The sequence below is a fragment of the Lolium perenne genome, chromosome 2 (genome assembly GCF_019359855.2).
Source record: "Lolium perenne isolate Kyuss_39 chromosome 2, Kyuss_2.0, whole genome shotgun sequence".
Taxonomy (NCBI): domain Eukaryota; kingdom Viridiplantae; phylum Streptophyta; class Magnoliopsida; order Poales; family Poaceae; genus Lolium; species Lolium perenne.
The window spans coordinates 94,945,247-95,017,335 of record NC_067245.2 but is presented as its reverse complement, the minus strand read 5'-3'; the positions used below and the strand labels follow the sequence as shown (position 1 = coordinate 95,017,335).

The 72,089-nt window shown below is 42.9% G+C and overlaps 2 protein-coding genes across 2 annotated transcripts; one reads left to right on the top strand and one right to left on the bottom strand.

Moving 5' to 3' along the window:
- The first annotated feature begins 49,531 nt into the window (after positions 1-49,531).
- On the top strand, positions 49,532-50,410 carry LOC127333293 (protein LHCP TRANSLOCATION DEFECT). The gene is made up of 2 exons (XM_051359673.2): positions 49,532-49,862; positions 49,954-50,410. The coding sequence occupies exons 1-2, from the start codon at positions 49,584-49,586 to the stop codon at positions 50,206-50,208; spliced, it is 534 nt and encodes a 177-aa protein (XP_051215633.1). The 5' UTR covers positions 49,532-49,583; the 3' UTR covers positions 50,209-50,410.
- Positions 50,411-50,871: 461 nt separating this feature from the next.
- LOC127333292 (phospholipase A I) lies at positions 50,872-59,695 on the bottom strand. The gene is made up of 18 exons (XM_051359672.2): positions 59,005-59,695; positions 56,852-56,999; positions 56,631-56,709; positions 56,388-56,541; positions 56,078-56,287; positions 55,719-55,964; positions 55,471-55,633; positions 55,110-55,370; positions 54,906-55,024; positions 54,651-54,812; positions 54,266-54,458; positions 54,008-54,144; positions 53,353-53,491; positions 53,016-53,222; positions 52,472-52,937; positions 52,170-52,386; positions 52,010-52,099; positions 50,872-51,589 (listed from the first exon to the last, which is right to left on the bottom strand). Exons 1-18 carry the CDS (start codon positions 59,542-59,544, stop codon positions 51,146-51,148), a joined length of 3,975 nt encoding a protein of 1,324 aa, XP_051215632.1. The 5' UTR covers positions 59,545-59,695; the 3' UTR covers positions 50,872-51,145.
- Positions 59,696-72,089: the final 12,394 nt, after the last annotated feature.

Sequence of the window (72,089 nt, the reverse complement as noted above, 5' to 3'; positions counted from 1 at the left end):
TGGCTTAACTAAGGAGGATCTCATGGCAGCGCTGAGCCACCTCGTCGACCACAAGGCCAAGGGTTCAAGCTTTGTGGGCATGAACGACCCACACCGCATCCTCTAGCTAAGGACCTACCTTGCCAAGTACCACTACAACCTGTAGTGGTGCCCTTGAGGGCGTGGGTGAGGGGATGCATGCGTGGAGGTCATGGACTTGACGATGATGATGTACATTTTGGTTGTAGCTGTAGGATAACGTTGCATAGAAAACAAAAAATTTCCTACCGCGAACACGCAATCCAAGCCAAGATGCAATCTAGAAAACGGTAGCAACGAGGGGTTTATCGAGTCTCACCCTTGAAGAGATTCCAAAGCCTACAAGAGGAGGCTCTTGTTGCTGCGGTAGACGTTCACTTGCCGCTTGCAAAAGCGCGTAGAAGATCTTGATCACGATCCCTCCGGCGCCACGAACGGGCAGCACCTCCGTACTCGCTCACACGTTCGGTTGTTGATGAAGACGACGTCCACCTCCCCGTTCCAGCGGGCAGCGGAAGTAGTAGCTCCTCTTGAATCCGACAGCACGACGGCGTGGTGTCGGTGGTGGTGGAGAAGTCCGGCGGAGCTTCGCTAAGCGTGCGGGAAGTGGAGGAGCGGGGCGGCTAGGGTTTGGGGAGAGGGGGGGGCCGGCCACTAGAGGTGGTGCGGCCACCTTGTGCTTGTTGGGGTGGCCGGCCCCCTCCCCTTGCCCCTCATTATATAGGTGGAACCCCAAGTGTTGGTCTCCAAGTCTTCGAATAAGACCCGAACCCAAAACCTTCCATATGGTGGGCAAACCTACCCAAGCTAGGACTCCCACTAGAGGTGGGAGTTCCACCTCCCATATGGGGGGTGGCCGGCCCCCTAAGGGGGAGTCCACTTGGGACTCCACCCCCACTAGGGTTGGCCGGCCATGGAGGTGGAGTCCGGTGGGACTCCACCTTCCTTGGTGGTTTCTTCCGGACTTTTCTAGAACCTTCTAGAACCTTCCATAGAACCTTCCGCGTCATTTTAATTCACATAAAATGACATCCTATATATGAATCTTATTCTCCGGACCATTCCGGAACTCCTCGTGATGTCCGGGATCTCATCCGGGACTCCGAACAAATATTCGAACTCCATTCCATATTCAAGTTCTACCATTTCAACATCCAACTTTAAGTGTGTCACCCTACGGTTCGTGAACTATGCGGACATGGTTGAGTACTCACTCCGACCAATAACCAATAGCGGGATCTGGAGATCCATAATAGCTCCCACATATTCAACGATGACTTTAGTGATCGAATGAACCATTCACATACGATACCAATTCCCTTTGTCACGCGATATTTTACTTGTCCGAGGTTTGATCTTCGGTATCACTCTATACCTTGTTCAACATCGTCTCCTGACAAGTACTCTTTACTCGTACCGTGGTATGTGGTCTCTTATGAACTTATTCATATGCTTGCAAGACATTAGACGACATTCCACCGAGAGGGCCCAGAGTATATCTATCCGTCATCGGGATGGACAAATCCCACTGTTGATCCATATGCCTCAACTCATACTTTCCGGATACTTAATCCCACCTTTATAACCACCCATTTACGCAGTGGCGTTTGGTGTAATGAAAGTACCTTTCCGGTATAAGTGATTTACATGATCTCATGGTTATAAGACTAGGTAACTATGTATCGAAAGCTTATAGCAAATAACCTAATGACGAGATCTTATGCTACGCTTAATTGGGTGTGTCCATTACATCATTCATACAATGATATAACCTTGTTATTAATAACATCCAATGTTCATGATTATGAAACTAATCGTCCATTAATCAACAAGCTAGTTAAGAGGCATACTAGGGACTTCTTTGTTTGTCTACATATCACACATGTACTAATGTTTCGGTTAATACAATTATAGCATGATATATAAACATTTATCATAAACATAAAGATATAAATAATAACCACTTTATTATTGCCTCTAGGGCATATCTCCTTCAGTCTCCCACTTGCACTAGAGTCAATAATCTAGATTACATTGTAATGTACCTAACACCCATGGCATTCTGGTGTTGGTCATGCTTTGCCCTAGGGAGAGCTTTAGTCAACGGATCTGCTACATTCAGATCAGTATGTACTTTGCAAATCTTTACTTCTCCATCTTCGATGTACTCGCGAATCGAGTGGTAACGCAGCTTGATATGCTTCAGCCTCTTGTGTGACCTTGGCTCTTGTGCATTGGCGATGGCACCCATATTATCACAATAAATGATTAATGGGTCCAATGCACTAGGAACCACACCGAGCTCTACAATGAACCTCTTCATCCATACAGCTTCTGATGAAGCCTCTGAAGCCGCTATGTACTCTGATTCTGTTGAAGACTTCGCCACCGTGCACTGCTTCGAGCTTGCCCGACCATCGCAGCACCATTCAATATAAACACGTACCCAGACTGTGACTTAGAGTCATCAGGATCAGTGTTCCAACTTGCATCGGTGTAACCGTTTACAACGAGCTCTTGGTCACCTCCATAACAAAGAAACATATCCTTAGTTCTTTTCAAGTATTTCAGGATATTCTTGACCGTTGTCCAGTGTTCCATTCCTGGATCACTTTGATATCTGCTCGTCAAACTAACAGCATGTGCTATATCCGGTCTAGTACATAGCATGGCATACATGATAGATCCTACTGCCGAGGCATAGGGGATATTACTCATCCTTTCTCTTTCTTCTGCCGTAGCCGGTCCTTGAGTCTTACTCAAGACCTTGCCTGGTAACATAGGTAAGAATCCTTTCTTACTTTCGTCCATTCTAAACTTCTTTAGAATCTTGTCCAGGTATGTACTCTATGATAGCCCTATTAGGCGTCTTGATCTATCTCTATAAATCTTGATGCCTAATATATACGATGCTTCACCAAGGTCTTTCATTGAAAAACTATTATTCAAATAACCTTTAACACTGCTTAATAGTTCTATATCATTCCCGATCAATAATATGTCATCTACATATAATATCAGGAATGCTACAGAGCTCCCACTCACTTTCTTGTAAATACAGGCCTCTCCATGACACTGTATAAACCAGAAGTCTTTGATCACCTTATCAAAGCGTCGGTTCCAACTTCTCGATGCTTGCTTCAGTCCATAGATTGAACGCTGAAGTTTGCATACTTTGTCAGCATTTTTAGGATCGACAAAACCTTTGGGTTGTACCATATACAACTCTTCCTCAATGTCTCCATTAAGGAATGCCGTTTTGACATCCATCTGCCAAATCTCATAATCGAAAAATGCAGCTATTGCTAACAAAATCCTCACAGATTTTAGCTTCGCTACTGGTGAGAAAGTCTCATCGTAGTCAACTCCTTGAATTTGTCGGAAACCCTTTGCGACAAGTCGAGCTTTATAGACAGTAATATTACCATCAGCATCTGTTTTTCTCTTGAAGATCCATTTATTCTAGAACAAGAACTAGTGAGATAAACATCTATAACATGTATATCAGATATACCTTCTTTCTTCTTCTTGACAAGGCCGCTCTTCAGATCAGCCAGATACTTGGAGCAATTACGCTTCCAGTGTCCCTTCTCCTTGCAGTAATAGCACTCAGCATTAGGCTTAGGGCCGTTCTTAGGTTTCATAGGAGGCGTGGCAGCTTTCTTGCCACCCTTCTTGAATTTTCCCTTAGACTTGCCCTGTTTCTTGAAACTGGTGGTCTTGTTGACCATCAACACTTGGTGCTCTTTCTTGATCTCAATCTCAGCAGCTTTTAGCATGCCAAAGAGTTCAGGTAACTCCTTGTTCATGTTCTGCATATTGTAGTTCATCACAAAGTTCTTGTAACTTGGTGGCAGTGATTGAAGGACACGATTAATCCCCAGTCTGTTAGGAATCACTATTCCCAAGTCACTGAGTTTCTTCGCATGCCCGGTCATGGCGAGCATGTGCTCACTAACGGAGCTGCCTTCTTCCATCATACAGCTGAAGAAATGTTTCGATGCTTCATAGCATTCCACGGCCGCATGAGTCTCGAATATAGCTTTCAGCTCATTCATCAACTCATGAGGATCGTGGTGCTCAAAACGTTTTTGAAGATCGGATTCCAGCATCGCACAGGATGGCACACCGAACTTGAGAGTACCGAGTTTTCTCGAGTCTCGTAAATGCCTTTTACTTCATCGGTTTCAGTTTCTGCAGGAGGGTCACCTAGCGGTGCATCAAGCACATATTGCAGATTTCCGCCAGAGAGGAAGATCCTCACATGACGGAACCAGTCGGTGAAGTTGCTACCGTTGCTCTTAAGTTTTTCTTTCTCTAGGAACTGGTTAAAATTGATTGGGGACGCCATCTCTACAACATATATTTGCAATAGTTTAGACTAAGTTTATGACAAATTGAGTTCAAATTTTAATTCAACATAATTAAAAATCTAGGTGAACTCCCACTCAAAACAATATCCCTCGCATTGTCTTAGTGATCACACGAACCAAATCCACCGCACCTATGTCCGATCATCACGAGACAAGGTGTGGTTTCAATGGCGAACACTCAAAGTGTTCATCATATCAACCATATGATTCATGCTCTACCTTTCGGTATCACGTGTTCCGAGACCATGTCTGTACATGCTAGGCTCGTCAAGGCCACCTTAGTATCCGCATGTGCAAAACTGTCTTGCACCCGTTGTATGCATTTGTTGATTCTATCACACCCGATCATCACGCGATGCTTCGAAACGACAAGTCTTGGCAACGGTGCTACTAAGGATGAACACTTTATTATCTTGAGATTTTAGTGAGGGATCATCTTATAATGCTACCGTCGCGATCTAAGCAAAATAAGATGCATAAAAGGATTAACATCACATGCAGTTCATATGTGATATGATATGGCCCTTTTGTCTTTGCGCCTTTGATCTTCATCTCCAAAGCACGGACATGATCTCCATCATCTTCGGGTATGATCTCCATCATCGTCGGCGTAGCGTCAAGGTCAATGGCGCCGTCTTCATGATTGTCCTCCATGTAGCAACTATTACAACTACTTTGAAATACTACTCAACATGAAATTTAAAGACAACCATAAGGCTCCTGCCGGTTGCCACAATACAATAATGATCATCTCATACATATTCATCATCACATTATGGCCATATCACATCACCAAACCCTGCAAAAACAAGTTAGACGTCTCTAATTTGGTTTGCATATTTTACGTGGTTTAGGGTTTTCGAGAGAGATCTAATCTACCTACGAACATGAACCACAACATTGATACTAATGTTTTCAATAGAAGAGTAAGTTGAATCTTCACTATAGTAGGAGAGACAGACACCCGCAAAGCCTCTTATGCAATACAAGTTGCATGTCGAACGAGGAACAAGTCTCATGAACGCGGTCATGTAAAGTTAGTCTGAGCCGCTTCATCCCACTATGCCACGAAGATGCAAAGTACTCAAACTAAAGATAACAAGAGCATCAACGCCCACAAAACCATTGTGTTCTACTCGTGCAACCATCTATGCATAGACACGGCGCTGATACCACTGTAGGATAACGTTGCATAGAAAACAAAAAATTTCCTACCGCGAACACGCAATCCAAGCCAAGATGCAATCTAGAAGACGGTAGCAACGAGGGGTTTATCGAGTCTCACCCTTGAAGAGATTCCAAAGCCTACAAGAGGAGGCTCTTGTTGCTGCGGTAGACGTTCACTTGCCGCTTGCAAAAGCGCGTAGAAGATCTTGATCACGATCCCTCCGGCGCCACGAACGGGCAGCACCTTCGTACTCGGTCACACGTTCGGTTGTTGATGAAGACGACGTCCACCTCCCCGTTCCAGCTGGCAGCGGAAGTAGTAGCTCCTCTTGAATCCGACAGCACGACGGCGTGGTGTCGGTGGTGGTGGAGAAGTCCGGCGGAGCTTCGCTAAGCGTGCGGGAAGTGGAGGAGCGGGGCGGCTAGGGTTTGGGGAGAGGGGGGCGCCGGCCACTAGAGGTGGTGCGGCCACCTTGTGCTTGTTGGGGTGGCCGGCCCCCTCCCCTTGCCCCTCATTATATAGGTGGAACCCCAAGTGTTGGTCTCCAAGTCTTCGAATAAGACCCGAACCCAAAACCTTCCATATGGTGGGCAAACCTACCCAAGCTAGGACTCCCACTAGAGGTGGGAGTTCCACCTCCCATATGGGGGGGTGGCCGGCCCCCTAAGGGGGAGTCCACTTGGGACTCCACCCCCACTAGGGTTGGCCGGCCATGGAGGTGGAGTCCCACCGGGACTCCACCTTCCTTGGTGGTTTCTTCCGGACTTTTCTAGAACCTTCTAGAACCTTCCATAGAACCTTCCGCGTCATTTTAATTCACATAAAATGACATCCTATATATGAATCTTATTCTCCGGACCATTCCGGAACTCCTTGTGATGTCCGGGATCTCATCCGGGACTCCGAACAAATATTCGAACTCCATTCCATATTCAAGTTCTACCATTTCAACATCCAACTTTAAGTGTGTCACCCTACGGTTCGTGAACTATGCGGACATGGTTGAGTACTCACTCCGACCAATAACCAATAGCGGGATCTGGAGATCCATAATAGCTCCCACATATTCAACGATGACTTTAGTGATCGAATGAACCATTCACATACGATACCAATTCCCTTTGTCACGCGATATTTTACTTGTCCGAGGTTTGATCTTCGGTATCACTCTATACCTTGTTCAACCTCGTCTCCTGACAAGTACTCTTTACTAAATGCCGTGGTATGTGGTCTCTTATGAACTTATTCATATGCTTGCAAGACATTAGACGACATTCCACCGAGAGGGCCCAGAGTATATCTATCCGTCATCGGGATGGACAAATCCCACTGTTGATCCATATGCCTCAACTCATACTTTCCGGATACTTAATCCCACCTTTATAACCACCCATTTACGCAGTGGCGTTTGGTGTAATGAAAGTACCTTTCCGGTATAAGTGGTTTACATGATCTCATGGTTATAAGACTAGGTAACTATGTATCGAAAGCTTATAGCAAATAACCTAATGACGAGATCTTATGCTACGCTTAATTGGGTGTGTCCATTACATCATTCATACAATGATATAACCTTGTTATTAATAACATCCAATGTTCATGATTATGAAACTAATCATCCATTAATCAACAAGCTAGTTAAGAGGCATACTAGGGACTTCTTTGTTTGTCTACATATCACACATGTACTAATGTTTCGGTTAATACAATTATAGCATGATATATAAACATTTATCATAAACATAAAGATATAAATAATAACCACTTTATTATTGCCTCTAGGGCATATCTCCTTCAGTCTCCCACTTGCACTAGAGTCAATAATCTAGATTACATTGTAATGTACCTAACACCCATGGCATTCTGGTGTTGGTCATGCTTTGCCCTAGGGAGAGCTTTAGTCAACGGATCTGCTACATTCAGATCAGTATGTACTTTGCAAATCTTTACTTCTCCATCTTCGATGTACTCGCGAATCGAGTGGTAACGCAGCTTGATATGCTTCAGCCTCTTGTGTGACCTTGGCTCTTGTGCATTGGCGATGGCACCCATATTATCACAATAAATGATTAATGGGTCCAATGCACTAGGAACCACACCGAGCTCTACAATGAACCTCTTCATGCGATGGTGAACTTGCGGTGTTAGGATGACAACCACTTTTGTTGTGGTGGTAGGATAACACCATAGTAGTGTAGATGAACTTGTGATGCACTTTTGCAATGATCATGCATGCCCCTGTTAGTTTATCATTTGTTGTCAACATTTGTGTTGTTCTCTTATGACCTTGTTTGTAGTTGTGTTGCTCTGTTATGAATTGGTTCATGGTTGTGATCGATCAACAACCTAGCTTACTTGTTCTTTTTTTGCCATGCTAGTGGTATGTGGTGTTCTGAGGATGGGTTCTAGGAATCTACAACTCATGGAGGATCTGTCAAAACCAGGTCAGTGGCTATGTTGAGCGCAGATTGCTGTGGGAGTTGGAAATCTCTGTGGTGTAACTTTTATGCAGTGTCCTGACAACGGCGCCAGAAAATTTTGATGGTGCTCCGGTGATGGCGCTAGACGATCTTGTTGGCAGTTGTTGTGGAAGCGGTTGGGAAACCCCAAGATGAAGGTGTGATGAGCACATCAGCAAGTTTTCTCTCAGTAAGAAACCAAGTTTTAATCGACCAGTAGGAGAAAGGCGTGACTTCTGAAGGTGTTGCTAGCTGACTAGTGGCAGGGCGCACTACCAGCGTCAGCAACAATGTGGAACCTACACACAACACATCCAAAGTACTTTGCCCCAACTTGCAGTGAGGTTGTTAATCTCACTGGTTTGCTGACCACAAAGGATTAGATGTATCGAGTGGAAAGAGATGTTTGCATAAAGTGCATAACATGATTCAAGTAGATGAATTTATCAATGTAAAGGAAACAGGAGCGGGGTCCATGGTTCACTAGAGGTGTCTCTGCATAAAGATAAATGGCATGTTGGGTGAACAAATTACAGTTAGGCAATTGATAGAATATCGACCATACATGACAAGATGATTACTATGAGATTTGATTATGCATTACAACATAATACATAGACCGTAATCCAACTGCGTCTATGACTAATAATCCACCTTCCGGTTATCGTCCGAACCCCTTTCAGTATTAAGTTGCAAGCAACAGATTATCGTATTAAGCAATGTGTGTAAAGTAAACAATAGAATTACCCTCGGATAAAACATTATTGTTTTCTCCCTAGTAGCAACATCACATCTACAATCTTCGAAGTTATTGTCACACTCCCAGAAAACTAGAGGCATGAACCTACTATCGAGCATAAATACCCCCTCTTGGAGTCACACATATCTACTTGGCCAGAGTATCCACTAGCAACGGAGAGCATGCAAGATCATAAATAACATATGGCATGAATATATAATCGATCTCAACATAGTATACAATATTCATCGGATCCTATCAAACGCAGCATGTAGGATTACATAAGGATGATCTTGATCATGTAGGGCAGCTCACAAGATCTATACATGAAGCACAAAGAGGAGAAGGCAACCATCTAGCTACTGCTATGGACCCATAGTCCAGAGATGAAATACTCACGCATCACTTCGGAGGCGGGCATGGCGATGTAGATGCCTCCGCCGATGATTTCCCTCTCCGGCAGGGTGCCGGGAAGAGCCTCAGAACCCCCCGGGATGGGTTCCGCGATGGCGGCCGCGACCGAAATTTTCATGGATGGAGGCTTGGGTATCCAGGGTTTTTCCGAGAAGATGTATAAATAGGTGGAGGATTTAGGTCGGTGGGGTGCCTGGGGGGGCCACACCATGCCTTGGCGCGGGCACAGGCTTGGCCGCGCCAAGGGCAGGCGTGGCCGCCCTGTGGCGCCTCTTCGACCCTCCTCTGGACGTTGTCTTCGTTTTGGTAAAATATTGACTTCGGCTTTTGTTTCGTCCAATTCCGTGAATATTTCATGTACAGCTTTTCTGAAATACAAAAACAACAGAAAACAAGGAACTAGCACTATGGCATCTTGTTAATAGGTTAGTGCCGAAAATCATATAAAAGTGCATCGAAGTGTAAGCAAAACATATATGAATTGGTGTAAAACAAGCATGGAGCGTCAAAAATTATAGATACATTTGAGACGTATCAGGCTACTTCAACAATAGCTACAGAGGGTATGAAACATTGGAGGGGGCACAACAAGAGCACTACAGCTTCTTGGATGATGAGGCCATGGCAGTTGATACCATCGATCAACCAGTGCCATTAGCATAGCTACCACCGGAGGCAGTGCATGCTCTACAAGGAGCACCAAAGGTATGTGAGGCACGTGTCAAAGATTACATTATCGTCTTCCTGATCGTCGTGATCGTGAGGATCTTGTTCTTATGAATGCGTGTGATCGTATGTAACATGCTATGGCATGGTATTCTCACCCAATTTAAACCATGGTAAGGCTATAGAGTTGTGATCCGTGCAACCAAACAACTAAATTGTGTTTCAGTGCATCTAAATTGGGTTGGAAGTTGCTGTCTTTCCTATTTGATGCATAAAATGGCTTCACGGGCTACCAAACAATTAGAATTTTATGACCCGTAGCTTGCCTGAAACCGCTCAAGTGGCATTTTTTCCCTTGCGTAGTGATGCAGAAAATCATCCCAGACTACTAAACAGGTTTTTTTATTTTATAAAAATAGGGCACTGCCTCAGTTTCATTTATGAAACTAAGTCTTACACCATTCATGTGATTATAGGCCACACACACCCCACATCTTGACATGAAAGCATTGTTTCCATCTAACCCCAAAACAGCACCAAAAGGACAACAAACCAAGACCAAACACATGAGTCTATTTGCTAAAATCTAAATGGGAGAAGGAGGAGAGCACATCATCATTATCTAAAGTACATACAAGGGAAATTAAGGCCTCTCCAGGACCCTGGACCCTTCGCCATCACCCACCAGCATCAGCGCATTGGCGCCCAAGGTCCTCGTCAGATCAGCCGCCGTGATCAGCGTAGGCCCCATCCCCCTCTCGCAGTTCATGTTGCACACTTCCAGCGCCGTCATTGCTTTCTTCTCTGGAGTCAGCCAGGCTCCAGCCACAACAGTAGAGGCGACGTTCGAGTCAGAAGCTCCAACTTGTTCATCATTGACATCAACCTTCCTCTTCCTTCCTCTTTTTGTAAAATTTTCCATTGAGCAAGGTTGCAAACCACATTTCTCCACAACATCTGCATACCAAACCATTGAGTTCAATTGAAAACCAGGTCATTTATGGTAATCCAGATGCTTCTCAAAATAGCAACATTAATCATATTAATTAAGACATGGTTTTCTTGTCCCTCCATAAGGCAGAAAGAACATTCATAGACATAGTTTGAGGCTGGAGGTCTAGCACCTTCCTAACTTCCTCCCAAATATGGGAAGCATTAGCACATTCAAAGACCTTATGTTTACAAGATTCAATTTCATTACAGAAAACACAAGTCAAATCATCCACATTCTGCCTTTTTCTCAAATTATCTCTAGTATGAAGCCACAGAAAGAAATGAATCTTGGGGGAATTTTTAATTTCCAAACATAGTGAATATCAACATGTTTTATCCCTCTAAAATTCACAACAGCATACACATATTTCACAGTATAAACTCCATTTACCTCCCACATCCAAATCGAATGATCATTGTCAGAATTGAGGTTAATAGACAAAGCAATTTGGAGAATTTCAAACCATTGCAACATCAGATTATGATCAAAGCATCTTCTAAAAGTCACTTTCTCTATCCCAAAGCTCATTAATTGTTTTATTTTGTTCTTTGACCAGGAAATAAACTTCGAATACTAAATAGCTAAACTACAAGTCCCAAACCAGTGATCTTCCCAGAATTTCAGTTTTTTACCATCTCCAACCTTCCACTGGTACCCTATTTTAGCAGCTTTAGCATCCCATAGCACTCCTTTCCAAAAAAGGGGAAGCCCTAGTGGAATTGCAGGAGAAAATATTAGAATTATCAATATTATACTTAATATCAACAATTTGTTTCCAAATTTGTTCTAATTTAGATTATACCTCTTAATCCATGAGGCTAGCAAGCACATATTCATCTCAGATAGGTTAGGGATCCCTAGCCCCCCATATTCCTTTTTTAGTAACTAAACCCCAATTAGCTAAATGATATTTATGATGACCCTCATAATTGTCCCAAAGGTAATGGAACATCTGGGAATTAATAAGGGTAATATCCCATTTAGAAAATTTAATCACACTAAGCAAGTAGAGGGGAATGCTAGCTAGCACACTTCTCACCAGCTCCAATTTGGCAGCATGGTTTAGAAGCTCCCCTCCACCCTGCTGCTTTTTTTCAAAATCTCGTCAACCACTGGTTGAATGTTCTCTTTCATCAACTTACTGTGATGCAGGGGAACCCCTAAGTATTGTAAAGGGAATTCACCCAATTTACTGCTCAATGCTTGAGAAAACAGCTGCGCATCACCTTCCAACACATTAATGGGGACTAAGTCACGCTTGTGGAAGTTAATTCTCATCCCGAACATTTGTTCAAAACAAGACAAAATCCACTTTAAGTTTACAGCAGAACAAATATCATTTTCTAGAAAAAGGGTATCATCAACATATTGCATACTTATGACCCCCCCCCCCCCCCCCATTTCCTTCATCAAACCAGCTATCTGCCTATTGGCAGCAACCTTATCCAAAATCTTGGTAAAAACATTAGCCATAAAATTGAAAAGAATTGGGGAAATAGGACCCCCTGCCTCACACGTCTACTACTTAGGAAGAAGTCACTATCAATATCATTAATCCTAACCCCCACGGAGCCATTATCTAGCAGTCGTTCATTAATGGACAGCCATCTTGGGCTAAAACCCCTCATTTTCATGATTTTTAAGAGAAAATCTATGTCTACTCTATCATAGGTTTTCTCATAGTCAAGCTTCAAGACAAAATCAGACCGCCTATTATGAACTGCATGATGAATAATCTCATGAGCAGAGACCACAGTCTCCAGAATATATCTCCCTTTACTGAAAATTGTCTGGTTTGGTGAAATAAGTTTTTCACTAACCACACCCAAGCTATTAGTAGCACACTTAGAATTTTTTTAAAACTATAATTGGTCAAAGCTATAGGTCTGGATTTTTGTATAGTAACAGTTTCAGGCTCTTTTGGAATCAAAGTCAAAAGGGAGAAGTTTAACTGGAAGAGGTCCAACTTCCCCTCATTCAAGTCTTTAACCATAGCCATAAAATCAGCTCTAAGAGCATCTCCAACAGAGGCACTATATTTCGGTGCGATATATGTCGCTGCAACCGTGTTGTAAACGTTTACTGCGCGCTGCCCCGAATCCCCCCCGGAGGCGCTAAACTAGATCGCGTGCGCGGGCGCTAAAAATGTTCCTCCGTCGGACGCTCCAATATACAGCGCGCAGCGCCGGGGGAAACAACAATCACACACAACTATGCATCAAACAAGATTAAACAAGCTTCAAAAATTCACAAATAAATGTACCATACAAATACAAAAAATTGTTCACAACAAATACAACAAGTACATCAAATTGTTCACAACAAATACAACAAGTTTACAAATCAACATACAACAATACAACATAGTTTTGAAACAATACAACATATAGTTTTAAAACAAATACAACAAGTATGCAACTATTGTTGTCCATGCAAATTCCACCATTCTTCCATGATATCTTTTTGGAGCTCATCATGTGTGTCGTTGGAGCGAATGGCATGGTACGAGGCAATGAACTGGGTAATGCTATGTGCGGACCTCCTCACTTGCATGGGAACCCCCATCAAATCGTAGTGGGTATGATCCACATTTTTCCCACGATCATCCTCTATAATCATGTTATGCATGATGACACAAGCGGTCATGATACCAAAGGCACTCTTGGTCCCAAAATCTAGTCGTCCCCCTCGCAATGGAAAATTGGGCTTGCAAAATCTCAAATGCTCTTTCTACATCTTCCTAGATGCCGCTTGTGCATTGTGAAATTGGGTTTGTTTCTTACCTTGTGGTTGAATAACCGGCTTCACAAATGTTTTCCACCTTAGATATATGTCGTCGGCGAGGAAGTAGCCATAGTTGTACTTATTGCCATTTGCTTCAAACTCCACCGATGGACCTTCCCGCATTGCAAGTCTTTCATTAGTGGTGACCGTTGAAGAACATTGATGTCATTGCAAGATCTGGGCATTCCAAAAAATGCATGCCATATCCAAGTCTCATGATCGGCGATCGCTTCAAGGACTATAATGGCATCCTTCTTGTACCCTTTGCATTGTCCAAGCCATGCCGCTAGACAATTCTTCCAACTCCAATGCATACAATCAATGGAGCCAATCATACCTGGAAATCCCCGGTCGGCGTTGAACTCCAAAAGTCTTGTCGTGTCTTGAGCATTGGGAGCTCTCAAGTATGTGGATCCGAAAACATTCACAATTGCCACGGCAAAGCGCTTCGCACACAAGATAGAAGTGCTCTCTCACATGGCCAAATGATCATCAACTAGATCTGCCGGTATACCATATGCCAACATACGCAAGGCGGCGGTCACCTTCTGATATGTGCTATGACCAAGTTCTCCGGCGGCATTTCTCCATTGCTCAAAGAATCGATCATACTTGGTCACCTCCATTGCGATGTGTTTAACAAGTCGATGCTCATCCGAAAACGCCGCCGAAAATAGCTTTTGGTAAATATCGGATTCTCATTGAAATACGACCGCATCAACTTCTCGTGCCCTTCAATAATTTCTCTCCACAACTTCTGTCTACTGAACACCGATCCACCTATTTTTGGCTTCTTGACGGCACGGTATCGTAATAGTATGGATATGATCTCTTCTCCCTCTTGGTCGTACTCGTCATCCGATGAATCGTATGACGAACTCTACAAATATACATATGAAATGACTTCACTACAACTAGCTAGTAGCAAAAAAAATGACAAAATGATGGCGGTCAGTGCAGGCGCATACCTTGTGAGCAAACCGGCGAGCATCTTGGCTGCGCCATGTTGACAGTAGGCTCGACGATGACGCAATGGCGATGTCAACGCGGGGTATGGAGAGGAGAAAGCGTGGGGGAGGTGAGGAGAAGCACCGACCTTGTGCCCCTCGGTGGCGACGTTGGCTGGTCGGTACAGCGCCGCGGGGCGGCCGGAACTGCCGGGAGGAGGTGAGGCGGATCTACGACGCGGCGGTGAGCTACAGTAGGGCCGGCAACGGAATCGGCCGGCATCAGCGGAATCGTTCGGCGACGCGGTGGGAAATTGGTGGGCGCAGGCGCAGGGGGAAATTTCATCCGTTGTACATTCGCATGTGTGCGAAGAGATGCATCGCTCTACAGCCGACGCATCACATTTGGCGCCCTGGATAGTTCAAAAAGCCACGCACCCCAAAAAATTTGCAGCGCCGCCGCATATAGCGCGCCTGCTGGAGGGCCGACTTCGTCTCTCACGCTGTATACTGGCGGTTTTTACAGCGCGGGTGTCGAGGGTACTCCTCGGCAGTGCCCTCCAAGTGGGGCTTAGGGTTGATGGAATCTTGTAGGCTGAGGCGAGACATCGGTGAACAGACAAGCGGGGAGAGCAATTTACCCAGGTTCGGGGCCCTCGATGAGGTAAAACCCTTACGTCCTGCCTATCTGATCTTGATTATGAGAATATTGGGTTACAATGGCGTGCCGAAGGTTTCGGCTGTGATCTCGTCGAGAGGCTAACTGCTACTGCGACCTAGCTCTAGACTTCTGGTGGCTAAAGTTGCTATGATTGATTCTGTCCCTCGGCAGCCTCTCTCCTGGCCTTTATATAGGAGGTCAGGTCTCAAGAGATCTGTCCGGGTACGACTAGGTTTACAAAAGACCTAGCTCTAAACTTTCCTGGTTCGGCTTCCTTCTTGCCTTGTTCTTCACGGGATCTTCTCATGCACCGTCCTAGTGGCCCACCTTGCCACCGGGTTTCTTCATGGGCCTCCAGTTTGACCGCACAGGATATGGCAATGTCAGTTACCCGAAGGGTAATTCCCACGTCAGTAGTTCCCGAGTGTCTAGCCGAAGATATTTCGGGTAGAGACTAGAGCATGCCTCCACCTAATGATCTTCTCCTTGATTGTTCTTGTCCATCTTGTAACAGCTTCATATTCTTCTATCGGGTGCGCGTCCAGCGCTCCCGATGGGAGTAGCCCCCGAGTCTAGGTACGGATGCTTGCAATCCGTGCGTAGACTCAAGTTGCGCCACTCGACCGTCTTCTTCTACCAAAGTTTTCTGCAAGTCTTCACGGGTCTTCATGGGCATGATCCTGGAGTGCAAAAAAAAAAATCGGGTGCGCACTCAGCACCCCCGATGGGAGTAGCCCCCGAGTCTGGGCACGGGTGCTTGCGGCCGGGTGCAGACTCGAGCTGAGCATTCCATCCTTTTCTTCAAAAATTTCTTCACATGGGTATCTTCGAGGTCACGTTATATCGGGTGTGCGTCCAGCGCTCCCGATGGGAGTAGCCCCCAAGTCTAGGTGCGGATGCCTGCGATTCGTGCGTAGACTCAAATCTTCCATTCGATACTCTTTTATTTTTCATCGAATGCTTCCGGCGGTCTTCACGATGTCACTGATGACGTTATCTGACTGACAAGACACGACCCATTGGGGCCATCCTACTTCTGCGTGGCTCTGTTTTTAAGAAATATCCGCTATTCTCGTACAGTTACCAAGACGCCTCCTCGATTTCCGTGATCAACGATGAAGAGAGGGTCCTCTTAATGAATTAGGAACAATGACACGTGCCTACGCAATCCTCGGGTTTCCCCACGCTTAAAATCTCTTTGGAGCAAGTCCTTCCCATTCTCACACATCATCATCGCATCCTCCTTTCCTTCTTCCATCTTTCTCTCTCATAACCGGTGCCCCGCCGCCGCTTCTAGATCTTCTCCGGATCAACCGATGGTGAAGAAGAAGAACCCCACCGCCACCGCCAGTTCTGTGAGCAGCGGTGCTGCCGCCAAGGCTCCTTCAAATCCTCCGAAGAGCAGCTCTCCAGACGCTCCTCCTCTAGCTCTGGCGCTGCCAGCGTCGTCAAGCTCCATGGCTGGGACCAACCCTGGAGATTGGCTGGCGTCCTCCGTCACGAAGTGTGATGAAAAGAGGGCTCGAAGCCTTGGTCTAATCTCTTCCGACGAGGGGAATGTAATTCTCCCAGGTGCGATTTCTCGGCCTAATCCTCCCACTGGTTTTACCGTGTTGTTCTTGTCGTTCTTGTATCGAGGTCTCTCGCTCCCTGCCCACAAGTTCCTTCACCACCTTCTGCGGTCTTACGAGATCCAACTGTGGCAACTTACCCCCAACTCAATCCTTCACCTTGCTGTGTTCATCACCCTTTGCGAAGCGTTTTTGGGCATTGAGCCTCACTTTGGGTTGTGGAAGAAAATCTTCTTCGTAAAGAGATACAGCAGTAGTAATGGACCCTTTGTCATTGGGGCAGTTGGGTTCGTCGCCCGCTCAGAAGTCAATTAGTTCAACTTTTCGATGAGAGAATCCGTGCAAGGATGGAGACTGAAGTGGTTCTACATTAGGGATTCATCAACAACCGAATCCCAGCTTCCTCACTTTTCTGATGTTCTCGAAGCCAAACCTAAACTCTCTTGGAAGAACATTCTTTCTCCTGACGAAAGACCAGCAGTCAACGAATTGTTTGACAAATTTCTTCGGATCAAAGAAGCCGATGGCCAGACCATGATAGGCACAGAGGTAGCTGCTGTGTTCCTGAAGCGTCGGGTTCAGCCAATCATGGCCAGGGCTCATCCGATGTGGTTATATTCGGGTCCGAAGGATGAGACCAGGATAAATATTGCCGAACTATCGGAAAAGGAACTGCTTGATGAAGTTCGATGCCTTACTCTCTTCAGTCAGGAAGATTCAATCCCGCTGATATCTTCTCATCTACCTTTTGATGCCGATTATCCGCCAACGGAGGTAAATTTCCTCCTCATACTCTTATTACTCTGTTCTCTTTGATCAACATGACTATCATTATTCTTACTTGTTTTTCTTCGGCGGACCCTCATAGCTCCTGGAAACTTGCGTGACCTGCCGGATGATACTTCCGAAGGAAGAGATTCCTCAGCCCCTGTTGGATTTCATACCGTCGAAAACATAAGCCCAAAGGATGAACGCGATGACCCGATGAATTATGAAGCTGTATTTACCAATCCTCCTCCCCCAGCCAACGATACTAGCGACACAGCGGGATCAGTGCGTGATGACGACGCTGATCATGATGCTTTTTTAATGCAGCTGTGGAGGAGGCTAGAGCTTCGCCTGTGAAGAGACCATCCGGCGGTTTTGCCGATGAAGACGATCTCTTCGACCTGTAAGTGCTTACTTCTTTTCCCAGAATTCGTATTTTGTTCTTACCATTTGCATTCTTTTCTTAACTTTTGCCAATTTTCTTCTTTGCAGTGACGAAGGTTTCATTGAGCCTCCGTCTAAGAAGGCCAAATCTGGCGCCGCTCTGCCGAATCCTGCAGCTTCCGAGACTTCGGCTCCTACTGCAGTCCCCGCGGCCCAGGTATCGTTTGCTTCCCCACTTTCCAAGGGGAAAGATATTCCTTCGACTGCTGCCGCTGCAACTCCTCCTTCAGGGAAACCTGTAAGTCTTTTTCGGTCGCAGCGCAAGTTTTCCTGAATATGCCTTGACTAGTGATCCTTCGACAAACATCTATTTTTCCCTTTTCTTAAGGACCTGCGAGTTGTCATATCTTCTTTGGAGGCCTACGCCTTCCAATTCACTTCCCTGGAAGCAGACAAGGCTCGACTGCAAAAGGAGGCCTAGTCTTCTTCCTCGAAATTGGAAGGTGCAATAAAAATAGCTGCCGAAGCCCGCCAAGAAGTCGACTCCCTGAAGGAGGAACTCGAGAGGCTAAAGGAGAAGCTGAAGGACGAAGAAGCATCCAGACTGGCCGCTGAAGCTTGGGCGGCTGAAAAGGATGATGTTCTTCACCAATCTTCCTTAGCTTTGCTCAGTAATTCCCTTTCTGCTTCCCTGTTGATTATTACTCTGCGAATCCAGTAATTTGTTAGTAAACTCTTTCCCATTTCGTTCTTTGCAGAGGTCGCCGATATCCCTGCCGATGCTTTGAATAAGCTTCCAAACAATTCTCCGGCAAACGGTGTGTCCATGACTCTTGCTTCACATCAGCTTACACAGGACCTCCTCAAGAGGGGCAAGGGAGCCATGACACAGATGCACTCGATGATCTTCCCCAAGATTAGTCAAGATAAGACTTTGGGGCAGCTAATTGATGCTTTCGCCGTCAACACCAAGGAGGTTATCGAGGTATTCAAACGTACTTCACGTACCTATGGTGCCCTTCTAGCCTTCCAACTCATGATGGGTCATGGCTTCAAGGCCGATAATGAAGAGATGTCTAAGGAGCTGCCAAAAGAGCGAGATGGGTGGTTTGTCGACCTGGGTGTCTTTAAAACTTCAGCTCTTAAGTGTGCACGCCAACTCCTTGAGCTGGTTTTGGCAAAGAAATCATCAGTTGGCCCAAGTTTGTCGAACCAGACCCAAGCCCCTTGATTTTTGTAACAGACTTCTTTTTATCTTGATTTGAAACAATGTCCTGCCGTAAGACTTGTGGTTGTAATAAATTCCATGCTGGCAATGTTGCCAGTGTACTCTTATTATTAAATTTTTACTTGCACTCTCCCGATGGGAGTAACTTCCAATGCTGAAGCGATACGATCCATTATACCCTTTTGACGCTGTTTTGCAGGTTTTCCTCGTGCCTGCATTTGTCGACGATTCTTCGGGTGCTGTTTCTGAAAGTGATCGACTCCAGCGTATGAAGGATCGGATCGTGCAGATGGAAAAGGATGTGCACAATACCTATGTCTTGGCCGCCATTATAAAAAAGAAGAGCGAGATTGCGGCTGACGTAGAGCGCTATGCTCTTACTGAATTACATAGGGCCACATAAAGTTTAAACTGTAAGCTCCCTGGTCCTTTTGCTCATTGTTTTTCGTCAAAATGCATCGTCTGAGCTTCCATTGATTCCTTTGCTAGTCATAGCTCTGAACCGTGCTGGAGAGAACAAGCGGATTCACGAGCGTGTGAACGCATTGACCTAGCTATCATCAGCAGATGAGGTTTTCTGGAGAGAGCACTCGAAAGCTTCGGCTATCGCAAAGTTCCAAGACCGGGTCCAGCAAGTCCACCGCTTCTTCGACAAGTGCTACAAAGGTCTAAGAGTAATTTGGAAGACGATGTTCCCTTTGAACGCGGTCCCTCCCACACTGTTGACTCTAATGTCGGAATTTAGCAACACCAAGAAGATTCGACACTTGGTGCGAGCTCAAGTTTTTGCAGGAGCCAGATTTACACTTGCCCTCGTCCTTGCGCATTATCCTTTTCGGCAAACCTGCTGACTATTGCCAATGCGGTTGGTAGTTTGGAGCCGTTGTACCCGAAGGTAGTATTACCTGCCAATATAATTGTCGACAGGCTTGAAGAGGATTCGAAGACACCTGAAGAAAAAGAAACTTCGCACGACAAATTCATGGTCATGCTCTTATTGTAAATAGATAATTTGGCTACTACATCCAAGTGTTTGGATTGCGAAGTTTAAACTAATTTTCGGTAGGCGCATATATATGCACTTTTACCATGTTAACGCCGTTGGCACATTTTTGGGAGGAGCAAATCTTAATTACTCATTTAAGCGTATGTGTGTTCGTTGGTCAGCAAATTATTTGAGTGATCAGCTCGTGTTGCGGGTCTTGCGAAACCCGTTGTATGCGCAACTTTGCTTTCAACTGATGCATGTCCTGACAGCGGCTCCCGAATATATGGGAAGCACTAACTCTGTCGATGACCCCGTCGTTCTTTGATACTTCCACAAGTAAAGTACCGAACGTGGGTCGTTTAACGTAAATATTTGTTGTTCCTTGCTATTTGCGGCACTCTTTGAGGCATCTATAGCAAAGGAAGAAGGCAGGGTCCTTGTTGTTTTCACATTCTTTTAGCACTCGTAATTTCAGGGGCTTTTTTGAAGCACAATCATCGGACGTGTTCTTCATTGCCCCAACGTTTGCCGAAATATGCAGGCGAAGCTCATGATGATGTGGTTCGGGTGCTCCGAATTACTGCAATGTTTTTCAAAAACTTAAGTTCTCATTAATAAAGTAAGCAAGGAACTAAGGGGCGAAAGAGGGCCCTGTTGAAAAGAAAAGAAAAACTAAATGCTATCTATCCGCTTAAGCAAGGGGAAGATTCTTCTTATCTTCTGGCTTGTCCACCGCGTCAGCGATTTTGCGAGCGTCATTGGTTTCACCAGGAGTCTCGGCGGTGATTACCAGTGTCTTGTTTTCTTCTATGACTGCCGTGCCATCAACTGCCGAAGTTTTTGCTGTCGAAACTTCTAGGACGAGATCGGCTGGCTTCTTCTTCGTCTTCCTGACACGTTCATCTTCCTTATTATCGTGTGCCGATGACTTGGAAGGGAGATCGATAATTTCCTGTTTTATCCCAAACTTCGCAGCGATCCTCTGAAAGTCGCGATCACAATTGTCCGAGCGTGAGAAACTTCCATAGACTGTGATGTTTGTCCCATTGCTCCCAGGCATTTTCAGCTTGAGGTATGTGTAATGCGGCACAACCATGAACTTGGCATAAGCTGGTCTTCCGAGTATAGCGTGGTACTGCGATTCCCAGTTTACGACTTCAAACTCGATCTTTTCCTTCCTGAAGTTGTCGGGTTTGCCAAAAACGACATTCAGGTAAACTTTGCCAAGAGAGTATGCCGGTGAAGTGGGGAGAATCCCATGGAAACAGGTGTCTGTCTCTTCTAGCATCCTCATAGTGATCCCCCATGCTTTTGATTGTGTCGACGAATATCAGGTTTAATCCACTTCCGCCATCCATGAAGACTTTGCTCATCTTGAACCCTCCGATTTGCGCCTCAACTACGAAGGCAGCATGTCCTGGCTTCGAGATTGTCATCGGATGATCCACTCTGCTAAACGTAATGCTCTGAGATGACCACTCGACATAATCGGGGATATTGGCCATAATGCTTTCTGCCAGATTAATTTCTCGGGTGAGCTTCTTCATTTCCCTTCTCGAAACACCTGTCCTATGGATCATGCTCATCTGCCCTCGCGGTGGTGGAAACGACTCGTTGGGGTTATGAGGCTGAGCCTGCTGGACCTGGTGTTGAGGTGGAGGAGGCGGTGGGGTCGGCTGTTGCTGTTGCTGGATGAGCTTCTGCATTTTGATGAACTGTCGACAGTCCCTGAGCAGGTGACTTGACTTCTTCTTGTTGTCTTTGGAGTCGATGTTGAAGGAGATATGCCCAAGAGGCAATAATAAAAGTGGTTATTATATATCTTTATGTTTATGATAAATGTTTATATACCATGCTATAATTGTATTAACCGAAACATTGATACATGTGTGATATGTAAACAACAAAGAGTCCCTAGTATGCCTCTTAACTAGCTTGTTGATTAATGGATGATTAGTTTCACAATCATGAACATTGGATGTTATTAATAACAAGGTTATATCATTATATGAATGATGTAATGGACACACCCAATTAAGCGTAGCATAAGATCACGTCATTAAGTTATTTGCTATAAGCTTTCAATACATAGTTACCTAGTCCTTATGACCATGAGATCATGTAAATCACTTATACTGGAAAGGTACTTTGATTACATCAAACGCCACTGCGTAAATGGGTGGTTATAAAGGTGGGATTAAGTATCCGGAAAGTATGAGTTGAGGCATATGGATCAACAGTGGGATTTGTCCATCCCGATGACGGATAGATATACTCTGGGCCCTCTCGGTGGAATGTCGTCTAATGTCTTGCAAGCATATGAATAAGTTCATAAGAGACCACATACCACGGTACGAGTAAAGAGTACTTGTCAGGAGACGAGGTTGAACAAGGTATAGAGTGATACCGATGATCAAACCTCGGACAAGTAAAATATCGTGTGACAAAGGGAATTGGTATCGTATGTGAATGGTTCATTCGATCACTAAAGTCATCATTGAATATGTGGGAGCCATTATGGATCTCCAGATCCCGCTATTGGTTATTGGTCGGAGAGAGTACTCAACCATGTCCGCATAGTTCACGAACCGTAGGGTGACACACTTAAGGTTTGATGTTGAAATGGTAGAACTTGAATATGGAATGGAGTTCGAAGATTTGTTCGAAGTCCCGGATGAGATCCCGGACATCACGAGGAGTTCCGGAATGGTCCGGAGAATAAGATTCATATATAGGAAGTCATTTTATAAGATTTAAAATGATCCGGAAGGTTCTACGGAAGGTTCTAGAAGGTTCTAGAAAAGTCCGGAAGAAATCACTAAGGAAGGCAGAGTCCCGGAAGGACTCCACCTCCCATGGCCGGCCAACCCTAGGAGGGGGGAGTCCACCTTGGGCTCCACCAAGGTGGCCGGCCACCCCCTCCCAAGGGAAGGTGGGAATCCCACCTCTAGTGGGAGTCCTAGCTTGGGTAGGTTTCATGTGATATGGAAGGTTTTGGTTTGGGGTCTTATTCGAAGACTTGTAGACCAACTCTTGGGTGTTCCACCTATATAATGAGGGCCAAGGGGAGGGGGCCGGCCACCCCAACACCACAAGGTGGCCGCACCCCTCAAGTGGCCAGCGCCCCCCTCTCCCCAAACCCTAGCCGCCCCACTCCTCCTTCTTCCCCGCACGCTTAGCGAAGCTCCGCCGGGATTCTCCACCACCACCGACACCATGCCGTCGTGCTGCCGGATTCAAGAGGAGCTACTACTTCTGCTGCCCGCTGGAACGGGGAGGTGGACGTCGACTTCATCAACACCGAACGTGTGACCGAGTACGGAGGTGCTGCCCGTTCGTGGCGCCGTGATCAAGATCTTCTACGCCCTTTTTAAAGCGGCAAGTGAACGTCTACCGCAGCAACAAGAGCCTCATCTTGTAGGCTTTGGAACTCTTCAAGGGTGAGTCTCGATAATCCCCTCGTTGCTACCATCTTCTAGATTGCATCTTGGCTTGGATTGCGTGTTCGCGGTAGGAAAATTTTTGTTTTCTATGCAACGAATCCCTATAGTAGTATCAGAGCCGTGTCTATGCATAGATGGTTGCACGAGTAGAACACAATGGTTTTGTGGGCGTTGATGCTCTTGTTATCTTTAGTTTGAGTACTTTGCATCTTTGTGGCATAGTGGGATGAAGCGGCTCGGACTAACTTTACATGACCGCGTTCATGAGACTTGTTCCTCGTTCGACATGCAACTTGTATTGCATAAGAGGCTTTGCGGGTGTCTGTCTCTCCTACTATAGTGAAGATTCAATTTACTCTTCTATTGACAACATTAGTATCAACGTTGTGGTTCATGTTCGTAGGTAGATTAGATCTCTCTCGAAAACCCTAAACCACGTAAAATATGCAAACCAAATTAGAGACGTCTAACTTGTTTTTGCAGGGTTTGGTGATGTGATATGGCCATAATGTGATGATAAATATGTATGAGATGATCATTATTGTATTGTGGCAACCGGCAGGAGCCTTATGGTTGTCTTTAAATTTCATGTTGAGTAGTATTTCAAAGTAATTGTAATAGTTGCTACATGGAGGACAATCATGAAGACGGCGCCATTGACCTTGACGCTACGCCGACGATGATGGAGATCATGCCCGAAGATGATGGAGATCATGTCCGTGCTTTGGATATGAAGATCAAAGGCGCAAAGACAAAAGGGCCATATCATATCACATATGAACTGCATGTGATGTTAATCCTTTTTATGCATCTTATTTTGCTTAGATCGCGACGGTAGCATTATAAGATGATCCCTCACTAAAATCTCAAGATAATAAAGTGTTCATCCTTAGTAGCACCGTTGCCAAGACTTGTCGTTTCGAAGCATCTCGTGATGATCGGATGTGATAGAATCAACAAGTGCATACAACGGGTGCAAGCCAGTTTTGCACATGCGGATACTAAGGTGGCCTTGACGAGCCTAGCATGTACAGACATGGTCTCGGAACACGTGATACCGAAAGGTAGAGCATGAATCATATGGTTGATATGATGAACACTTTGAGTGTTCACCATTGAAATCACACCTTGTCTCGTGATGATCGGACTTAGGTGTGGTGGATTTGGTTCGTGTGATCACTAAGACAATGCGAGGGATATTATTTTGAGTGGGAGTTCACCTAGATTTTTAATTATGTTGAATTAAAATTTGAACTCAATTTTTCATAAACTTAGTCTAAACTTTTGCAAATATATGTTGTAGAGATGGCGTCCCCAATCAATTTAAACCAGTTCCTAGAGGAAGAAAAGCTTAAGAGCAACGGTAGCAACTTCACCGACTGGTTCCGTCATGTGAGGATCTTCCTCGCTGGCGGAAATCTGCAATATGTGCTTGATGCACCGCTAGGTGACCCTCCTGCAGAAACTGAAACTGAGGAAGTAAAGAATGTTTACGCTACTCGGAAAGCTCGGTACTCTCAAGTACAGTGTGCCATCCTGTGCAGTCTGGAATCCGATCTTCAAAAACGTTTTGAGCACCACGATCCTCATGAGTTGGTCAATGAGATGAAAGCTATATTTGAGACTCATGCGGCCGTGGAATTCTATGAAGCATCGAAACATTTCTTCAGCTGTATGATGGAAGAAGGCAGCTCCGTTAGTGAGCACATGCTCGTTATGACCGGGCATGCGAAGAAACTCAGTGACTTGGGAATAGTGATTCCTAACAGACTGTGGATTAATCGTGTCCTTCAATCACTGCCACCAAGTTACAAGAACTTTGTGATGAACTACAATATGCAGAACATGAACAAGGAGTTACCTGAACTCTTTGGCATGCTAAAAGCTGCTGGGATTGAGATCAAGAAAGAGCACCAAGTGTTGATGGTCAACAAAACCACCAGTTTCAAGAAACAGGGCAAGTCTAAGGGAAAATTCAAGAAGGGTGGCAAGAAAGCTGCCACGCCTCCTATGAAACCTAAGAACGGCCCTAAGCCTGATGCTGAGTGCTATTCATCGCAAGGAGAAGGGACACTGGAAGCGTAATTGCTCCAAGTATCTAGCTGATCTGAAGAGCGGCCTTGTCAAGAAGAAGAAAGAAGGTATATCTGATATACATGTTATAGATGTTTATCTCACTGGTTCTCGTTCTAGTACCTGGGTATTTTATACTGGTTCGGTTGCTCATATTTGTAACTCAAAACAGGAACTAAAGAATAAACGAAGACTACTGAAAGATGAAGTGACGATGCGCGTTGGAAACGGATCCAAAGTCGATGTGATCGCTGTCGGCACACTTCCTCTACATCTACCTTCGGGATTAGTTTTAAGCCTAAATAATTGTTATTTTGTACCCGCGTTGAGCATGAACATTATATCTGGATCTTGTTTAATGCAAGACGGTTATTCATTCAAGTCTGAGAATAATGGTTGTTCTATTTTTATGAATAATATCTTTTATGGTCGAGCACCTGAAAAGAATGGCTTATTTCTGTTAGATCTCGATAGTAGTGATACGCATATACATAACATTGATGCTAAGCGAATTAAATTGAATGATAATTCTACTTATATGTGGCACTGTCGTCTTGGTCATATTGGAGTGAAACGCATGAAGAAACTCCATACCGATGGATTACTTGAATCACTTGACTTTGAGTCACTTGATAGATGCGAAGCTTGTCTAATGGGAAAAATAACTAAGACTCCATTTTCTGGTATGATGGAGCGAGCTACTGACTTATTGGAAATCATACATACCGATGTATGCGGACCAATGAGTGTAGCATCGCGCGGTGGTTATCGTTATGTTCTAACCTTCACAGATGATCTGAGTAGATATGGGTATATCTATTTCATGAAACATAAATCCGAAACTTTCGAGAAGTTTAAGGAATTCCAAAGTGAAGTAGAAAATCAACGTAACAAGAAGATTAAATTTCTATGATCTGATCGCGGAGGTGAATATCTGAGTTATGAGTTTGGCATGCATTTGAAGAAATGCGGAATACTTTCACAATTGACACCGCCGGGAACACCACAACAAAATGGTGTGTCCGAACGTCATAATCGAACTCTCTTAGATATGGTTCGTTCTATGATGTCTCTTACTGATTTGCCGTTATCATTTTGGAGTTATGCATTAGAGACAGCTGCATTCACTTTAAATAGAGCACCATCAAAATCCGTAGAAACGACACCGTATGAATTATGGTTTAATAAGAAACCTAAGCTGTCGTTCCTTAAAGTTTGGGGTTGCGAAGCCTATGTAAAGAAGTTACAACCAGACAAGCTAGAACCCAAAGCGGATAAATGCGTCTTCATAGGATACCCTAAGGAAACTATAGGGTACACTTTCTATCACAGATCCGAAGGCAAAATCTTTGTTGCTAAGAACGGAACCTTTCTTGAGAAAGAATTTCTCACTAAAGAAGTGACTGGAAGAAAAGTAGAACTCGATGAGATTGATGAATCTATACTTGTTGATCAGAGTAGCGCAGTACCGAAAGTTGTACCTGTACCGCCTACGCCGGCAACAGAGGAAGCTAATGATAATGATCATGAAACTTCGAACGAGGAAACTACTGAACCTCGCAGATCGACAAGGGAACGTACCACTCCTGATTGGTATGATCCTTGTCTAAATGTCATGATTGTGGACAACAATGATGAGGACCCTGCGACATATGAAGAAGCGATGATAAGCCCAGATTCCAACAAATGGCAAGAAGCCATGAAATCCGAAATGGGATCCATGTATGATAACAAAGTATGGACTTTGGTAGACTTACCTGATAGCCGCAAGGCTGTCGAGAATAAATGGATCTTCAAGAGAAAAACAGATGTTGATGGTAATATTACTGTCTATAAAGCTCGACTTGTCGCAAAGGGTTTCCGATAAATTCAAGGAGTTGACTACGATGAGACTTTCTCACCTGTAGCGAAACTAAAATCTATGAGGATTTTGTTAGTAATAGCTGCATTTTTCGATTATGAGATTTGGCAGATGGATGTCAAAACGGTGTTCCTTAATGGAGACATTGAGGAAGAGTTGTATATGGTACAACCCAAAGGTTTTGTCGATCCTAAAAATGCTGACAAAGTATGCAAACTTCAGCGTTCAATCTATGGACTGAAGCAAGCATCAAGAAGTTGGAACCGACGCTTTGATAAGGTGATCAAAGACTTCGGGTTTATACAGTGTCATGGAGAGGCCTGTATTTACAAGAAAGTGAGTGGGAGCTCTGTAGCATTCCTGATATTATATGTAGATGACAAATTATTGATTGGGAATGATATAGAACTATTAAGCAGTGTTAAAGGTTATTTGAATAATAGTTTTTCAATGAAAGACCTTGGTGAAGCATCGTATATATTAGGCATCAAGATTTATAGAGATAGATCAAGACGCCTAATAGGGCTATCACAGAGTACATACCTGGACAAGATTCTAAAGAAGTTTAGAATGGACGAAAGTAAGAAAGGGTTCTTACCTATGTTACCAGGCAAGGTCTTGAGTAAGACTCAAGGACCGGCTACGGCAGAAGAAAGAGAAAGGATGAGTAATATCCCCTATGCCTCGGCAATAGGATCTATCATGTATGCCATGCTATGTACTAGACCGGATATAGCACATGCTGTTAGTTTGACTAGCAGATATCAAAGTGATCCAGGAATGGAACACTGGACAGCGGTCAAGAATATCCTGAAGTACTTGAAAAGAACTAAGGATATGTTTCTTTGTTATGGAGGTGACCAAGAGCTCGTTGTAAACGGTTACACCGATGCAAGTTGGAACACTGATCCTGATGACTCTAAGTCACAGCCGGGTACGTGTTTATATTGAATGGTGCTGCGATAAGCTGGGCAAGCTCGAAAGCGGTGCACGGTGGCGAAGTCTTCAACAGAATCATAGTACATAGCGGCTTCAGAGGCTTCATCAGAAGCGGTATGGATGAAGAGGTTCATTGTAGAGCTCGGTGTGGTTCCTAGTGCATTGGACCCACTAGTCATCTACTGTGACAACATGGGTGCCATCGCCAATGCACAAGAACCAAGGTCACACAAGAGGCTGAAGCATATCAAGCTGCGTTACCACTCGATTCGCGAGTACATCAAAGATGGAGAAGTAAAGATTTGCAAAGTACACACTGATCTGAATGTAGCAGATCCGTTGACTAAAGCTCTCCCTAGGGCAAAGCATGACCAACACCAGAATGCCATGGGTGTTAGGTACCTTACAATGTAATCTAGATTATTGACTCTAGTGCAAGTGGGAGACTGAAGGAGATATGCCCAAGAGGCAATAATAAAAGTGGTTATTATATATCTTTATGTTTATGATAAATGTTTATATACCATGCTATAATTGTATTAACCGAAACATTGATACATGTGTGATATGTAAACAACAAAGAGTCCCTAGTATGCCTCTTAACTAGCTTGTTGATTAATGGATGATTAGTTTCATAATCATGAACATTGGATGTTATTAATAACAAGGTTATATCATTATATGAATGATGTAATGGACACACCCAATTAAGTGTAGCATAAGATCACGTCATTAAGTTATTTGCTATAAGCTTTCGATACATAGTTACCTAGTCCTTATGACCATGAGATCATGTAAATCACTTATACCGGAAAGGTACTTTGATTACATCAAACGCCACTGCGTAAATGGGTGGTTATAAAGGTGGGATTAAGTATCCGGAAAGTATGAGTTGAGGCATATGGATCAACAGTGGGATTTGTCCATCCCGATGATGGATAGATATACTCTGGGCCCTCTCGGTGGAATGTCGTCTAATGTCTTGCAAGCATATGAATAAGTTCATAAGAGACCACATACCACGGTACGAGTAAAGAGTACTTGTCAGGAGACGAGGTTGAACAAGCTATAGAGTGATACCGATGATCAAACCTCGGACAAGTAAAATATCGTGTGACAAAGGGAATTGGTATCGTATGTGAATGGTTCATTCGATCACTAAAGTCATCGTTGAATATGTGGGAGTCATTATGGATCTCCAGATCCCGCTATTGGTTATTGGTCGGAGAGAGTACTCAACCATGTTCGCATAGTTCACGAACCGTAGGGTGACACACTTAAGGTTTGATGTTGAAATGGTAGAACTTGAATATGGAATGGAGTTCGAAGATTTGTTTGAAGTCCCGGATGAGATCCCGGACATCACGAGGAGTTCCGGAATGGTCCGGAGAATAAGATTCATATATAGGAAGCCATTTTATAAGATTTAAAATGATCCGAAAGGTTCTACGGAAGGTTCTAGAAGGTTCTAGAAAAGTCCGGAAGAAATCACTAAGGAAGGCGGAGTCCCGGAAGGACTCCACCTCCCATGGCCGGCCAACCCTAGGAGGGGGGAGTCCACCTTGGGCTCCACCAAGGTGGCCGGCCACCCCCTCCCAAGGGAAGGTGGGAATCCCACCTCTAGTGGGAGTCCTAGCTTGGGTAGGTTTCATGTGATATGGAAGGTTTTGGTTTGGGGTCTTATTCGAAGACTTGTAGACCAACTCTTGGGTGTTCCACCTATATAATGAGGGCCAAGGGGAGGGGGCCGGCCACCCCAACACCACAAGGTGGCCGCACCCCTCAAGTGGCCGGCGCCCCCCTCTCCCCAAACCCTAGCCGCCCCACTCCTCCTTCTTCCCCGCACGCTTAGCGAAGCTCCGCCGGGATTCTCCACCACCACCGACACCACGCCGTCATGCTGCTGGATTCAAGAGGAGCTACTACTTCCGCTGCCCGCTGGAACGGGGAGGTGGACGTCGACTTCATCAACACCGAACGTGTGACCGAGTACGGAGGTGCTGCCCGTTCGTGGCGCCGTGATCAAGATCTTCTACGCGCTTTTGCAAGCGGCAAGTGAACGTCTACCGCAGCAACAAGAGCCTCATCTTGTAGGCTTTGGAACTCTTCAAGGGTGAGTCTCGATAATCCCCTCGTTGCTACCGTCTTCTAGATTGCATCTTGGCTTGGATTGCGTGTTCGCGGTAGGAAAATTTTTGTTTTCCATGCAACGAATCCCTATAGATGTACGAGTGCAGGTAGCAGGGAGCATTTATCTGTTCAGCGAAGGGTAGCTCGGGAGTCCTCTCTGGTCGTGGTTTGTAATTGCCGCGATTTCCCGAGTTTTTCTGGTTGCCGTCCTATTGATCGTCTCGTCTGTCTTCATACCGATCATCTCGCCGATCAGAGTACCCCGCAGCTACCAGGTTACTGTCATCGTAACTGCGGTCTTTTCTTTTCTTACGGCGGTCCCTTCGTCCACCCGAATCGTGCTTCGGCTGATCGTCGTCTTCGTCGTCACTGCGCTGTCGTGGCCTTCGTACGTTGTCCTCGCCATCAGCCCAACTGTTGGCGATTTCCATTAACTTGGTTATATTTTTCGGCTTCTTGCGCCCAAGTTTCTCTATGTAGGTTTCACGTCGGATGCCATCGCTGAAGGCATCGATTGCTCTGTCGACAGAAATGTCTTCCGCAGCGTTTAGGAGCTTGGTGAATCTTCCGATGTATACGCGCATCGACTCCTTCTGCTACTGCTGGCAAGTCCATAATTCTTCGATCCCGACAGGTCTTTTGTATGTTGCTTGGAAATTTGCAACAAAAGCGTCCACTAGGTCATCCCATGATTTGATGGATCCTTTCGGCAGGCCTCTCAACCAAGCTCGTGTCGAATCCTTCAGGTAAAGCTGCAAGCACTGCATTGCTGCTATCTGATTTCCCTTGTGTAGGATCACAGTTTGTAAGTAATCGTCTATCCACGACCTCGGCTCTTGTTGTCCATCGTACTTAGCGGCGTCAGTGGGGGTGGGCTTAAACTTTTTGGGCGGCATCGTCTCACGGGTCTTGTAGCTTAAGCAGTCAGCCCCCCTTAGCTCACCGTCGTTCTCTTGGCTTTCATCCGAGGTTTCACTGTCGTATTCCTCCCTAGCGGCGTGCCGTCGTCTTGCTTTATCGATTCTGCTATGGGTGATTTCATCTCGAGCATCCCTGGAGCGATGCTTCGAGCCACTGGCCTGTAACGTGGTCTTTTCCTTCCGTGGGACCAAGTTGTCTCCTAATATTGCGAGACTTTCTAAAGCGCCCCGGTGGGCTTGAGCCATAGAACCTTCAGGTCGTTGATTAATGAGGTACGCCGCGAGATTGGCAGTTGCTCCCTCGACGGTTTTCGGCCGTAGCATACCCGCGGTGTCCGTGGTCATGAAGGACTTGGTCAGATTCGATGTGATTTCTCTGGCATCATCTTCCGAAAGCCTGGATAGCCTCGATCGGTGCTTGCCTACGCCTTGACTGCTTCGGGAGGCGCTTCCTCGCGAGCCCATTCGTCGCTCGCTAGATTGCTCCGCGTCGAATAGACGTTTCTCGAGGGTGGCTTGCTCCTTTGATAAGCGCTCTCGGTTCTTCTCCGATATAGAGCGATAGGCGTTGAGGGTTCCAACCGAGGCTCCTACAGGGAGTGCTGTGTTGTTAAGCACGGCTGCCCTGGCTGCTGCCCACTCTTCCTCCGCGATAGTGTAATCGCTGTTGTTGTTACTGGCGCTATTTTCAAAACTTAGCCGCCTGCTGGAGCGAGGGGTGTGATCTCCATCTCCCCTATTCCTTGTGTTTCCTTGTTATTGGCGGCATAAACTTGGTGGCGCGCTGGTTTCCAGGTGGCCCTCTTGACGATGTTGTCGACACTGTCCTCTCCCGGCGAATAACGGGCGCTACAGATGAACGGTGTGTCGCTCGATCCCAACCCGTGCCTGGTGTCGCAGTTCAAGCAGTAGTACGAGGTCATCTCTGAAGATACGGGGTTATCGGATCCGACTGACATTGAAGACGTCGACCGAGGAGTTGATGGAGAGTTCGTCGAGTCCGTTAGGCCGGCCGAAAGGTCGACCGATGACGACATGCTTGCCTCCGCTGCCCATGGTGGTGATTTCCTTACTGACCTAGGGGCACATGGTTCTAGTAGTCGAAGAACTCCTTCTGCGTTGACGTTGTAGTGGACGCTGCCGAACATCATCTCCATGTTTCCTTGTAGATCTGAGAAAGTCGAGCGTGAGGTGTCGCTGTGCGTCGTGAACTCGTAGGAGCCGAATCGAATCGGGCTTCCTAGACTTGGCGATGATGATGATGATGGTGTCGACGAAGCTGCCGACGACATGACTGAATCTGCCGATGTCGGATCTCGTGCCAACAGGTTTCCCACAGACGGCGCCAATTGTCGAGGGTACTCCTCGGTAATGCCCTCCGATTGGGGCTTAGGGTTGATGGAATCCTGTAGGCTGATACGAGACACCGGTGAACAGACAAGCGGGAGAGCAATTTACCCAGGTTCGGGGCCCTCGATGAGGTAAACCCTTACGTCCTCCATGTATGATCTTGATTATGAGAATATTGGGTTACAATGGGGTGCCGAAGGTTTCGGCTGTGATCTCGTCGAGAGGCTAAGTGCTACGGCGACCTAGCTCTAGACTTCTGGTGGCTAAAGTTGCTATGATTGATTCTGTCCCTCGACAGCCTCTCTCCTGGCCTTTATATAGGAGGCCAGGTCTCAAGAGATCTGTCCGGGTACGACTAGGTTTACAAAAGACCTAGCTCTAAACTTTCATGGTTCGGCTTCCTTCTTGCCTTGTTCTTCAAGGGATCTTCTCCTGCACCGTCCTAGTGGCCCACCTTGCCACCGGTATCTTCATGGGTCTCCAGTTGGATCGCACAGGATAGGGCAATGTCAGTTACCCGAAGAGTAATGCCCACGTCAGTGGGTGCAGAATAGCGCGCCTGTTGGAGATGGTCTAATGAGATTAAAAAAATGTTGATAAAAAGGGAAAGAGAAACCATCAGGGCCAAGGAGCATTAAACATAGGAAGTCTTTAACGCTCAGTCGACTGAGACATAAGCTATGTCTCAGTCAACTCACGTCATCTTTCTTGTCTTTGTATTTCTTTGTCTTGGGCTGTCCAATTGACTTTGTTGGGCCATAGATCTAGGAGTTGTCAGGCCAATTTTTGTTATTGGGCTTCTTCAGAAACAAAAGCCCAACTTGAAGCGTACGAAATCAACAACTACCAGATCTCTCTCGATCATCAGAAAATAGGATAAAAATTACAAAAATGCCCCTGGCGATTACGAGAAGCAGGAAATAACGCAAAGCAATGCAACCACTCCCAGATTCGTTTCCTTTCTTCCACCTCCAGCTAAAACTACAGGAAGAACAATGAAGGAGCAGATCTGACAGAGGGGGACGAGTTCTTGAAGAAAATTGGAACAATGGATCTGACAGAAGCTTACCATGGTAAAACTCTCTCTCGATCTGTCTTTCTGGCCGAACTCTGACGACCAGTAAACCTTGCTCACCCCTTTCCCCCAAAAATCTTGCTAAAACCTGATTCATCATTGGTCAGTTCTTGAAGAAACTGAACCAACCTTGCTACAACCTGATGCATCAAGAACAAAAACCTTGCTCAGCCCTTTCCCCAAAAAAAATTGCTAAAACGTGATGCATCATTGGTCAGTTCTTGAAAATTTCATTAACTGCTAGTAGCTGACATCTTTAAATTTCATTTGCAACAGATTCTAATTTGGACGTTGATTTCATAATAGGAACCCAGGTAAACAGCACAAAAATGGCTACAATTTTTATAAAAACAAATTTGAATCAAAGATCATATACAGAGTTAGAAATCCAACACTGAAAACATTTTCAGATACCCAAGTACACATACCTGGAGGATGGAGGAACCAGTAGCAAGAATTACAGCAACTTCTGCCCGAATCAGGTACCTCTTCTCTGAATCAACTTATGCATGTACCTGCATGATACCTGCAAAAAATACAGTATCAAAGATCATATAATCGAGTACATGGATTCAAAATCTGAGCTCATGCAATCTGATAGTTCAGACTCGATGGTCGTGAGTATGCAAAATCTTGGTAAAACTACATGTCTGACCAAATGCAAGCATGTACATATCCAAAAATCTCCTCTACAGGCTACTATGGTTATGTCAGTATATATCACAAATTCTGGCCCAAGCAACTATACTACCAACTGCAACAAGCCTCGGTATTGAACAAGACATTCCTGAGTGGTCCTATCATGAAAACATTGAAAAAATGTATACTACTCCTATCAGAAGCCTGGACAAGCACAACATATTATCACTGCAAACTTCACTGACAAAAATGCTGTGCGCAAAGGTCCTCACAGAATTAAACCTCATCTTCATTTTTTACTTGTACTCACAATGCCTGCTTATATTTTATTATGTTTACCAAACCAATTCAACAAACCAGACATGGCATCTAGATAAGACAGCGACAACAGAGGATCAGATCAAATCACCTTCCTCATGACCCTCACGCGGCATCCGGCCATCCCATCCTTCCTCCCTCCTCCAAACACCTGCACCCACAACACAAAAAGAAACCTTCAGAAACCACTGCAAAAGGAACTACGGGTCTGCGGGCGAAGAGGTGTTCCCGTGCCTTGGACCAGGCAGCGGCAACGGTTATGATGAAATGTTGTACAGTTCCGCCTCACTTGTTGTCAGGCAGAAGTGTTTGCACCCCCAAAAAATAGACGGAAGTATTTGTGTACAAAAAGAAAGAAAGCATGCAATTGTGAGGTATACTGACCTTAAACAACAAGTCATCTAATGTTACTTTGTTAAGAAGCACCCAACTAAAAATACAAAAAGTTGTTTACTTCTGGTATTTATTCCAAGACTATATAAGTAGTAATTTGTTGTGGAACAGTATTTTTAATTTCTAGCATATAAGTTGTTTACTTGTGCATTAATTGTCAAGACTATATACAAAAGCACACTATATTGGAAGTATATGACTGTTAATTTTCCATGCAGAATAAAACTGAAGCTCACACAGCAAGCTATACTTTGAACAGCAACTATGTTAATATGCAGGTTAGTTTGATTTACTTTCTGAACTATATATCAAAACATGAATTACAAACTCAAACATTGTCAACTTACTGTTGCTTACATATGTTTTAATGAACTTGATGTTTAGACTAAGACACCACCATGGACATATGACTACAACTCAAAGGAAGCTGAACAAGGTGACCTTGAAGATCGCTATGCTGTAAGTTGTTCCATACTAACTTTAGTACATAATTATATGATCATAAAAACATTGAAATATGGGATAATGGGATGACAGATTGATTAATGACTTATTTGAAACTAAAAATGCAGATATCCTTATCACAAGGTAATGGTATGTCCTTCACGGAAATGTTGTTGTCTGTCGAAGCACCATCAACATCACAGGTAACAAGCAACATACATAACGCAGGGAAAATGTTTTAATAAGAAAGTTCTTGGTTGTTTAAACTGACTATTATTGTAAAAATATAAATTTGCAGAGCTATCTACAAAGCAATTTCAATGGAATGGAAGAGGGAATGGGTTCAGAGGTAATTACCTGTGACTACAAATTAGCTGCGGATTATATTTAACAACGGATTATATTTAACCAAAAATTGAAAAATGTGCAGAACAAGACATTCATGATAACTGGCAGATATGCAAGTTCCCAGTCTACACTCCTAGATGTACAAGAAGAAGAAGAAGAAGAAGAAGAAGCTTATAAGCAACCAGTATTTGGCGATGATGATGAAGAATTAGATGAAGATGAGACAACTATTGGAAATGAAGATTTGCCGAATTATGGTTCAGATAGCTATTACAATTGGCAATTTGATCACAATGAAAATCAGAATAATGATCCAGTACATAATGGTCAGCATATTCCAGAGGAAAATAACAGTTTCGACAATGAAACTCACAATAATGAAGATGGTGAAGAAGTAGATATGGACATGCCTGAAGGAGTGGAGAAGCTAACTCAAGAAGATATCCGTATTTTCCTTGAAAATGAAAGTGTTGTTGCAGCATTACAAGCTAGTCAGGAAGTTACTGGGCATCATGCTCCACACTTAAACATGGTATTTAACACTGAAGAGGAAGCCTACAAATTTTACAATGAATATGCTTCAATTTGTGTATTCTCTGTGAAGAAAGCGGGAAACTACAAAGGCAAAAATATTGGAAATGCTATTGGCACGAGAAGAACTTACACATGCAGTAAGTTTGGAAAAGTAGTTGCTCCTGAGGTAATTGAGGAAAGGAAGAAGAAGAGACAAGAGAGAAACCAACAGAGAGCTGGTTCTGGACCGCCACCTAAAACAAGAAAAAGGAGAAGAAATGTAAATCCTGTTTCAGGTTGCAAAGCCAAAATGGTGGTTACACTAAAAGGAGACAAGTGGGTTGTCACAAACCTAGAGTTGCACCACAACCATGAGTTAAGCCGCCCTGATGAGAGTAAATTCCTGGCATCCCATAGACATATGACTGATCAAGAGAAGCTCTTCATTCGCACTTTCACTTCTGTGAAGCTTCCAGCACGAAAGATAATGGCAATACTCACATACCTGCGAGGAGGAAAGCCAAAGAATGTTCCTTACAACAAGAAATATGTGAGCAATGTCATGACTGCAATCAGATTAGAAGACAACACAAATGATATGATGAAAGTTCTATCTTATTTTAGGCAGAGGCAAGAAGAAGATCCAAGGTTCTACTATAATTTTGATCTTGGAGAAGGGAACAAGGTCAAATGCATATTTTGGTCTGATGGATTTTCTCGACACATGTATGACTTATATGGTGATTGCCTTAGCTTCGACACAACATTCAAGACTAACAAGTATAACCTCCCATTTGCTCCTTTTGTCGGAGTGACAGGACATGGCCACAACTGCCTATTTGCTTGTGCAATAATCAATAATGAACAAGCAAGTACCTTTGAGTGGCTATTCGAGGAATTCCTCATATGTATGGGAGGGAAGCATCCTGCAACAATTATCACAGATCAAGATGCTGCAATGGCAAAAGCAATAGATGAAGTTTTCAAACAAACTTGTCATAGAAACTACTTCTTCCATATCAAGAGAAAGTCGGAAGAGAAGTGTGGAGGAAGCTTTAGTAAAATACCAAACCTTCATGCAGATTTCTCTGATATTCTGCGCAACTCACTGACTATAGCTGAATTTGAGCATTTGTGGCCAGAGATGATTTCCAGATACAATGTTGGACACCTGAAATACTTGAAAATTATGTGGGAAAACAGAGCGAAGTTTGTCCCTGTTTACTTCAAGCATAACTTCTTACCTTTCATTCACTCAACTACTAGAAGTGAGGGAACTAATGCAATCTTCAAAGACAATGTGGGGTCTACATATAGTGTTATCAGCTTCTTGGGTGAGTACCAGAAAATATCTGAAAACATAGAGGAATTGGAAAGAGAACAAGATTCAGTAACAAGGATAACAGAGCCTGACTATTGGGTGCGTAGCGAGATAGAACTTCAAGCTGGTCGCATGTACAACCGGAAAATCTTCTATCGTTTCCAGAAACAAATAATGTTCACAACAAAATTGCATGTTCAGGAGGTTCAAAAGTTTGTCAGGTATGAGGTCTACAAGACACCTATGCTACAACTGCAAGATTTCAGGTCCAGAAAGTACCTTATTTCTGTAAAACTACAAGCAGAAGAATTCGCCTGTATATGCTGCAAGTTTGAGAAGGATGGCATAATATGTGCACATATACTGAGGGTCCTCATCCACCTTAACTTGTCAGAGCTTCCTGAAAAATACTACATCAGTAGGTGGAGGCCAAAAGATAGAAAATACATCAGAGATAAGCAGTCCATCCCAATAGATCTAACAACAAGTAACAAACATCTGAGATACTGCGTGCTATCTAGGAAATTTTGCAATATTGCCTCTGAAGGAGCTGTGACTGAAAGGAAATACTTGTTCTTGCTGGATGAAATCAAAAGGATAGAGGACAGACTAGATGAGATGACTCAAGAAGATGAAACTGCGGAATTCCAGAAAAGAGAAAAGGGCAAACAACCATCTGCAACAAGTGAACAGCAAAAAGCAAGAGAACAGCAACATAAAGATGGTTTCCCTGATAATCTACAAGATCCTGATGTTGTTCCTTCTAAAGGACGTCCAGAAAATTCTAAACGACAAAAGACATTCGTTGAAGAATTGCTGTCAAAAAATCAAATTACATGCAGCCACTGTGGTTCACATCACCATAACATTGCTACATGTACAATGAGGCACATACCCAAGTCATTTTTTGAGAAAAGTGTCAAAACCAGCAACAAGAAGACAGCGGGTAAAAACAAAAACATTAGCTAAAAAAAGAGCAATTATAATGTATTTCCTATGTTTATAATGTTTAGAAACTAATTCCTAGAGAATTTTCATTTTGTTGCAGGTAAAGCTGATGCTGAGAAGTCAACAAAGAAGCAAACACAAAAGAGAAACCAGGCGAAATCAACAGGCAACATGAAGAAGACATCGTCAAAAAGCCAGGGCAAAAAATGCCTCTAAAAAAGCAAGCTGGAGATTTGTGTGAAAAAGATTCTAGCTATTTATTGATGTTGTGAAGTAGATTCTAAACAATGAATCTGAGATACTGGAGCAAATAAATGTAATAGTACTAGTCATACCTGGAAAAAAGCTTCTGCATTTCTTCTCTGTGTCAGATTCTGATATGTCTTCTGCATTTCTTAACAAAAGCTTGTCATACATGTCTTTACTTATGAAAGGTGAAAAATATGCAGTTGTCATGGTACTTATAGAAAAAGACAGTAAAAGCAACCAGAGGCTGTTTCCGCATACCGAGAAAAAGTTCAAACAACACAGATAATGTGAATGCTAAAAACATATAAAGCACACCATGAACATAACTATTTGAATAAAAAGAAGACATTCATAACACTCGAAAAGAAACAAAGACACTAAAACGTTGTTCTCCGATAACACTCGAAAGGTCTGAGATAACATGCCATGTTCTCCGATAACAGGGCGACAGAACTTATATACACGTCTCTTTGAATTTACAGAAGAGAAGGATCAAACTACAAATCATTAACTATTTCGAGCACTGTGGTAGTCACTTTCGGAGTATATTCACAGCTTATGCAGCAACTTTGTTTGAAGTTCACCATTTTCATGTCTTCTTTTGATATTCTTCTCCTGACAATACCACAAACACAATAAATTTAGTTATGAGAAAAATCATTAGCAAACAATTGTAATATACACCTAAAAAAACACTATACCTATGAAGAAAACTGAACGGCTAAATTGTTTGCATCATTCTCAACATTGTAGTCACACATAAAGATGTCATGAGCATATTTCATACGAAACGCCGTGATGTCCAAATGAGAAAATGAGCACTGAGCAGGATTTCTAGCAGTAAAGAGTTCCAGATACTTCATGCTAAAAATTCCACAATCATTTCTGTGGGGAAGACAGACAAATAAAAGACAAGGTGAATAGAAGCACAACATCTAAAAATGCATATAAAGGAATAGAAGAAAGTGCCACAGGAAAAAACAATGCATACCCATTCTTTTGCTTAGGTACATTTGGATATGCTACTCCAAAACTGTTGAAGTCCAAATTCTTTAGCCCGGCCTCGTTCCAGGTTGCCTTGAAGTTTTTAATCTGTTTCATGCACAAAAACAATTATAGGTATTACTAGCAAGAGGCAAAATTCAAGAAAGGATTACAAAAAAGAAAGTACAAAAGAAATTTGTTATTACCAGCAAGTTTGCAACTTTCTTCTGATAACTAGATTGTTGAGAATAATATGAATCTAGGAATATGAAGTTGCGATATTTCATGTCAACCATGAACACGAACCAATGATCATCAAACACACTAGGGAAATACAGCTGCAGCATATAAAAATACAAAATTAGATAAACTAGAATAATAGAAACAACAGATAATGAATCTTGGGATCATAGAAGAACAAAAAAATACCCCATCCGACAAGTGCAATGATTTGGCTTTATTTGATAAGGTGAATGATTCTACTGCTTTCTGTTTCCAAATAATCCTAGTATCTTCATTTTTCCATTTTTCAAGAAGATAATCCTGTTTAAGAGATAGAAAACTGAAACATAAATGATTTACTCTTCTACAAGTAAACTGAACAACAAATACTAGTTTCAGCAAAATAGACTTACCAAAGTAGTATTGAAGAAGAAATGCTTGTTAGATTTTCTAGGATGTTTGTCTTTGAATAATTTGCGACAGAATGCATTCATTAGCCAAGCCTCCACCCAACCGTTTACTTTCATTGAGTTTCCTAACTGCAACATGGATACTCTTATATTATCAATGTTAATTGCCCATATCCTGCAAGACATTAAAAATCAAAGTAACTTGTTTAGAGACTGCAAAACTCAGTAAAAAATAAAAATAAATATTATAGAGATAAACTTACAATCTATCAGGTTCTACATCACACAGAGAAGTGATAGCTTCCCAAATTTTTTGCTGAAAAGGTTGTACTGCCACTGCGGGGCTTGGGTTGACATCAAAAGGTGAACATATGTACTTGCTGCGTTGTGGAATTCGTTGCGGAAGCACATTTTCTTTCCCATGCCATGAGGAACTCCCAAGTGACAAGCTAGTATTATAAATATTTTCTGCTTCATCATTCATAGTATTGCAGTTCTCTTTGAATGATTTTTCACCCAAAATCTGAACTTCTGGTGACAATGACTGCTGAATTACAAAATTAAACAACATAAGTACATACTAAATTGCAAAGTGCAACTAAGAAAAGCTATAGTCGTGACTCAGTTGCATGTGTGGTTGCAACTCGTGACTCAGTTGCAAGAGTTGTTGCAACTTGAGTTGCAACTCGAGAATTCATAGGTTGCGACTCATTTTGAAACTTAACAGAGATAATAGGGAGTGGCAAGTAAATTTCAAACTGACATAACACTCATTTTTGAATTGGAACTTGAGTTCTACCATTATTCCAACTATGCTTGGAAAAATGCTAGTTGTCACTACGGCTGCAGGTTAAGCTCAATTGCAACTGTTGTTGCAACTGGCATATTATTTGACAAACCCCCTTGATAAAGCGCTAAGTTTATAGATGCCAATCTGAGTTGCTATTAAGGTTGCAAGTAATATATAAGTACGGACAGTTACGACATGAGTTGCAATTCAGATAAGTTTATAGATGCCGATCCGAGTTATGAATGAGGTTGCAAGTAATATATAAAAGACGGACAGTTGCGAGACGAGTTGCAATTCAGAATGCCAATCTGAGTTGAGACTAAGGTTGCAAGTAATATATAAAAAGACGGACAGTTGCGACAAGAGTTGCAATTGAGACAAGTTTATAGATGCCAATCTGAGTTGCTATTAAGGTTGCAAGTAATATATAAGTACGGACAGTTGCGACATGAGTTGCAATTCAGATAAGTTTATAGATGCCGATCCGAGTTATGAATAAGGTTGCAAGTAATATATAAAAGACGGACAGTTGCGAGACGAGTTGCAATTCAGAAATGCCAATCTGAGTTGAGACTAAGGTTGCAAGTAATATATAAAAAGACGGACAGTTGCGACAAGAGTTGCAATTGAGACAAGTTTATAGATGCCAATCTGAGTTGCGACTAAGGTTGCAAATATATAAAAGTATCAGTTGCAACATGGGTTGCAACTGGCTTATTTGACAGAAAAACTTGAATAAAAGTACTAAAGTTTATAGATGCCAATCCAAGTGGTGACTAAGGTTGCAAGTAAAATATGTACAGTTGCGACTGTCATATATAAACCTGTCAAATAAATAAGGCTATAAAAATCAGTCAGTTGCGACACCGGTTGAAACTGGCTTATTTTGGCAGTTGCGACTCAGGTTGCAACTAGGCAGATTAGTCTTGCTCTTTCAACTCATGTTACTAAAAAATGCCAATGATAATAAAGTAGAAGACATGAATTTGATCATGTGCATACCTTGCCAAAGTTGTTCAACATTTGCTTGACAGGACTCTTGCACATCGAGCTGGAATCATAATTCTGATTCCCTTCAAAAAGCCTACGGCCAACAATTGAAGCTCTGTTGTAGCTCTGCATTATTATAGCAGGAAAAGAAAGGAAAAAAAAGCAAGAATATATCAAAAAATCACTATTATCTTTAAATTAGAATAGTTAGAATAAAAGAAAGTTCAAGAATCTCACAGGTGTTGATTTATATGAAGTGTCATGTTGATCCACAGAATCTATATATCTGTCATGTGTTTCTGGCGAAACCTAGAAACAAGAGAAAAGGAGCAAAAAGTAAAAAACTTAGAAAAACAAAATTTGCTCTTTAAAGAACAAAAGTAAAACACAACTTACAAGATCTATAAAATCATGATCCAATTTGGATGGCCATCTTGGGGAGTTGGTAAGACCAGTAACACTAGGCTGATTTTGTGCACATTGAATGGTAGTGTCACATTCGGAAGTGTCAATTCTCTGAAGACAAAAAAAAGTATAATTTAAAACAACATAAAAAACTAAAATATGAGACAAAAATTAATACAAGTTAACTGAAAAAAATCTGGAAGTAGATTGGCACCTCTGGTGTACTATCTATCTTGGTAACAGAATGAGTGTCAGTTTGTTTGATTGAACATGTGCTGCTGAAATTCTTCTTGCAGTTCAATATAGCTAACTGTGAAATTGCAGAATGATGAGAAAAAAATATATTACAAAACATATAAAATGTAAGAAAAACAGACTTAAAAATGATAAATATGGCTATACAAATTTACCTCAATCTGCTTGTTATATGTGCAATCATTCATACCAATTGGACGAAACAATTCAGGCTCTTGAATTGATTTTCCCATGTCATCCTCATCTTCTAACAACCTAAATGATATTCCAGTGTCATTCCAATAGTACTTGTGTCGTGCAATCTCTAGATATTCTCCTCTATTCTCTGCAAAATATGTGTTTCGGTATAAGCATTCAGAGCAATGATAAAAACCTAATGATATATGAAGTAAAATCAATTAAACAAATGGGTTTTTAGCTAATAAAAAACAAGAATAAAACAAAAAACAGTACCAAAGTTCTGAATATTGAGAGCATCAACATCCATTGATCTGCCTGCCTCTTTTTGATCCTTGTTTTCTTGAAGGATGCCACAGTGTTTTAGTTGGTGTGAAGTATGCTGTAATTATAATAAAAGAAGTATGTTGTTAATGACTCGCCACACAAATTTCATCACTGGCAAAACAAATGTGAAAAAGAGCCAGCACGGGGAAAGAGTCTTTTCACGGGAGCTTGAATTGATAATTCCTAGTGTGAATACTAAACAGACAAGATGATACTGAAACGGTGTAAAAACTACCAAAATTTAGTATAAAATAAGTTGTGTGACTGTATAATTTTACCTGGTCAATATTCGTTGTGTTGAATCCATTGAATTCTTCTTGTTCTTGTTCAATACATTTTTGATTCAAATCCATCTTTACTGACGTTACTGAACAAAAACAAAGAAAACAGCGAATTAAAAGAAAAACTTCATAAAAAAATGAAATGATATTATCAGTAACTGGTTAATAAAAAATTGAAATAACTATTGAAGATTTGCAATCTACCTTCTTTTACACCAACTTTTTGAGTGAGTCTGTTAACTTGTCTAGAAGATAAATCATCATCAATTGATGCTTTCTGTGATTTAATATTTGCGGGCAGCATATATCCAAGACTTGCTGAGTGGACAGGTTGGGACACAATATTTGCATTTTCAGGTATATCCTTCATAGATATAAGAGAAAACAATCAAAAAAGGAAAGTATATAAGAGACACTCAAAAAAAATGCTTTGGACTAGTTTTTATTTGCCATTCTACCTTGAATGGTACATTGTGTTCTTCAAAACTCATGTTGGCTGTTTGCGAATTACTTGAATGCTGTGAAGTATTATTCAGTACTATTCGTCTCCTTTTCCTATGATATAAAGCACCCTCTATACAGAACCAAACAGATAAAAAATGATGTTACTATTAACAGACAGAAATGAAGTTATTATTTACAGGAATCAATGATCCAGAAAAAGAAAGAATACATGATAAAAAATGCTAATTATAAATGACAAAAAAAATTACCATTGCTAGCTAGTTCTTGGTCACTAGATGGCAACTTTTCAGTAGTGCGAGAATCTATTGCAGTTTTCTCAGAACCATCATCGGAACAATCTAACTTCAAAGTATCCTGGGATCCAAGGTTATTTGATTGAAAAGCTTGAACCACTTTAACAACTAGCTCTTGAGCTTTCATACAAAAACTATTTCCTTCATCTTTCATGATACTTATGAATGAAGAAGAAATATCTTCCTTCAACTGAAGAAAAGAAAATGCACCAACAATTCAGAAAAAGTTATAAAAAATAAAAAAAGGACATTTATATAGTAATATAAACTAATGTGCTATGGGTACCTTGTTGTTAACAAGACCACCAAGAGCTGCTTGTAACGACTGCTTCATAATTTCATTGGACCATACAAACTCACTTGTACTGTTGGTATTTGTTGAGTAACATGTTTCAGATATATCCTTGATCTAAGAAATGATATAAAAGGTTATTATACCTGATAAACCATAAGCATTACTGATAATAGAATAATGAGAAAAAGAAAAGAAAAGATATAACTTACTGGATATGCACCGTATTTTCCATTAGTGCCTATGAACATGTCACTGAAGACTTTAATTAAATTTCCTTTCCAGATTCTGACCCTTGGCAGTGTTGCCGGTATATGAATTGGACTGAAATCCACGAAATCAAGACAACGAATCTGGAAAAACCAAACCAAACATAGTTATGAAAAAAAGTAGAAACTATCAAACTAAGTGACTCATATCAAACTAACAAACTAAATTAGAGAAGTATAATCATACCGCTAAAAGATAAATACATCCACCAAGAGTTCTATTCAGTCGTTTTGCATTAAGTGGCTCATTCTGGTACTTCCTGATGTAAATCATCATCCACTCATGAATAAACTTGGACCAGTTGTGATCTTTTATTCTATCAACAACTACTAGAGCTCCCATGTACTTGGTACTAATCTTTGTGTTTGAGTTTGGACAGAATAGAGTTCCTAAACAAACCGCCATGAAACAACGGCAAAAAACATCATCAGGGAGAACCTCCTTAGACAGAATTTTTTTCCCGAAGAATTTGATTGAAGGAACATCAATAAGGCCAAAAAGAGCAAGAAAAGCAGCTTTTCCTAATTCTTCATCACTATCAACAAGGATTTCACCAGAAGGAGTTCCAAAGGTATCAACAACTGCTTCAGGTGACAACTTGATTGATTTGGAGCCAAGTTGAATAGCTTCATCACAGCAAGAAACATTGTCTGCAACCCACTGAACAAATGCCCTTGGCACGCAGCAATCATCCATATTCAGAACCTCTGCAAAACCCATCCACTTGACAAGACGCACATAGTTGCTATTAGATCGAACTGCCGTTAACACTTTGTTCAAGAACGAGATACTGCATCTGCTATAAGCTTTCAACTCATTATGTGCTTCACTGCCATTAACTTCAGATCTTGCAAAATTATACCTCTACCAAAAAAAAGAAAAAAAAAGGAAGAAGTGAGAACTGACAGAACTAATAAGAAGTGAGAACTGATACTGTATAAAATTAAACAACAGAAGTACATACTAAATTGCAAAAAAGTGCAACTACAAAAAGCTATAGTCCTGACTCATTTGCAAGTGTGGTTGCAACTTGCAACTCACACTATCAGTCGCAACTTGAGTTGCAACTCGAGAAATTCATAAGTTATGACTAGTTTGAAACTTAACAGAGAGAAAAAGGGAGTTGCAAGTAATTTTGAAACTTGCATAACACTCATTTTGAGTTCCTACTAGAAAAAAAGTATCGGAACTTGAGTTCGACCAGTATTGAAACTTGGTATGCAATGCTGCTGGAAAATCAAAAAAGGATTTGCAACTATGCTTGAAACTGACATAAGAATTTCAATAAAAGGCAGTTGCGAGTAGGGTTGCAACTAGACGGCTTCCTAATCAATTGATTAATCTAACTAGTGATATAGTTGCAACTAAGGTTGCAATTAGCATAATTGACTATGTAAAAAGGAGCAATTCCAACTAAAGTTGCAACTAGACAAAAAACATGTAAAGAACTAAAAATAATATTACTTCAGTTGCATATAGTGTTGCAAATGTAATGTCAAAAAAATATGTTAGTTTCGGCTAGGGCTACAAAACTAACTCATCACTGGCACACTTGTGTCCTAAAAATGCACCTCCAAAAAATACTTGTGTCCTAAAATGCACTAGGGCTGCATGGTCAAAAAAAGAAAAATGATAGCTATCACTAGGGCTTCAGGTATACGTCAATTGCAACTGTCGTTGCAACTGGCGTATTATTTGACAAAAACAACTTGATAAAAGCACTAAGTTTATAGATGACAATACGAGTTGTGACTAAGGTTGCAAGTAATATATAAATATGGACAGTTGTGACACGAGTTGCAATTGAGATAATTATATACATGCCAATCCAAGTTAGGACTATGAAACAAAAGAAAACACATGAAAATTAAATACAAAATGAGAAAATCACAGAAAAGGAACAATACTAACCTTTCTCTTCTGCTTCTTAGCACTATTACGTCTCTCTTTCTTTTGAACACTATTGATAATCTATAAAAAAGTAAAAAGAGAATGCTCAGATATAAAAAATTGAAGCTCCAAATATAATAGCAAAAGTAACAAATTCAGTTTCAACAGGAGCAAAAAGCAAAAAAAAAAAATCAAAAAGATCATACCAGCCTTATAATCTCCTGCGACAAATCATCATCACTCACATAATCATAATGATTGACTTCACTTTCTGCAACATTCTGATGGCCATCATTGATATAATTCCCATCAAATGAATAATCCATTTGTACTTCAGTATCCATGATCACTAGCAAAAGAATCAGACAAAAGATGAAAAACATGACCAAAAGGGTAGTACCTTGCAAACTAAATTTAGGATACACGCATCCAAACAGTTTAAAACTATTTATTCTCACCACTGATTTTACTTTCAATTACTCAAGACAACTACACAATTAAACATGACTATAGGCAGATTGAAACTATGTTAATCCAATCATTAAGCAACTTAAAAAACAGGACCAGCTACTGGTGTTATCTCTGAGATGCAGCGAGGGAGGAAGGTATTCAGATAGCTTCATGGCGCCAGGAGACAGAGCGACGTTTGTCTCGCAATACATGGTCACTGAAACAACGGCTAATTTAAAAACAGCCTAGCGAATTGATATGGGTATGGGAATTGCAGATGAGTATGGGAATTGGGCGAGCAATATTTGCGATGGACCATAACAAACCATATAACATCTAAGAGGGCAGTGGTGATATGAACAAATTCCAACATGAACAATGACAAACTAATCCAACCATTTCAGAGTTCAGTACAATAGCTCAAAAATAAAACCCAGAGTGGGCACAAAAGATAATTTCTACAGGTCCAGTCTTCAATTCACAACTGCAATATAGATGGACATTTCATACTCCAAAGGCCAGCATTCCAGGTTGAAGTAAACCAGCAAAGCTACTTCTGCTTCAGACTACTGTGCACAAACCCATCCCAGTTGTTAAATCAGCTGCATTAGCTTCACACTCATTGAACTGTTGATATTTTAAGCCCGGTCATTACAGCACTATACTAGGCATGCAGTACAGCCAACCAATTTCACTTCTGAAAAATTATAAAAACACTACCAGACAGGGCTCCACGAAATTCGCACCAACTAGACAACGAACCCACACAAGAGGACAACTAATTTCTCCCTAATCCTTCCAGGTTTCAAATAGCAAGTGAAACGACATGAACAAACAACGAGGCAAACACAAATCCCATCCTGAAAAACGCACATGAACATACCACAAACCTACCAGATCTCTCCATGAACCAACCTTAATGCTCAAAAAACAAACATAATAGACTACTATCATCATATAGACAAGATATTCAAGGCTGGTTACATAGGGATTCGACGAATAGAGACCCAGATTTGGTCCGCAACTAGCAAAAAACAGAGACAAAAAATCCAGCAGATATCCTGACCTTCCCCCGTCGATATCCTGACCGCCTCCAACGCCGGAGACGCCTCACTCCTACGAGGCGGCGAACCCATCCATCCTTCTTCGCCGGCGAAACCTCCCTCCTGCGACGCCGCCGAGTCCTCCATCAAGCGACGGCGGCGACGCCTCCCTCCTGCGACGCGGGCGACGCCTCCCTCCTGCGACGCCGGCGACGCCTCCCTCCTGCGACGCCGGCGACGCCTCCCCACCGACGCCGGAGACGCCTCCCCACCGACGGCAGCAACGCCTCGCCCCCGTCCCCTGCTTCTCCCTCTCCGTCGGTCGTGTCGCTCCGTGGTTTGAACAGGGGAATGGATAGGAGACGAAAAGCGGTGAGAGAGGAAAATGATACGCTCACAACTACGAGAGACAGACAAGCGGGACCCACACAGGCAACGGTAGGCAACAAAAAAGCCCAACAACTACCCAAATAACAATCCCGGCCCAACTAGACAACATAACGGGCTGACTGCCAAAAAAGCGGGATGACACAAATCTTGATGCACGTAGAGATCCAACGGACAAAAAAACGACTGAGACATAACATAAGTTTCAGCTGACTGAAACTTAGCAAATTCGTTAAACATATTATTATGATCTTGAGATACCGTATCCTGGGATCTTAGAAGTCATCACAGAGACCAATGTGCATACAAAATTCCTAGCTAAAAAGTGTTTTGTAGTAATCTACAGCAATATCAAGCTACCTTTATTTATGCTAAACGGGGTTTTGGGAGATGCCTATTGCCTTGGCTCGCCTAAAGCCAGTTCAGTTGTACCAGTAGTCCAGTACTTATCCGTTCCCTACATATATCTCTCTGCATTTCTCCACCTCTCGCTCAGAGACCTGCTCGCAAGAATCAGCAGAGCGCCATGGCCTCCATCCCGTGCACCATCCAGCTGGCGACCAGGACGGCGTCTTCGTCGACGAGGTGGAAGTCGCCGCGGGCGACGCAGGGAGGGGGAGGAGCAGCGCCGAGGACGCCGCTGCCGGCGCCGAGGATGCAAGGGTGGTCGCTGCCGAGCAAGGTGGCGCCGGCGAGGGGGAGCTGGAGGGTGGGGTTCTTCAAGTTCGGGAACAAGGACGCGGAGGGCGCCGGCATCTACGGCAGCCAGGGCAGGGACGACTTCGACCGCGACGACGTCGAGCAGGTGAGAATTCCGCCCCGCTCCCTGAATCGAACCGTCTCTGGATCTCCGTTTACCGCGCTCATCATCTGACAACAATGGCCGTGGGTTGCAGTACTTCAACTACATGGGGATGCTGGCGGTGGAAGGCACCTACGACAAGATGGAGGCGCTGCTGAACGAGAACATCCACCCGGTGGACATCCTGCTGCTGCTGGCAGCCTCCGAGGGCGACTTGCCCAAGATCGAGGAGGTGCTCAAGGCCGGCGCCAAGTACGACGTCAAGGACGCCGACGGGAGGACGGCGCTGGACCGGGCCAACCCCGAGGTCAGGGAGTTCATCACCGGCTTCGCCACGGCCAAGGCCTGATCGTTCATGTTTGGGGTGTGGATTCTCGTGGTTACGGTTTGGTAGAGTGTGTATAGCCGGGAGGTTCACTAGCTGCTCGAGAAGCCCCTTTGCTATGCTGAATGCCTGAATGGGACAATAGGAACTTGAGTTGGTTGATTGTATTTATTCAGGAACCGATAAACAAGCTGAACACGGAGTACTAAAACAGGTTTCGCTGTCATCCTTGAACTGAGACATCCAGCAAGCAAAAATAATGTGATGCAACTATGAAACCGGCATTGATTCGTTGGTGCATATTTTCGTTTCCACAACTGTTTCTAGCAAACCTAATGTAGATGAGGTCTTCCTAGAGTGTATCAAATATGCCCTCAAATCATGTACTCACTCGGATCCATAATAAGTGTCGTGGCTTTAGTTTAAATTTAAATCATGTACATCAAAAAATGATTTCATGGCATGCACCAATACTTGCAGAACAGACCCCTTTCTGACCAGCATCAACGCCAAGTGCGTACAATTGGCAGCATCTACACCCACCTCCAATTTGCTAAACCGAAAACACAAAAAATTGAAAGAATTAAAAAAGCATGAATGTCAGACGGTGTTTATTTGCTGGCAACAACAAAGTAAAAGAATGAAATCCAGAGTAGTACAAGAATAAAACTTCAGGCACTTGATCTGGACCGAAGCAATGCACAGTACAAAGCTTTCATCCTTTATTTCATTTGCTCTATCAGTCTCCATTAGTAGATAACCTATGTAGTATGTACTATAGTTTTACAATGGCAACCGCCAGAAGATTCAATTGGGGTACATTTTCTTATCCCTGCCTGCACAATGAACACTGGTATACTCTATAGCCCCTCAGGAAAAAAAAAAACTCTATAACCAAATCCCCCAAACATCTCTTTTTCCAGTATTATTAATTTCATAATTTGTATGGTTTGTGGCGTTACTAACTACAAACATAAGGCAAATGGCAAATGTACTTCAACCTAGGATGTGCGCGGAGTGCTTGTTGAAGAGCGGTGTCCACTGTGACACCCTCGCGGAACAGCTTGTCATATAAGAGGCAGATAAACTGAGCCAGGTACTCCTCATCATCAATATCTTTGTTGATTTCACCGTTTTTCTCAGCATCACTGTCTTCCCAGTCACTTATAGGGCTAACAGGTTCAGGCTCGGACTCATCAGCATCATCATCCCCAATGACAAACTTCCCATTCTCTAGGTTTCCATTAACATCCATCCCGTGGTATGCAATTGCCTGGGAATCTGGAGGCTCGACAGATGATGAAATGACTGCTTTGGCACCAGAATCCACGAATGCCTTCGCAAGGCCATGGGCAAGGCCATACTTACCACTGCACACAATAATCCTCTCCCTCCATGCTCCAACCTAGGCCAACAATATGTATATAAGGTAGTATCAAGAATCAAGTGTGCCCTAGACTATGGATATGCATTGTGACAAACATGCTAAATAGGCAGAAGGCACCATGATATGCCAGCTAACAGAACCGTGCATCTACACTGCTACATTGCCATTTCGTTCATGACAACTCTTTTGAGCCATGAGGTTCATGTGTTGTGCATTTACCATGACAACATTTAATAACAGCACCCAAAAAAAAATGCATGCTTTATCCTATACTCCTAATCAACTGGGAGTAATGTACCACTATTACAGATCTTACTTGGAGCTGTATTTGCAGTTTGGGTTTCACTAAGAATCACTATGAGAACTTTTTACTTGTCCCTATCTACGAAAATATGAAGATCAGTTCAAAGGAAGTGCAATCTGTCAATAATGGCTTACCATCCAACGAACATCTTCGGGTGACATGTGACAAGCAGGCACTGTCCTCCTGAACATATAGGCACCAATTTCTTGGTTATCTTCCATTACCTGCGACAAGGTAACTTAGTAATACTATTGACCTGTCAAGGAAACAAAGAAAAGGATAATGCAGTCCTACTTGTGTTTGGCGCCCTATGTAGCGGTGATGTATCCCACCAATTTCAAACGACGGCCATTCTGCAACCAACTCAGATAAACATGAAATCTTTGAGACCGAATATGCACCCTTTCTCTTACACCCATGCAGCATGGTAGACAAGCTTGCTTTCACACACTGCAGAAATTTGTCTGCAAGTTCCCCTGGTTCGGCAACTACAAATACATCATTCTGCCAGCTGCAATAGTAAGTTTTGCATCACATAACCAGAACTTACAGGTAAGTAAATGGTTATTCCATTAAACAGTAAATAGAAACAGTACCTCAATATTGAACCAGTTGAATCATTTTGAAGAGCTAGGTGTATCACACCAACTTGAGGCATATTTTGCAGCTTATCATACAATGAACGAACATGTCCAGATGGCTGCCATGACTTTACTGGTGATGTTGGTGGTGAGGACTTTGTAGTTGGGTGACCATCCAGGCTAAGCAGCGGAACTTGGTCGATTCGACCAAGTCGTTGAGTGCCGTCAGGACTATATAGAAGTGGACTAGATGGAAAACTCCCAGTAAACAAGGGAGAGGTAATTGGAGTTGGAAGTGCAGTAGTTGGTTTTCCAAATCCAGACGTGCTATTCATTAGAGTAAGCCTAATACCATTCTGGGAGCAGAATGCTTCAAGCGAACGGGTATGATTTATTTTCTTTCCAAAATCAGGATTGAATGAAGCCTCTACAAGTAAAACCACACGCCTCCATCCTAATGTAGGATTACTTTCACTTAGACCTAGCAGGATTATAAGGTGTATCAATCACATGTCCCATAAAGTGTTACAGAATGGACTCAAATCCAGGTAATACAAACCTGAATTTGATGAACTCAATCTTGAAAATGACAGGGATTTGATGATTCCAGAAGACTTCTCTTGCTCTTGATATCTTGGAACTAAAAGCTCACAAACATTCTTGAAATCCTGTAAATTTTTCTGAATGTACTCTTCTGTTGCAGCCTCCAACTTAAGCCATACAGCAGGATCAGTCTCATCTAGCTCCATGCCACACCGATCATCAACTGACAGCATAACAAGATCTCTCATTTAAATATCCAAGATCAACACTTTAGTAGTGCCAAATTTACTAAACAACACTTATGATTATGTTGATATTGGTCAAACGCACAGCTTCCTTGGAAGTTAGATTACCTGGATTAAAACGGAAATATTGCATTTCAGGAAGCATAGGAATCAGCGTATCCAAAGTTTCTTCCACTCTCTCCACTGAGCATGCACTTTCTATTAAAACCTGCCCTGTATCCAAGTAGCGCCATCCACCCCGTCGACTCTAGATGAGCATATGAAATATCACTATATGAGGAGTGTGCCAAAGATGCATACCTCAGATCAAAGTTCACTAGAATCTAAGTGTAGTAAACTGTAACATGCAACACATATTCATCTTGGACTTAGGTGTTTCATCATACTAACTTATGCTTGGATTTGTTATTTCTGAAATAGAGGTCAGTGACATTTCGATGTATAGCATCTTAGATCGATAAATTCCTTGTAATGCCTTGAAATGCAAAAGCCTGTAATAATTGAACATAACTAAACCTTATCCACAAGATTTTACAAGCCTGGAAATAATTAAACCTTATCCATAAGATTTTACAAGGCTGGCACTATGTTGCTTGATATGCAAGTATTAAGATAATAAGAAAATACTCCGTAGTATATTTCTCACAAGAAACAGAGGTACCATTCTAGTAAAGTTGCACATGCACTAGTTATTGCACAACTTTGAATAGTTCAATGATGAAATTGTTTTAGTAGCAAAATCAGGATCTATGATGTGTATTACCTTAGTTGGAACTGACCCACACCCTATTGAAACTAGGCAATCGATTCTCGTATCAGGCCACAAAAGTTGCGCCTCTCTTATCGCGAAGATTGTGGGATTGTTCGCTACAATAGCTCCGTCTTGCCAGCGATTTACATCTGAAAAAAAAAAGAGTAACAAGAAAAATGAGGATAGAGGTGCATACTGTATCTTGAAGACTCGCAACAAACAGAGACATTCATAAATGAAAATCAACTAGCGAGTTTAGGAATTATTTACCATCAGAGTAATCATCCAGATAATATGGAGCTGCAGATGATGCTCTTATGGCTTCCCATAACTGATGCTTGCAGCTCCCCATAAAAGCACCACGTTTAATACCAACTGGTGCACCAGAAACAGCCGTTCCAACTGCGCCAATGCATGGACTTTCTGCCATTCCTGGTGATATCTCCAGAGTGCCAGGTGGATACTGGAATATTACAATATGCCGCAAAACAAAAAGAGAAAACAATCAACATAAAAACGATGACAATAGCTAAAGTAATACTAAAAAGATACTCCCTATCTTTCCTTCTGGTTTCAATATTGAGAACTAAATAGTCCCAGCATACAACTGTGCAAACTACATTTCAAATTGCCAATGATGGAGGATAAAAATAACCTGATAGTTCCGAAATATATATGGTTGGGCAGGCATGGCACTGACTAAAGTGGATACAACAAAAACCTTCGGAATGCCTTTCACAGAAGACTCTATTAGGAGGTCACCATCATCGTCAGCACACATTTCCTTTAGTAACCTCTCAAATTGATCTGCGCTGTGCTGCAACAGAAATTCATTAGTCACTACTTGCACAGTTGCACTACATTTGAATAACATAAAACACCACACAGAAGTTCATTGATTGATTAATACCTTTGAACCATGTACAACCACTCTAAAACTCTGTGACGAACTTTTGAAAAGTTGATCCAGCTTCTCCTTCCATGTAGCAGATTCGTCCTTAGGGACAGGTTCAGCAAATACAAGTTTCCCTAGAACATAAAAAAATTTAATTGACAGCACACTGACATTAAGAATTAAAAAGTATCAAAGCATGAAGAACCAAAAGATATTTACCAAGTTTTGTGTATATTTCTTCACACTGATCCATATTCATCTGCTTGATTCCAAGAGCCATCGCAAGCATGCCACCTGTCGATGTACCACATATGAGATCAAACATTTCATGTATGCGTTTCCCTGTTCCTTGTTCTATTTGTTTAAGCATTTGAACAGTTGCAAGGCCCTTCATGCCACCACCATCCATTGAAAGAATACGCAGACCCTTCTTTGCAACTGGCCTCCCTCTTATTGCCCGGCGCAAGTTCTCGTTCTCCCCTACAAAGTTTGAGAAGATTTACAAAACCGATCAACACAGGTCATGGTTACTAGATTAATCATAAGAAAACAAGTCAATCAGAACCACAAACAAATATACCTAGAATTGCCAGGGCACGTGCAGCTGCCTTGCTGACACGCTTCTCTTGTGAAAAAGTAGAGCGAATTAAAAGGTCACGCAAACTTTCAGAGTGTATAAGGGTGCGACGAGTCTCCAAGCAGAAAGCCAAATTGCCAACTGCAAATAGAGATAAGCGTTGCACCTAACAAAATGAAGCAAATAGCAATGAGCATCCAGTAGTTACCCAAAGAACACATCAACCAGAGTCTAAATCCAGATCATCTTGCCTCAGAGTTCTTGTGTGCACAAAGTGCTTTCAGTGACTTGAGCACATCTTTTCTCAACATCTTTTGAGCAACAAGATCAGAAACAAAAGTTAACGTGACCACAACTTGTAATACTGATACTAATTCTTCGTCATCAAATGATTTCAGCACAGCTTCTATAGGCTTCATAATATCACACTTAATCAGCTGCATTGCTGATGAAATATCTGATGCTAGTGACGAAAGAGCAAGGCATGCTTGCTCAACCTGAAAAAAAATTGCCAGTTAAGATAATAACAAACAAAATGTGGTACGGTTGAAACATACAACTATTGTCACAGAACTCAGCACATTTTGTGTTTTCAGGTTTGAGTTAGTACCACGTGACGATTATCGCTGCTTATCATGCTGATAAGCTGCCTGACAGCATTTTCTTCTTTGCTAATGGCAACTTGATTGCTATGATCTTCCATTATTTTGGCCAAAGCAGAAGCCAGCAAAGGATGGTGACAGGAAGAGAACCGGAAAACAAGCGAAAAGAAGGCACTAAGTTTGTGCCTGGCTGCAATGAAGTAGGAATAATTCTCGGTCTGGAAACAAAACCAAATGGTAAACTTGTCAAAAAAATGCTGTAAATAATGAGATGACGTAGCCAACAGAATGATAGAATGCCAAGGTAGTTTAATCTACCTCTATTTGCACAGTGACAGACTTAAGACTTTCCAGTGCGTCAATTCTAATATTTGCAAGTGTGAGATGCCTAAGGTTGTGCAGCGGCAAGATTTCTGGAAGAAACTCTAGGGGATTCCCAAACAAGCGCAATACGCGGAGCTTAGGCACTGATCTGTGGAAACCAATAATGAATTGTGAGGAAAATTACCCAACCGAAATAAACTACAGAAAAATAAATCTCTATGAATAATATTCAGTAACCTGAAATCCAATAATGGGCGGACAAGCTTATTGTGTTCTAGTGATAATTCCTCCAGCAAAACGCACTGCCGCAGTTCTACTGCTTGTTATAAGAGGAGAAAAAAAAACTTACATCATTTGCAAGGACATGCATAATGTTGAATGTCAAAAAGTTTTGATGTACTACAAGCTGTAAATACGAATTTTAGATTTATACAGAAATAAAAGGTCTGTACACTAACCAGGAACAGAAACTAGCATGTTGTTGTCAACGGTAAGCACTTTCAAGTTCTTCAATTCACCAACTTCAGGTGGTAAAACTGACAATTTATTGTTGTCAACATAAAGTTTCTCAAGAAATGGAAGACGGGTCAATTCAACCGGAAGCACCTGCCAAAGTTTTGTAAACATTTCATGGTTAGAGTTGCCTTTAGTGTCAATCAGTCTCAAAATTCATAGCCACAGATGTAGCTGACAAAAGGATAACAAACATTTGAAATAGAGAAACACACAATAAGGCGCAATTGACAATACTAGCAAAACGGTTAATGCACTAAAGGCCCAAGGGGGGGCAACGAACGGGGGAGGTGGAAAACAGGGGTTGCAGAGTGTGTGGTGGTTATTCACGAGTCGGGCATGAAAAAACAGAGAGGAGAGAAAATCAACAAGATTGATCGGACGGGGAAACCAAGAGAAAAAAAAACTAACCCTAGAAACCTGTTCACAATACTATGTTACGCATAGCGATCTATTCCCAGGGCCCTAGGACAAACATACAAGTACAGTAGGGGTAAAGTCAGGGATGGAGATAAGAGGGGACGAGCAGGGGCTACGTCCCTCCTATGCTTCTCACTTTCTTCACAATATTAGCCCCTCCTATGCTTCTCACGTTCTTCACAATATTAGGCATGGCAGCTCTTTTTCTATACTGTTACACAACTATCTCTCTAATGAGGCTCATGAGTCATGATTAATACATAATTGGTACATTAGTTGACTATAGACTGAAAATATTGAATATGTCGCCCATTAACAAAAAAATGTCCTGAAGGAAACAACGGTTCAATCTCTGGTGAAGGAGCATGTGTGGTAGGTGTTGCAGTAGACACATCATATGCCGATGAGCATCATCGGAGCTCTAACACTGTAGCCCATAGCATTGGTTTTCAAACAAGATAATTTGTGGTCTTGAAGAACAACTGCTGCTTCTGAAACGATTAGCTCTCGATCTGCTTTCCAATTGGGTAAAGCAAACTCCCTCCTTCAACGAGCACGGGGCGGCTCGTCCCACCGCTACCTTATCCTATTTCCATACTTCTGTCGCTCCATCCCCATATGGGTGTGGTACTACTTACGCATGTGGGCAATATCTGCGTGCCAACTTTCAGCTCAGCGTACAACTGTACTACGAGAAATAAAAGGCAAAAATGTATTGTTACAAGAATTTATTCATGTGGACAGGGTATATTAATCAGATAATATGCCACAATCTTCGCCAATTACCTTCTTTTGTTGAGATAAACTGCTACCGTATATTACCTAGGTATACTCAGATGCCAGGGAGTTTACAAGAAATTTAGAAGGGTTAACACACCTCCATCCATGTTGGAGCTACAGATTATACTCCCTCCGTTTTAAAGTAAGTTTCCCAACTTCTACGTACAAATGTATCTGCACATTAAAATGGGTCTAGACACGATCTAAACAAAGTTGTGACACTTATTTTGGAACAGAGGTAGTATATATTACCAGTAGATCTTTGTATGGCAATTATCTGTTCATTTAACGGTTACATTAATTTTCTGCAAGACTTGTATTCGATTGTTTGGCATCACAAGGCAATTGGCCCTCCCTTTGTTTTGCGCCACGCTCCACCACTGAGCACACGGGCTTTAGTATTTACCTTTTTTCAGTCAAAATAGTGTTGTAATGACTGAGCATATAAAAGCAATGAACAATGACAATTCTTCTCTATCTCGACTACTGTAAGTTGTTTGAACCCTTGCCTTTGCAATAAAAAAACTAGTGCAGTTCGTCCCTCTTCTCTACTCAAATGCTTCAAAAAAAAAAAAAATCCTCAGGCAGTTTGTTGTTTATTTACGAGGGGTTCGAATAAGATAAGCATCCCATAAAATCAGTCTCTAACAGTCATAACAATACTATTTTGACCTGTACCCATTGTTAGACCTGATCAGAATCTGTACAACTAAAAGCAGACCAATGCGGATGAACCAAAACAGCGGCCATGTACAGGAATTCCGTTAGGAACACCTGAAAACCACGATTACACCTACTATATGAAGAGCAGTACAGGCAACATTAAGCAGGTACGCATGGAAGACGAGGTCAGAAGTTTTTGGATCATGAGAATAGAATGGGTGGATGATGGACTCACCATGAGGCCGCAGTTGCAGAGGCTGAGCGCTGTGACGGAGCGCCAGTGGTCGGCAAGCACGGGCACGCCCGCGGCGACGGCTCCATCGGCAGCGGGCGCGGGCGCGAGGTTGGATCTGATGAGCCGCGCGAGAACCACGGCGCCGTCGCCTGTGCTCTGCGTGGAGCCGAGCGCCCGCGCGACCCGAACGGAGCGCAGCGCCTCCCGCCTCCTGACGACCCGCATCTCGACGGCGACCTTGTCGTTGTCGTTGTCGGGCCTGAGATCGACGGAGACGGCGTCGTGGGGCGGGGGCAGCGCGACCATGAGCTGTGACTGGAGGCGCAGCGCGACCTGGTCCTCGTCGTCGGCGGCGGACCAGTCGAGCTCGATGCGGAAGCCGAGGTCGCCGTTGGCGGTGGCGGTGGGCGAGAAGGTGGGGGACTGCGGCGGGGGCGAGGAGGGGTCCTGATCGGGGTCGTCCTCGGCGAAGTCGCCGTAGTCGAGGGTGAGGTGGAAGATCTCGGAGCTGCGCTTCCAGCCCAGGCCCCACGACGACATGGCCGCCGCATCAAAATGGCGGCCGCGCTAGGGTTCTCGGATTGGGGAGCGCGGGGAGGGAGATTTGGTGGTGTGAGGAGGAAGACGAGCGCAGATCAGAAGCCGAGTGTAGGCGTTGCGTTGTTTTGGTTCGTTTGGTTTGGTTTGGCCTCTGCCTGTGGATGGAAAGAAATTTCCGCGTCATTCATTCATTCCTTTGCGTTTTGTGTTTGGGGTTTTAGAGCATCCCCACTCGTTGGCGCTCCCCACGCCCAAATCCGGCGAAATTTTCGTCCGGATTGGATGAAGATTTGGCGTGGGGAGCGCCGAAGTTCCAGCCGTCCCCCCGGCAGGAAACCCCCAACCTCGACCATTTGACATATTTCAAACAAATTCAACATAAAATTTAACAAGTTCGGCAAACAAGAGTACGAAAATTGCTGAAACAAATTCGGCGATAATCAGTACAATGTTTAACAAGTGCTGAAACAAATGAAGCACACAATTTCACAATTTTTCAAACAAATTAAGACAGACTAGTTGGCGTCGGCGTTGGCGTTGCCTCGGAGCCTCCATATGTGCTCCACCAGATCATCTTGCGGCGGTGATGCATTGTAGAGTCTCGAATCTCCTGGCGCATAGCAAAGAAGGCGGCCCATGATGGAGGCACCTGGTGATTAGGCTGTGCAAGAGGACCCTCTCTCTCATATGGTGCTTCTTGCTCAGCCAGAGGAACCGGATGCTTTCGCTCATCTTCAATAATCATATTGTGTAGGCACACACAGCAGTTCATCACCTCCCACATCTGATCTTCGGACCAAGTCATAGCGGGAACCTGACGACTGACAAATCTCTGCTGGAGGACACCAAATGCTCGCTCGACGTCTTTTCGGCAAGCTTCTTGTTTCTTGACAAACTCGCAAAGTTTGGGGGTGCCAGGGTTGGAGATAGTCTTCACAAATGTTGCCCACTTTGGATAGATACCGTCTGCAAGGTAGTATCCTTTGTTGTAGTGCCGACCATTGATCACATAGTCCACCGGAGGAGCATGACCCTCAACAAGCTTGGAAAAGACCGGGGAGCAGTTTAGGACGTTGATGTCATTGTTGGATCCAGGCATACCAAAGAAAGAGTGCCAAATCCAAAGATCATGGGTAGCCACTGCTTCAAGTATCACAAAGGCAGCCTATTTTGTGACCCTTGTACATTCTCTCGCCACGCATAAGCGGACAGCTTCTTCCATTGCCAATGCATGCAGTCAATACTTCCAAGCATCCCTGGAAAACCCTAGCTTCATTTGTTGCAAGGATCCTCCGAGTGTCTTCGACAGTGGGTGATCTCAAGAAATAGTCCCGAACACCGCTATGACGGCCTGCAGAACCGGTAGAAACAATCAAGGGCGGTGGACTCCGCCATCCGAAGATAGTCATCTGCAGTATCACCGGGAGCTCCATACGCCAAAGCATCCTCATAGCCACCGTGCACTTCGCAGTGACGAAAATCCAACCAAACCAGGGCAATCCGGCTTGCATCGGAAGTAGGGAGCAAAGTGGCGGAGGACATACACACTTTGCAGAAATAGCTTTCTGCTCATCCTGAAACGACGCTGGAAAACACTCTCACCGTGCAATGGATTGTCGGCGAAGTAGTCGGCGTACAACATGCAGTAGCCCTCCATTCGCTGTCTCGGCTTGCACTTCCGGCGACCTCGTGCCGACCCACCACGTCGACCAGTTGCCAGTCCGGCGTACATGCTTGCCAAGCAACCAAGGATCATCATGTGCTCGTCATCTTGGGCGGCTGCTGCCATCTCTTCTTGCATAAGCTCGACGAACATCTGCTCCTCCTCTTCGTCCGAGTCCATGGCCGGCGAGGCAAATGGATGAACACCTGACGGGCGTGGTCGAGGCAACCCGAGCCGCGAGCGACGAGGAGCAAGCAGGCCGGAAAACAGGCCGGCGGAAGAGCAGCCAGATAGGCCGTCGTCCAAAGACGGCAGAATATAGGCAGGTGGGGAAGGAGGGGCGGCGGATTCTGGGCAACAAGCCGGCGGGGTGGTGCCGGCGGCGAGAGAGATACGAGGGGTGGGGGAGATTTTGAGCGACGTGGCGGTGGGGTTCGTGCGTCGAGTCACCGACAGATCGGGCCCTTCCCCGCTTTTCACTCGTCCGGAGTCCCCGAGCGCTCCCCGGGGGGCCGGGGGTGGCGTGGGCTCGCCGGATGGATGAAGGGCCAAATCCGGACGAAAACGAGGAACCGGGGGCGCGACTGGGCCGAATTACGCCGTCCGGATGGAAAAAACGCTCGCCGGGGGCCTCGACGGGGGCACGAGTGGAGATGCTCTTACCTTCCAAACTCCGCTACCGACACTGTACGGGTCCACCGGACACACAGCGTTGCCTGCACAAAATTAACGAGACCCCAGAACCCACTTTTTTTTTTGAGACAACCTGCTAGAACTTTATTGATCATTTAAAATGTTTATCTTTATTATTATATTGCAGTCCATACATCATCAAAAATATTTGATGTCAAAGATTGGAGACATCCAAACCGTTTAATCACCCTTGCACTAAATATAAAGAATCAAGTCCGTTCAATGGCTGTTTGGCATAAGTCTTTTTCCTCTCCTCATTAGGCAGTAGAAAGATCAAATTATATCGTTTCTTTCCCTATCCAGAGCACCCTATCAGTTCCTGCCATCAAACCCTCCTAGCTAATTACGGGTCCAAATCTGGCTAAGCCTATCACCCCGTCTACCAAATAACTGCAAAATCAGATCTTGTGATGCCAAGCTCGAGCTCCCCGTAAGCATTGTCCTCCAACCCGTGGGTCGATCGCTGATGTCCACCTTCGTCTCCATGACTCCATCCCGTTGTCGCCCTAGCCCAGTGCCTCGACTCCCTCCCGATGCCCGAGAGCACATCGAAATATCCATCGAACGGAGCTTTCCATGTCTGCAGGTGGTGGCGGGCCTGGCGGCGCGCAGGGTCAGTGTCAAGACAAGAAGCATGGATCATCCGAGCGGAAGGCCGTCTTCTCAACCTACACCCATGACGGATCGACCATGACAGGCCATAGGTCATCACTCGTCAGGGAGATAGAACCACAACCAGCGGCTGATGTTGGCGCCCTATCCTCTGCTTCTCTATCGCCGCTCCTGCTGACCACACTACCTTCTCTCCTAAGGTCGGCGTTGTTGTGTCTGATGTCACACACCGTCTCTCTGTAAGATAACGTTGCATAGAAAACAAAAAATTTCCTACCGCGAACACGCAATCCAAGCCAAGATGCAATCTAGAAGACGGTAGCAACGAGGGGATTATCGAGTCTCACCCTTGAAGAGATTCCAAAGCCTACAAGATGAGGCTCTTGTTGCTGCGGTAGACGATCACTTGCCGCTTGCAAAAGCGCGTAGAAGATTTTGATCACGACGCCACGAACGGGCAGCACCTCCGTACTCGGTCACACGTTCGGTTGTTGATGAAGACGACGTCCACCTCCCGTTCCAGCGGGCAGCGGAAGTAGTAGCTCCTCTTGAATCCGATAGCACGACGGCGTGGTGTCGGTGGCGGTGGAACTCCGGCGGAGCTTCGCTAAGCGTGCGGGAGCTATGGAGGAGAGGGGCGGCTAGGGTTTGGGAGAGGGGGGCGCCGGCCTCAAGGGGTGCGGCCACCTTGGTGGTTGTTGGGGTGGCCGGCCCCCTCCCCTTGGCCCTTGATACGTCTCCGACATATCGATAATTTCTTGTGTTCCATGCCACATTATTGATGATATCTACATGTTTTATGCACACTTTATGTCATATTCGTGCATTTTCTGGAACTAACCTATTAACAAGATGCCGAAGTGCCGATTCTTTGTTTTCATTGTTTTTGGTTTCAGAAATCCTAGTAAAGAAATATTCTCGGAATTGGACGAAATCAACGCCCAGGGTCCTATTTTGCCACGAAGCTTCCAGAAGACCGAAGAGGAGACGAAGTGTAATGTCCCAGGTTTAGAGACGATCGAGGGGTAGAATTTAGAAAGGGATGTGCATTGCATGGCAAATTCTGGGGAAATTTCGCGCTTTTAAACAAAAACTGCATCGAAGGGGGACAAGTTTCTCTCTCGACACCTTACAGGGTTAGGGTTTCGAGAGTGCGACAAACTTGCATCTCACTTAACTAGTTTAGGGTTTTGAGAAGAGAGGGGAGAGTTTGCATCAAACTTAAGTTGCATGATTGAATTCTAAACTAAGTGACATGGTTAAATTCAAACCAAAGTTGAATATGAATTTCAAATTCAAATATTAAATAATTACTCTAAATATTTGAAATGTGAGGAAATTCATTAAGTAAATAAAACATAACACACATATGAATAATTTAAACAATAAGACAAGCTCATTAGAGAAAACCTTGAGCTTTATTGATTAACACACAAGATACATTGTCTTTACAATATTCATAATGGAAATAAATGAATATTACAACACATTACAAGAATTGGTGAAATTAAAAAATAAAAGAAAATAAAAAGAAAAGTACAAGGATGGATCCTAGTCTAAATACTACAAGATCATCTTCACTTGATCTTGGATTTGATGAACTCCATATCCATTTTGATCAATTGTTGATCCCTGCACAAAATCACAACAAAGAGAAGTTATGCCAAGTGGCATAGCCACTTGGCAGGTTAGAAATCAAATGAAAATATGAAATAAGCAGATAGGACCAAAGTGGCCGAGCTGATCCATGCCACAGTCAAGTTCAGAGTATCAGGTGCACACACACACACAGGCAGCTCACACTGCATGTGTGCATGCTCAACACCAAGCCACTGAGTGTGCATGTAGCACAACACACACACACATCATCAGTGAGTCACCAAGTGTGCCAGACCCAAGCTGTCGACAGGGGAGGGCAAGGGAGCACCAAATAAAAGCTTTTCAGAGGCAAACCCTAAGTCATATTCATCGACAGGCTTCACTGGTAAGTCACCAAGAACACAAGAACACAAGAACACAAGAACAGTCACTGCTGTTCAATCTGCTAACTCATCACAGTACTGAATCAAGCCCCACAAGATTGCAAGGAGGAGTGATACGTCCAATTTGCATCACTATTTTATATCATAATTTGCTGTTATTCATTGATATATTTCATATTGGGACACAATACTTATGTTATTTCATCTATTTTGCATGTTTCATCATTATTGGAGGATCAAGCACCGGAGCCAGGATTCTGCGGGAAAAAGCACCGTCAGAACGCAATATTTCGGAAGATCAACTGTGGAAGGAAATTATACCAAAAATCCTATTTTTCAAGATGACGAAGAAAGCCAGAAGGAGGAGCCAGGAGGACCCAGGGTGGGCCCACACCCTAGGGCGGCGCGGCCCATGCCCTGGCCGCGCCGCCATGTGGTTTGGGGGGCCCACGACCCCTTTCGCCTCCTTTTCTTCGCGAAATCCTTCGTCTCGAAAACCTAAGCCACAGAGGGTACCTCGCGAAGAGTTACAGCCGCCTCTGCGGGGCGGAGAACACCAGAGAGAAAAGAGCTCTTCGGCGGGCAGGAATCCGCCGGGGAAATTCCCTCCGGGAGGGGGAAATCGACGCCATCGTCACCGTCATCGAGCTGGACATCATCTCCATCACCATCATCATCATCTCCACCATCATCACCGCCGTCTCCACCGCTGGACACCGTCACCGCCGTAGCAATTTGGGTTTGATCTTGATTGTTTGATAGGGGAAACTCTCCCGGTATCGATCTCTACTTGTTGTTGATGCTATTGAGTGAAACCATTGAACCAAGTTTATGTTCAGATTGTTATTCATCATCATATCACCTCTGATCATGTTCCATATGATGTCTCGTGAGTAGTTCGTTTAGTTCTTGAGGACATGGGTGAAGTCTAAATGTTAGTAGTGAACTATGGTTGAGTAATATTCAATGGTATGATATTTAAGTTGTGGTGTTATTCTTCTAGTGGTGTCATGTGAACGTCGACTACATGACACTTCACCATTTATGGGCCTAGGGGAATGCATCTTGTACTCGTTTGCTAATTGCGGGGTTGCCGGAGTGACAGAAACCTAAACCCCCGTTGGTATATCGATGCAGGAGGGATCGCAGGATCTCAGAGTTTAAGGCTGTGGTTAGATTTATCTTAATTACTTTCTTGTAGTTGCGGATGCTTGCAAGGGGTATAATCACAAGTATGTATTAGTCCTAGGAAGGGCGGTACATTAGCATAGGTTCACCCACACAACACTTATCATAACAATGAAGATTATTTAGCCGTATGTAGCGAAAGCACTAGACTAAAATCCCGTGTGTCCTCGAGAACGTTTGGTCATTATAAGTAAACAAACCGGCTTGTCCTTTGTGCTAAAAAGGATTGGGCCACTCGCTGCAATTATTTCTCTCGCACTTTACTTACTCGTACTTTATTCAACTATTACATCAAAACCCCCGAATACTTGTCTCGTGAGCATTTACAGGTGAATCCTTCATCGAAACCGCTTGTCAACACCTTCTGCTCCTCGTTGGGATCGACATTCTTACTTATCGAAGATACTGCGATACACCCCTATACTTGTGGGTCATCAAGACTATTTTCTCGGGCGCTCGTTGCCGGGGAGTGAAGCGCTATTGGTAAGTGGAATTGGTAAGGAAAACCTTCTTGTTGTGCTGATTTTATTTACTTTCTGCTATAAGTCATTATGGAGAGATCTTCTCTTCAATTTTTATTTGGGAAATCTACTACTACTGCAACGGTAGTGGATGAGGCGCCAGGTGAGGAAGTAATACCATATAAAATACCTATGAAAATTATTGAACGTGTTATGGATAACCGCTATGAAGGGGATGGAACTGTCCATCCTGGTGATCATTTACTATTTTTGCATGAATTATGCGGTTTATTCAAATGTGCAGGTATTGCTATGGATGAAGTGAGGAAGAAACTATTCTCTTTATCGCTGTCTGGTAAGGCGGCGCATTGGTATAAATTACTGGATAATGGGGATTCTCTTGAATGGAATGATATTGTGCCCCGGTTTTATTCTAAGTTCTATCCTCCAAGTGAAATTCACAAGGATCGGAATCGCATATATAATTTTTGGCCTCATGATGGAGAGAGTATTGCCCAAGCTTGGGGGAGATTGAAGTCTTTAATGCTCAAATGCCCCATTCATGAGCTTCCTGGTAATGTTATTATTGATAATTTCTATGCGAGCCTTTCTTTTCAAGACAAGACCTTGCTGGATACTTCTTGTTCTGGATCATTTACACGCAACAAAGAAGAGTTTAAAAGGGACCTTCTTGATCGGATCCAAGAAAATACTGAAGGATGGGAGAACGACAAGGATAGAGAATCAGGTATAATTTATGATTATAAATGCATTGAAGCTTTTATGGATCTTGATAAATTTCGTAATATGAGTGCTACATATGGTCTTGATTCTCAAGTTGCTGTAAATCTTTATAAAGCTTTTGCCTCTCATTATGAATTGCCAAAGAAGAATTTTGATAAGTATCATGAACCGTATAAAGATAAAATTGATTCATCTATTAATAAATGCGTTGTAGTTGAGACTGCTGATCATGTTATTCCTGAAGCTTATATTGAAAAAACTCCTTTCCCTGCTAAAATGAAGGAGTACTCTGTTATAAATAGTGCGGTTCATAAAAGTGAAAAGAAACCTGTAGAACCTGAAGAACAAATAAAAGTTGAACCTGCTGTTGCAATAGTTAAAGATCTTGTGACTGAAAATGTGGAGGATGGTCATATTATTTTCTGTGAAGATGCTTCTAATATTGTTTCATATCCTAATAAACCCAAACAAGCTAGTGTTCCTATGCTATCTGTTAGAATTGGTGATCATTGCTATTATGGATTATGTGATATTGGTGCAAGCGTTAGTGCTATTCCTTATGAGCTTTACACGGAGATTATGCACGAAATTGATTCTTGTGAACTTGAAGATATTGATGTGGTTATTCAGCTGGCTAATAGAGAAACTATTTCTCCAATTGGTATTGTTCGAGATGTGGAAGTTTTATGCGGTAAGATTAAATATCCTGCTGACTTTTTGGTACTTGGTTCTGCTGCTAGTGATTATTGTCCTATTATTTTTGGTAGACCTTTTCTAAATACTTGTGGAGCTATTATAGATTGCAAGAAAGAGAAAATTTTGACTAAATTTGCTGGTGAATCTTATGAGTTTAACTTCTCTAAATTTACCAAAACTCCTTATAAAGCTGATTTGCCTAGTAATGATTTTAAAATGGAGCAGTGTGCATCTATTGTTCTTGTTCCTAACAATCCTTTGCAGCAACACTTGGAGGAGAGCGAGAGTGAAGTTTTTAGGAAAGAAAGAGATGAGCTTGAGGAAATTTTTCTCCGCCAACCTATTCTCAAGCATGATTTACCGGTAGAAGATTTGGGTACAACACCTCCACCAAAGGAAGATCCGAGGAGCTATTGGCTATACTCTTGATGATTTGAAAGGGATTTCTCCTTCTATTTGCCAACATGCTATTAATATGGAAGAGGATGCAAAGCCTGTTGTTGAACATCAGCGTCGTCTAATTCCGAAGATGAAGGAAGTGGTAAGGAATGAGGTATTAAGACTTCTTGAAGCAGGTATTATATATCCTATTGCTGATAGTAGATGGGTTAGTCCTGTGCATTGCGTTCCCAAGAAAGGAGGAATGACTGTTGTGCCTAATGATAATGATGAGCTCATCCCTCAAAGAGTAGTTGTAGGGTATAGAATGTGCATTTATTTTCGAAAAGTTAATAAAGTTACTAAGAAAGATCATTACCCTTTACCATTTATTGATCAAATGCTAGAAAGATTGTCTAAAAATACTCATTTTTGCTTTCTTGATGGTTATTCTGGGTTTTCACAAATTGCTGTTAAAGCTAAAGATCAAGAGAAAACCACCTTTACTTGTCCCTATGGAACTTATGCTTATAGGCGTATGCCTTTTGGTTTATGTAATGCTCCTGCTACTTTTCAAAGATGCATGTCTGCTATTTTTCATGGTTTTTGTGAGAGTATTGTAGAGGTATTCATGGATGATTTTTCCGTCTATGGGAATTCTTTTGATAGTTGCTTGCGAAACCTTGATAAAGTTTTGCAGAGATGTGAAGAAACTAACCTTGTTCTTAATTGGGAGAAATGCCACTTTATGGTTAATGAAGGAATTGTATTGGGACATAAAATTTCTGAGAGAGGTATTGAAGTTGATAGAGCTAAAGTTGAAGCGATTGAGAAGATGCCCTATCCGAGGGATGTTAAAGGTATTCGTAGTGTTCTTGGTCATGCTGGGTTTTATAGGAGATTTATTAAAGATTTCTCCAAGATTTCAAAGCCTCTTACTAATCTTCTTCAAAAAGATGTACCATTTGTTTTTGATGATGATTGTAAGGAAGCTTTTGAAACTCTTAAGAAAGCCTTAACAACTGCTCCTATAGTTGAACCTCCTGATTGGAACTTACCCTTTGAAATTATGTGTGATGCTAGTGATTTTGCTGTAGGTGCTGTTCTTGGACAGCGAGTAGATAAAAAGCTGAATGTTATTCATTATGCTAGTAAAACTCTTGATGCTGCTCAAAGAAATTATGCTACAACTGAAAAAGAATTATTAGCTGTAGTCTTTGCTTGCGATAAATTTAGATCTTATATTGTTGATTCAAAAGTTACTATTCATACTGATCATGCTGCAATTAGATACCTTATGACAAAGAAAGATGCTAAGCCGAGGCTTATTAGATGGGTACTTCTTTTGCAAGAATTTGATTTACATATTGTAGATAGGAAAGGTGCTGATAATCCTGTTGCTGATAATTTGTCTAGATTGGAAAATATTGCTTATGATCCTGTTCCTGTTAATGATAGTTTTCCAAATGAACAATTGGCTGTAATAAAGGTGAGCTCGCGAGACAGGTCCTTGGTATGCTGATTATGCTAACTTTATTGTTTCCAAGTACTTGCCTCCAACCTTTTCATTTCAAGAAAGGAGGAAATTCTTTTATGATTTGAGGCATTATTTCTGGGATGACCCACACTTATATAAAGAAGGAGTGGATGGTATTATGCGAAGATGTGTTCCCGAATATGAACAACAGGAGATATTGAGTAAATGTCATGGTAGTGCTTATGGAGGACATCACGCCGGAGAAAGAACCGCGCAAAAGGTTCTACAATCAGGTTTTTATTGGCCAACTCTCTTCAAAGATGCGAGAAAGTTTATTTTATCTTGTGACGAATGCCAAAGGGTTGGTAATATCTCCAGACGTAATGAAATGCCCATGAATTATACTCTTGTTATTGAACCGTTTGATTGTTGGGGATTTGACTTCATGGGACCTTTTCCGTCTTCAGAAGGTAACACTCATATACTTGTTGTTGATTATGTTACTAAATGGGTGGAAGCTATACCTACAAAAAGTGCTGATGGTGAGACCTCTTTAAGAATGCTTTTAGATATTATTTTTCCTAGATTTGGAGTACCTAGATATATTATGACTGATGGAGGTTCTCATTTTATTCATGGAGGTTTTAGAAAAACTCTTGCTAAGTATGGTATTAATCATAGAATTGCTTCCGCTTATCATCCTCAAACTAGTGGTCAAGTAGAATTATCAAATAGAGAGATTAAATCTATTTTGGGAAAGACCGTTAATAAAACTAGAAAGAATTGGGCTAGTAAATTGAAGGATGCACTATGGGCTTATAGAACTGCTTATAAAAATCCCATGGGAATGTCACCTTATAAAATGGTTTATGGGAAAGCTTGTCATTTACCTTTAGAACTAGAGCACAAAGCTTATTGGGCTGTTAGAGAATTAAATAAAGGTCCTAAACTTGCCGGTGATAAGAGGTTGTTGCAATTAAGTTCTCTAGATGAATGGAGAAGTGAAGCTTATGAAAATGCTAAACTCTTTAAAGAGAAAGTTAAAAAATGGCATGATAGAAGGATTATCAAAAGAGAATTTAATATTGGGGATAAAGTCCTATTGTATCGGTCTCGTCTCAGATTCTTTGCAGGGAAATTACTCTCGAAATGGGAAGGACCATATGTTGTCGAGGAGGTGTATCGTTCAGGAGCAATCAAAATTAGCTCTCTCCAAGGCAATGCTACGCAAGTAGTGAATGGACAAAGACTCAAGCATTATATCTCGGGTGATTCCTATAATGTTGATGTTGATATTATTCAAGTGGAAACACCGGAGGCCTTCATCAAAGGGCAAATTGACAGTCCACCAGAACTCGATTTTGAATAGGTAATAGTACTGGTAATGAAAAGTACGCAATTTACTTTCCGAACAATATTTTCGCTGTTTTTGGAAAATATGAAAAATTACGAGTTCAAAACGGAGTGGAAAGGACGCACGAGGGGGCGCCACCATAGGCCGGCGCGGCCAAGCCTGGGCCCGCGCCGCCCTATGGTTTGGCCGCCCCATCGCCCCTTTCCGACTCTGGTTCGATCTGGTACTTTCCTTGTGTCATGAAATTTTTTGCTATATAATCCCCCGGACCCCTGGAGGTCCGTATATCGTGTTTTCGACGTGTTTTGTTTCGAGCTGTTTCTGCCAGGATCTGTTTTCGGTCTAGAAGCACCATGGTCTCCAAGAACAAGGGCAAAGAGTTTCCGGATGAAGATGATCGAGATCTTGGGTGGAAAGAGGAAGACAAGGACGTCAAGGAGGAGGATGAAGAAGAGGTGGAGGAAGATTCGCGCGCACACCCGCGTGCTACCATCGCAAGCATCAAGGTGGTGGACAACCCTTTTAGTGCAAACAAGAGCGCAAGAATTCGCACTGGAGGAGGGGTTCCACGTCATTACCTAGCTTCGAAAACATCTCTATCAGGCATTCACCATCCCTTCCACAATCTAATTTTCAATAATCAAATTGAAGGGACTCCCAAGGCAGCATTGCCTAGCCAGTGGGATATAGATCGCTCTAACACTGCAGGAGAGAAGGAGCCTGAGGCTGAAGAGTGGGGAAATAACTCCAAGAGCTGGGACTCGCCGTCGGACAGACTCCTTAACCGCGTCGAGCACAATTCAGAGATGATTCGCAATCTCATATACAGGATTGATGAGCTTCAGGAGCTTATTGAGAAGCTTGTCAGGAATTCATCACCACCATCGCCAAAGGAGTAATTCATCATCGGTATTGGCATCCCCTTGGTTTGTTCTAAGCTTGGGGGAGTGTCGCGGTATCACATTATCACTACCTTTTACTTTTATTGTCAAGTAGTGTCATATCATGAGTAGGGAAGTTATCATATAAGATGGGTTGCGTTTGGAAGTATCTCTCCTTTAGTTGGTTATCTATGTATCCCTTGGTGTGAGTTATCGTTATGGAATATTAATGAGAAGTCTTATCATTTACATATTGCACATCTTATTTTAGTTTGCAATCTCTACTATATGATTTACCTTGTTGTTAGTATTGGTATCACTTTGGGAGCATTGAATAAATCTATTTGGTTTTGGCAAACTTAGCATTGGTCAATAGCAACAACACTTTGAGGTTTAAGTAGAAAAGAGAAATACAT

Bases quoted from the DNA above. Each gene is read 5' to 3' on its own strand.
- LOC127333293 (XM_051359673.2), top strand. From the start codon at position 49,584: ATGGCCTCCATCCCGTGCACCATCCAGCTGGCGACCAGGACGGCGTCT. The intron at 49,863-49,953 runs GTGAGAATTCCG...CGTGGGTTGCAG, and splicing joins ACCGCGACGACGTCGAGCAG to TACTTCAACTACATGGGGAT.
- LOC127333292 (XM_051359672.2), bottom strand. From the start codon at position 59,544: ATGTCGTCGTGGGGCCTGGGCTGGAAGCGCAGCTCCGAGATCTTCCAC. The intron at 55,965-56,077 runs GTACTAACTCAA...ATTTTTTTTCAG, and splicing joins GCAGCGATAATCGTCACGTG to GTTGAGCAAGCATGCCTTGC. The intron at 54,459-54,650 runs GTTATTTTTATC...GTAATATTCCAG, and splicing joins ATATATTTCGGAACTATCAG to TATCCACCTGGCACTCTGGA.